This window comes from Ictalurus furcatus, chromosome 2 (genome assembly GCF_023375685.1).
Source record: "Ictalurus furcatus strain D&B chromosome 2, Billie_1.0, whole genome shotgun sequence".
Taxonomy (NCBI): Eukaryota; Metazoa; Chordata; class Actinopteri; order Siluriformes; family Ictaluridae; genus Ictalurus; species Ictalurus furcatus.
In genome coordinates this window covers 38,574,357-38,646,445 of record NC_071256.1, presented here as the reverse complement: position 1 = coordinate 38,646,445, position 72,089 = coordinate 38,574,357, and the positions used below count along the sequence as shown (strand labels likewise).

The window sequence follows — 72,089 nt, the reverse complement described above, 5'->3', positions numbered from 1 at the left end:
CAGAGATCAACAAGAAACGTTGCTAGACCGGATTCTGCCGCCAGAGGGAGGAAGAGAGCACCTTCTTCATTATAATCAGTGGCAATTAGTTCCACCTGCACCTGGGTCTGTTAAAGGAGAACTTTCCACTTACTCACGGCTCAGTCTCAGGTCAACATGACTAATTCTCAGCCTAAATGAACGCTGTTATTATTCTCCTGGGTACAATCTGGTACTTTCTCTGGCTTCTCTAAACTCTCAGTGTAAGTGTGATATATATATATATATATATATATATATATATATATATATATATATATATATATATATATATATATATATATACTTAAATTTACACTTATATATTTATATAGATGCATCTCATAGCTGGTATGGGTTTATTTCACAATCATATTGGACAAATAAACATCTAGTATAAGTTTTCAGTTTAGAAGATTTAGAAGCAACCTTTAGTAAACAAAGGAACATTTAAACAATAAATGTGGCATTCATAAAAATCTACTTGGGTCAGATAAACTTTCGTATCCTGTGAGAGTTTGTGTACATCTATGAGTGTAAATTCCACACTGCTGTGTATTGTGTATTACAGGAAAATAAAAAAACTTAATAAAAATAACCTAGTTGCATTGTACTTTTATAACTGGGGGTGTGGCTGTGTTCAGAACGAACCAATGACGTTCAATCTCATGTTCAAAAGTAATTATCATACAGCCGTCATCAATGAAATTATTCTGATTAACCCCAAATAAAGACCAGCTGTTTCTGTAGGAGCTTGTTCACATCTGGGTTTGAAGATCTGACTGCTGAAGCCGTGATCCACAAAGAGCTTACAAAGGCTGTACAGGGTCTCACTTGTCGAAAGGTATCGATCAGGAGAGGGGTATAAAAGTATTTCCAAAACATTAGATGAACCATGGAACACTGTGAAGGTCGTCATCGTCAACATGTGGAGAAAATGGAGCACTGCAGTGATGTCACCAAGAACAGGACGTCCCTCCAAAATTTACAAAAGGACAAGATAAAATCTTACCTGGGAGGCTGCCGGGAGTCCTACGGCAACATTAAAGGAGCTGCAGGAACAACTGACGAGTGCTGATTATTATCTGCATGTGACAACAATCTCTCGTATTCTTCACATGTCTGGGCTGTGGGGTAGGACGGCTAGACGGAAGCCTTTTCTCAGAAAAAACATCCAAGCACAACTCAAGCATCCCAAACCATGTCGTAAAATGTGTTATGGTCTGATGAGACCAATTCTAAAAGGTATAATGAATCCATTATTCCATAAGGCGCAAAAAAAAAAAAGCACATCACCACAAGAACACTGTCCCCACGGTGAAGTGCAGTGGTGGCAGCATCATGCTTTACAGCTGCTGTTCTTCAATCAGAACTGGGGTTTTTATCAAGGTGAAGAGGATCATGAATTACTACCTCGATTTTAGTCCTAAACCTTCAGGTGTCTGCTAGTAAACTGAAGATGAAATGGAATTTCACCTTTGACCAGACAATGACCCGAAGCACACATCCAAATAAGATCAATGTTTTTGAATAGCCTAGCCCGAGTCCAGACCTGAATCCAACTCAAAATCTGTGTGGTGACCTGAAGCAGGATGTTCACAGGAGGTTCCCTCACAATCTGATGGCTCTGGAATGGAGTCAAGATGATGGACTCTTACCACAAAAAGGCTGAGTGGTGTAATAAAACAAAGTATTAGTTTAGGGGTGTGTATACTTATGCAACCAGGTTATTGTACCGGTTTTATTTTTCCTTTTTTTTCCCCATAGAAGCTTCTGACTTCGTTTGTGTACTTTGCGTTTTCACGTTAAAGATGGAAAATGATCTGACATGATTTATCTTCATTTCGTTCTTTTACTTGAGAAACCTGCCATTTTAACAGAGGGGTGTGTAAACTCTTTATACCCACTCTGTATTAAACAGTATAGTGGGGAAATAAAGGTCATGTTTATTACCCGAAGTACGACTAGTCTACATTTTGCCTCAAAGGTGCGACACCAGGTGCAATTATGAGCATTAATAACACTCGTACAATCATAATATTAAAGATGAAACACTTTCAGGATTTAATTCCTAAACATTCCGCTGCAGTGAATATTCTGACCTTTAAAACGCACCTTTTACGTGCACCTATTGAGGTAAAAGGTACAGACTAAAGGTACTAAAGGTGTACTAAATATTCTACCACCTTGTACCTTTTTACAGAAAACTAAACATATAACAAGTGTGGTTTTTTTCCTTCCATGCCACACATCAGGTCTAAACATAATATTTTAAAAACTATTTTACTTTAAGGTAATAAAAGTAAGTACATGTACTTTAATAATATACACAAGCGGAGATTTTAAGATATTGAAAGTTGTCATAGTTGCCTTGTTGGATGTTTGACGGTATTAAATTATATTTCTCATATTTCCATTTCTGGATTTTTACTGGATTTAAAAAAAAATACAATTATTACTGGACTTTTACTGTACTAGTCTTGCTAAAACTTCTACAGTTCTAGATTTTTCTGGTTCAAGCTGTACTCATAGGGCTTTTGTGTAATATTGCAGTTGTACTGAGTCATAAATGGAACTAACTGTACTTTACCGCTGCGCTCAGTTCGGCACAGTACCTGTACCTGCAGCTGGAGGGGGGGATGGAGGTTCTGATCCGGTTCTGGTTAAGGTTTCTGATGAAGAGGACAGAAGGAGAGAAGGGAGAGAGAGGTGTCTATGAGCTGGAGGTAAAGGGAAGCATCTATTTCTCTCTCTCTCTCTCTCTCTCTCTCTCTCTCTCTCTCTCTGAGCTTCTTCTGCTTTTTTGTTTTTGTGTTAAGAGTTGCTCGATATTTCAAAAGGCTTGTGCAATGTGAGGCCTGTTTAGTGACTGTGGAAAATAAATAAATAAATAAAATTAATTAAACAAAGGCCACAGTTGGGTAATGTGGTTTTTACGTGCACCCTTTTCCCCTTTTTTGAAATTGTTGATAAGTTTGAGTCAGATAAAGGCCATCACAGCCTTGTGACAACCAGCCATGAGAATGATCCTTCTTTTTGTCAAAGGCATTCTTAAAGCCTATCTGAAAAGAAAAAAAAAAAAAATATATATATATATATATATATATATATATATATATATATATATATAATTCCCCAATAAGCCATGAAAGAGCCCTTAAAGAACCCTTAATTCCATAATAAACCATGAAAGAGCCCTTAAAGAACCCTTAATTCCCCAATAAACCACGAAAGAGCCCTTAAAGAACCCTTAATTCCTCAATAAACCATGAAAGAGCCCTTAAAGAACCCTTAATTCCATAATAAACCATGAAAGAGCCCTTAAAGAACCCTTAATTCCATAATAAACCATGAAAGAGCCCTTAAAGAACCCTTAATTCCATAATAAACCATGAAAGAGCCCTTAAAGAACCCTTAATTATCTAATAAACCATGAAAGAGCCCTTAAAGAACCCTTAATTATCTAATAAACCATGAAAGAGCCCTTAAAGAACCTTTAATTCCCCAATAAACCATGAAAGAGCCCTTAACAAACCCTTAATTCCATAATAAACCATTAAAGAACCCTTTGAGCACGACAAGATTGATTACAAAATGAAAAGTTTCTCTCTAGAAAAGGCCTAGAAACTGTGCCTCATGCTCTCGTTGCATCACGGTTGGACTGCTGTAATTCTTTGTTTGTTGGCGTTCCTCACTCTGCCTTATCTCATCTGCAGCTTGTGCAAAATGCAGATGTGTAACAGGGACCAAAAAGAGAGATTGTATTCCCCTTAATCTGGCATCTCTTCTCTGGCTTCCTGTCAGGTTTAGAACCGAATTTAAAATGGTAATTTATGTATACAAAGCTGTTTCTGGTTCTGCTCCACAGTACATCACTGACCTTCTTCACCTCCACTCTCCTACTACAGTGTTGAGTATCATGTATATTATATGTATGTATACACTACTATCATGTAATTAACTTCTTTTATCCGTCCCCTGATCGTCATACTCAGACGGAGGGTGATGGAACGTTTTCTGTGGTTGGTCCCAAACTATAGAACAGTCTCCCTCTTCACGTGAGGTCCGCTCCATCTTTAGCTCTTTTTAAATCTTCTCGTTCTTTGTGTTATGATCTTATTTAATGTGATGAATTTTAATGCTTTGTACAGCACTTTGGATCAACTGCTGTTGTCTGTAAATACACTTTAGGAATAAATTTGACTTGATTGACAGTAGGGGTCGGGGCGCCTGGGCAAAAGTCTTTTATGTTGTTGTTGTTTTTTTGGTATTGCTGTAATGGTGGTCTTGAAGCACTCTGGGACAATGTCCTGAGACAGCGACCTGCGGAAGCCCGGTCTGTACGTCAGCTCGTTTGACCCGAGGTGCTAAACTGTGTGTTTTTATTGTTTTGATTAACGTGGCTGTGAGATACTAAGTCGAGGTCATGAAAACGCAACCCATGCACATGATTTATGCTGTCGGTTTGTTCTTCTCCGTTTGAATTGATTCATTATTTAATCGTCGCTTTTGGATTCCCCTGAAATAGCAGCTTATAGTTCTTTACCTCATTCCAGTGCTAGTTTTAATGAATTAATACTGACTTGTTTTTTTTAACTTTGAAGTCATCAACTCTGAATTTGGCCCTCAGTGACTCTCTGTCTCTCTGAAAGCCATTATGATGTTGCTGCTGTTGTTGTTGTTGTTGTTGTTGTTGTTGATTTATGTATTTAAAACTCAGGATCTGATTTTTTTTTTCACTAAATGATCTGCTGAGAGGAGAAAAAAAAACATAATGTGGGCCACCAACATCCAGCCAATCAGGACAAAGAGGCGTGTAAAGAACGCTCCACCTCTTGCACAATCATTCACCATGTGAACATTTTTAGGGGCGTGGCTATGGAGAGAAATCAGAATACTGGTTATTATTTTATTCCCTCTGTTTCTTGTAACATCTCAGAAGTTTATAATAATAAAAAAAATCATGTCATCATCATCAAAGGGTACAAAACTCCAAACGAACACACGAAACATAATTAAAGTATTAGGAATGTTTATTTTAATCAAATATAAAAAAAAAAAGCAAAGCCATGATGTTACAGTTTTACTATTTTATCATTACAAAGCGACGTTACACACAGCTGATCACGTGTATTACATCTCACACAGGTCTAAAAAGCTTTTCTACACCAAGTCTCTGACTAAATCCTGACTTGTGTTCAGCTTTAGCTGCTCTTACAGGACGGGTTTACCTGAAACTTCGCCGACTTACAGACTCTTAATGAAGCTAAATATCATAAAATACATCATTTCAGTGCTGTCATGCAAAAATCCAGCTGTTCTGAACGCAGCATTTAAAAAAAAAAACATGCTGAAACGTGTTTTTTTTTTTTTTTTTTTTTTAAAGATTTACAGCTATATAAATGATGTTTTCTCATGACAGCAGCGATTTGCAAAAAAAAAAAAAAAAAAGAAAAAAGAATGTAAATGAACATAGACATTGTTATATTTTTTCATTATCCTGGAAATGTCATATTTACAGACTTATGAGGTTTGAGATTTACTTGTCCTGAAACACACACACACACACACACACACACACACACACGAAATTGTATCGTTAAAGAAGCCCTGCCCATATTTAAATGATTCAAATTAGGGGTGGATCTAATGGATGTTAAATTTCATTTCTTGGTATATCATGTTATAAACAAACTTTAGCTGCTTTTTCTTTCATTTGTTTCATTTATCATGTCATGATCTTTAAAAACAAAAAAATAATGCACCATGTTTTAAACAATCATATTTATGACAGTTATTTACACACATGTAGCGTAATATTAACAACCTTACTATTTATTAGTGTTATATTGATAAATGGAATTTTATCTTGTATAATATTTATAAGTGATAATGTTTTAGACCAACACCCACCCCCTCCTCCTCCCACCCCCAGCTGAAATGTTTGCTATTTGAGGTGTGATTTACACATCTACAACACACCTAGACGTAGTTTTTAGCTGGAGCCGAGGCACTGTTGCTGTAGTACTTGGCCGTGCCTCCAGAGCCTCCGGATCGCGGGCGGCTGAAGCAGCACAGCAGTCCTCCGCCCAGCAGGAGGAGCACTCCTCCGGCCCAGCCGATGAAGATGCATGGCCCGAGCTCTCTGCGGTTCGCCGGGTTCATCAGCGGGTTGTTGAAGTTGCTCACGACGTTGTTGGCTGTCCAGCTGACGGGGATGATGAGCAGGATGCCTGCTATGAGCATGCCCACACCTGCCACCAGGCAGATTTTCGGCTTGGCGTCCTCGTTTTCGACACACGTGGTGAAGTCAGCGCCAGCAAACAGCACCAGCAGGGAGAGCGCTGACACCATGCAGCACACGATGGTCATGGCACGAGCTGCCTGGATGTCCGAGCCCAGGATCAGCAGTGATTCGTAGGATTTACACTGCTGCTGGCCTGTGCTCTGGTACACACACTCCATCCACAGGCCTTCCTGCTGCACCTGTACTCACACACACACACACACACAGTAGATGGGTTACAATTACACCTAACGCTTTATTTTTGTGTACCACACTCTCCACCACAGCAACTATACTGTTGGTTCTTTCTTTTACGCCACAGCTAATTTAACACATCTGATTCACCTCACCTGATTCACCTCATTTAACTGGGATAATTTAGCACATTTGATTTCTCATTTGACTCACCTCACCTGATTCACTTCAGCTGATCCACCTCATTTAACTGAGCAAATTTAACACATTTGATTCCTCAGTTGATTCACCTCACTTGATGTAACTGAGCCAATTTAACATATTTGATTCCTCAATTGATTCATCTCAGTTGATTCATTTTAGCTGATTCACCTTATTTAACTGAACTAATTTAACACAACTGATTCACCTCACTTGATTTACCATATTTAACTGAGCTAATTTAGTGCATTTGATTCCTTATTTGATTCACCTTGCCTGATTCGCCAATTTAACACATCTGATTCACATCACCTAATTTAGCTGTGAGCTAATTAAAAGTGAGTTAATTAGACACACCTGATTCACCTGAGCTGACCTGATATGCTTGAGTCAACGGAGCCAATTTAAAAAGCCTGATTCACCTGAGCTAATCTTACACACCTGATTAACGTCACCCAACTCATCTAATTTCATCCACTCGTTAATTAGCTGAGCCAATTTTACCACAACCCGTTCATCTGAACAAATCACATGCCTGATTCAGCCGAGTTGAATTAGCTCAAATGACTCACATCACACAGTTCATCTAATGACTCACATGAACCAAATCCACACATGAGTCACCTCGGCTACTCGGTCACACCTGAGCTGTAATGTATAGGTGCAGTTAAACACCACTTGAAGCTCACACATGTACAGAGCTGCAGAGCTCCAGTCTGAATTACAACACTCACACCTCCTCACACACACACACACACACACACACACACCTGTGTACAGTGTATTTGTTTTTCTATCTGTAGCGTTTTATGGTTCTTGTCATTTTGTGTGTGTGTACCTGTGCCGTGATGATGTTCTGTCCAGTGAAGGAGGAAACCTTCCAGCTGGGGAGGACGCAGGTGACGATGGCAGCGATGAGGCCCAGAATTCCCAAACCCACACACACGATCTGTATTCCTGCCGATCCCATCCTGTAGGAGAGAGAGGGACGGGACGGTCAGTGTAACCTGCTGCTTTTAATCTCTGGTGCAAAAAAAACACACGAGGGATCTGAGGAGCGAAAATTAGACGCTGTAGTGACTTTTATTTCAGTTACGCTCCTGGGTTAAACCTTTTTAATCCTGGGAATCCTTGCGGTTGTAAGCCAGTAGTAAACACGTGGGAGGGGTAAACGGTGCCTACTTTGTAGAATTTAAAAACACTACAGGAATTGCAAAATATTAAACACGGCTTATGAACTTATGTGCAACGATTTTCTTAATGGCACAAAAAATAGCTCGTGTAAACTGTTCACCGAAACACTACATTCTTTTGACTTCACCTTGGGTCATCGACATCCTTAAATAATTGATGTAATATTTTTCAAGGTAAAATATTTGAGCTGATTGGAATGAAGTAATTTTTTTATTAATTACAAAATTAAGGTTTTTTTTAAACATGCTTACCTTTTTATATATATATATAATATATAATATCTGGTTCTGTAAATAAATACTAACAGTGCTGCAATTTCTCCATACAGTTCTGCAAGTTCAGTGTTATGTGTTTTTTTTTTTTTTTTTGTTTTTTTTTAAAGAAGTAAAACAAAAAAGCAAAGCATAAAATGTGCTGCATGGAAAATGATGAAACATGACTGAAATGAAGGAACCCTCTATTGAAACCCTCTCATGTCCTAACCTGCAAACACACGACGCTCTGAAATTTCGGTCCCACCCTCCACACGCACCACAATTCTTTATTTTGCCCGTTTTTACCCCCAGTTCATTTTTATAACCGACAATATCATTTCCACTGGAAGCAGAGTCGTGGTTTGCAGCTCAGAGAGATTTATGATGCTCACAGACCTGTCTCTGAATAAACCCACTTCTGATTGGTCCAGAGACTGAATAACAAAGTGTACGACTGGTCAGAAGGTTGTGTTTGGAAGATGACTAAACTCCCACGAATAAATAAAAATACAAAAGTGCTGGCTAAAAAAATCTGAACCCAATAACACGACGGTGAAGCTGATTTCTTTTTCTCCGTAACTCTGAGACACGATGCAACTTTATTATTATTATTATTATTATTATTATTATTATTATTATTAAAACGTTGAGTCAGATTATGTGCAAGAGACTCTTAAGGGTGAATTAAATAAGTCTTAATCCCGTCAGGGTTTATTAAGAAGTGCAAACTGTAAATCATAAATGAGTCAAAAAGTAAAGTATACACAAACAAAAATGTCTTGAATAAAGCAAAATGTTGTGTAAAATCTCTCAATATGAGATGAATATATAAAAAAATATAAGGTGATTAAAAGTATTTCTAAACATATTTACTCCATTCTTATTCTGCTGGTTGATCATTTGACCTCTTTCTAGACTTTTACACTTATAATAAGTGGATAAGTTCCTTTTAGGCTTGAAATAAGTATAAACATCTACAAATGGTCTTATTATTATTATTATTATTATTATTATTATTATTATTAATATATTTGTTTAAACCCTGAGAAAATGTGTTGTTTTATTACAGTGAAATTCTCACATATTCTGCAAATAACTTCTTGATTATAATTGAATGTATCTTGTATTTCCTGTTATGAGATTAGAATAAAGTAATTAAGATTTTTAAACCCATTTCGAATGATTTTTTACTCATTTCAGGCTTGAAATCATTTTGTTCTGATAATGTGCGGATCATTTTTCTAATTGTTTTAGTGTTTTTAAGTGTTTATTTGTTTGTTTATAGAAAGAAGCAAATCTTTCAATAGAATAAGATTTAAAGCTTGAAATGAGTAAATATATGAAGGAGTAGGTCTGAATAGTCTAATAAAGAGAAATATCAGTCGAGTTTGCCTACATTAAAGATATTTAAGTTGCTAATATATATATATATATATATATATATATTTCTTTTTGTAGTGAAAATAAAAAGTAGAAGAAAGTCCCGTGTGAATGCGCAGAATTTAGAATAAATCGATATTTTTTTATCTTTAAATATATATTTGATCTATTCTATATATCTATAGAGCCGATTTTCTTTTTTAAATGTCTGTATGATTTTTTTTTTAACGTGCTGGGGTTTATTTTTCACTCCCCTCGAGGCACAATAAAGCATTTGAAAAGAATGCGATCTGATGGATTTTTCTTTTTGCCACGTTTGTTTTTCAGCAGGAAGAGATGAAGTTTAATCTTTTTATCCTTTGTGATTTAAAATGTCTGGCATGATGCTGTTTTGTAAACACACACTCACACAAACACTCACACACACAAACACTCACACACACACACTCGCACACACATTAATGCACCACTGCATGCCTCGGTGTCTGAAACCTCCTTGTGAACAAGCCCGTGCAGGAATTTCTACCTTCTGGCTTCAGTTTCTGATAAACAATCTTTATAAAAAATTTCAAAAACCACACACACACACACACACAGCTCTGGGCGGGGAGTCCTGACGTGTCCTGACACATTTTCATCCTTATTTTCGTCCTTGGTCTTATTCAGAGCCCAACCTATACCCCTCTCCAAACTCCAGCCTTCAGCAAGGCCTCGCCCAGCTCGCCCAAAAAAACACCACCTCTAGCTGTGCTTTAGCGAGGGATTTGAGGTGTATAGAAGCATTACACTGAGAAATGTTGTGATTCATCATGTTCTTACACCACCTGAAATTAATGTCAGGATCTAGCGGATCATCATAAACGTGTTGTTATTTCTCTCCTCGGGTTTTTCTTTGTGTCTCCTTGAGAAGGGCGAGGCAGCGTGCGGGCAACAAGACACTCCGACTACCTGTAATTACTGATGCTTTCCAGGGAGATTTGCTCAACAGCTCAACAGATGACTTAAAAACATGATCCTAATGCACTATACAAGCCTAAAGCGCTAGTTTATTGTTTGTTAGAAAGCTGCTGGAAAGAAAATTCAGTCCAGGGAGAAAGAAATCTTTCAAAAACGAGACTAATGAAAATCTGCTAACGAAGATGACGAGTATAATCTCTGACTTTCTGTGAACGTTTGATACGTATAACGATAATAAATAATATTTTAAAGTGTCAATTTAAAAAAAAAACGATATATATATATATAAATGTAATATTTTAATTGTGTTAAAAGTGTAATAATAAATATAACATGATAACAAGAAACTGAAGTATTTCAAATGAAAGTTTTCTTCACGCGTGTGACAGACGATAAAAAACTGAGAAACGTAACAGACCTTACATTTCAGTTCATGTAACTAAAACTAATTTCATTAATTTTATAAATAAATGCACGAAAATACGAGTCTCATCTCATCAGGATTCCGGAGCATCGTCTAAATTCTACAAACATTGATATGCAAATATTTATGCAAAAAATAAAGACTTTTTAAACAGCAAATACATTAAAAAAAAAAAAGCTCATCATTTCTTTCACAGGAATAATATAGAACGTGACTTTAGATCTTTTTTTTTTTTTTTTTTTACAAAATAAGAGAATAGTTCAAGTCCAAACCTTCTCAGAAGCCTTGAGTTTCTCTGAAGAGCGTGGAATAAGTTCTTTGGGTCTTCTCGTTGTCTCTCGCTTGGGAGTCTGATGAAGGAGGGATGGAGGATGGACGCTTTTGTAGAGGGAGGAAGAGGAAGGGGTGGGGGTGAGGGTGGGGGGGGTAGAGTTTTTTTTTTCCCCTCCTAGACCAGACTGGACTTGTCTCTTTCTCTGTTCCTCACGCCACATTTCTCCACAGTTTCAGCCTCTTCCCCTCTCTCACTCCTCGACTCCTCACGTGAACGTTACTCAATCGAACCTGTGGCCTTTTTTTAGTTCTTGACCTTTTTGCTTACGACTCAGTGACGAGTTTGTGGCTTACACGCGTTCACACGATCGCATGCTCGTGTAGACGTGGTGGCCTGTTTATGGGGAAATGAAACACGCCAAAAAAATACATAAATAAATAAAAAACCTCTCGATTTGTTTACTTCCGCTGCAGTATTGAATAATACGACACGCCAAACGACTAATTCTTTATGACGATTTTTTTAAATCGACAAAGCGTTCGTATGTATAGACCTATATTCAATTTTTTAAAACGTAGGCTAATAAAAAGGTGCAAAAATCATCTTTTGAAAATGTTATTAATAATATTGGCACCTCGATGAATAATAACCGATGTTTATTTTCAGTATGCAGAGATATTTATCTTATAAGCTGTTATATAGTGTTATAATCACATTTTGAGGAATAAGATGATCAAAAACAAAAAAAAAGAGCGAGAATGATCCCAAACGTACTTGTGTACTTATGATTCACGATATTGTATGAAGCGTGTGTTTATAAACAAACGTGTTGCTTTGACCTCCCGGATGTTGATAATTTTCCACGTTTTATTCCTCTTACACCACAGTAGTTGGTCGTCGATTACGGTTTATACGTTAAAGAGCGAGGCGCTGTACTTTTTATCCGTTTGTAGTTATATTTAATTGTAAAAACATGACGTAAACTTTTATCGCGTTATAATTAACGATACACTCTCAGCAGTAATAAGTGTATTGTTGTTAATATCTGAAATGGTTTACATTTTCCTGACAACAACTGACACAACATGTTTCCCACTTTTTCTTTTTTAGAATCAGTTAAACATATCCATTTTCATGTAAAAACATTAATCCCAGATATACTATATTTGTTATATTTACAGCCGCCTACGGAACAGCCGCTGCGCGATAACAGCAACCACAAACCACCATCAAGCCCACATCCAGACCATCATCATCATCATCATCAACAACACCAGGGGAAGTTTCCTCGAGACACCATGACGCTTCTCTCACCCAGAAACTATGATTCACCGTGATGATGAGATTAACGTGGCCGTTACATAACATGACATAACTCTCTCCCTACTGAAATGTGCATGTACAGTATCTCACAAAAGTGAGTACACCCCTCACATTTTTGTAAATATTTGATTAAATCTTTTCATGTGACAGCACTGAAGAAATGACACTTTGCTACAATGTAAAGTAGTGAGTGTACAGCTTGTGTAACGGTGTAAATTTGCTGTCCCCTCAAAATAACTCAACACACAGACATTAATGTCTAAACCGCTGGCAACAAAAGTGAGTACACCCCTAAGTGAAAATGTACAAATTGGGCCCAATTAGCCATTTTCCCTCCCTGGTGTCATGTGACTTGTTAGTGTTACGAGGTCTCAGGTGTGAATGGGCCGCAGGGCAGTGTTCCAGCATGATAACGACCCCAAACACACCTCCAAGACGACCACTGCCTTGCTAAAGAAGCTGAGGGTGAAGGTGATGGACCGGCCAAGCATGTCTCCAGACCTAAACCCTATTGAGCATCTGTGGGGCCTCCTCAAACGGAAGGTGGAGGAGCACAAGGTCTCTAACGTGTCGAGTTATTTTAAGGGGACAGCAAATTTACACTGTTACACAAGCTGTACACTCACTACTTTACATTGTAGCAAAGTGTCATTTCTTCAGTGTCGTCACATGAAAAGATATAATCTAATATTTACAAAAATCTGAGGGTTGTACTCACTTTTGTGAGATACTGTGTATAATAAACATGGTTTATAATAGGACGAAGAATACGAATGATAAGAATAATACAGAAAAAAACAACACTTTTTTTAAATTCTTTAATTTTTTTTTTAAAAATTTACTCTGTTCAGGTGATTTGAAAATGATCATTTAGAAACAAACAGTACGTGATGAACAGTAACCGACGCCATGACGACAGTGAGCGTGGCCTAGATTGCGTACATACTGACTAATGTTTTTCCGTATTGGAAATTTTAATTCGAATTTTATTTAAAATATGAAATAAGTTTACGCTTCGTGAAATGCACTTCCGTTAGGAGGAAGGGCGATTAAACCGGAAGAATCGGAGAACCGAACAATTACTACTGGAACTTGTTTTAAAACCGTTTCGTGCAAAAGTTTGTACCCCCTCTCATGCTTTCTGTGTACAAAAAAAAAAAAAAACAGAGTGAAGTAAAATCTGACTTTATTTTACAGTTTATAGTTATACAATTCAAAATAAATTGTCTCCTGAAACAATCCGAATGCAAAACAGACAGAAAAATGCAGAAAAAAACCCAAAAACAAAACAGGTCAGTGTATAAATAAAGAACATTTATATTAACATTTGTACTGATTATTTTTGTTCATTTGTTAATGATAATGAACTAACTGTAAAAATCCAAACACGGTAAACATGTCCTTGGTATAAATTAAAATCTGTTTGTTTGTCTGTTTGTTTTTTTACTTCTTCTGAAGGGTATACAAACTTTTTCACTTCATTCAAATAATAAATAAATGTAAGGAAACAGACCTACATGCTCAGTTTAATTTATTCAGACTTCATCGTCAACACCAAATGTCTACAGTTTAATGGATAAAAAGCAGGAAATAACTAATTATTTAGAATTTACGTCATTACGTCATCTAAAAAATGTCTATGGACTATTATATATTTAGATTTATAGATCGCTCGCCTCACACCTCCAGAGTTTGCATGTTCTCCCCGTGCTGCGGGGGTTTCCTCCGGGTACTCCGGTTTCCTCCCCCCAGTCCAAACACATGCATGGTAGGCTGATTGGCGTGTCTAAAGTGTCCGTAGTGTATGAATGTGTGTGTGAATGTGTGTGTGAGATTGTGCCCTGCGATGTATTGGCACCCATCCAGGGTGTACCCCGCCTTATACCTCATGATCATTGAAATATTCTGTTTCTGGGTCCTGAGTTTTTAACGCACTGACCCGAATATATTCTCAATTATATATATATATATATATATATATATATATATATATATATATATATATATATATATATATATATATATAATTATTATTATTATTATTATTATTATTATTATTAAAAGGTAAAATAGAGGGGTAAAAAACAATCATTAGGAAAGATGCACTTGCAATCTTCCATACAGTTATAGTTTAATGTAAAGGTTTGTATCTTAGGAGAAAAATGAAAAATACCATTTCAGAAAAATGAACTGCGAGACATTTAGAGGGTTAGCTTTCACAGATGTTCTTTGTCAAGCAACAAAAAATTGTCAAATATGATATAAACACATGAATTATAAAAAAATAAACCCACCTGAATGATATCAGTTTATCTCTCTTTTTTTAAAAAAATGTGACTATTATCCAACTAATAACTATTTAACGTGTAATAATAACACTTTTATTCCGTGTTAATAAACATGTTAATTATGTGTGTTTTAAATCTAACAAAGGTACAAAAATTAAGTGCGGTGTTATGGACGGGTCAAACCACAAGATGGCGTCATTTACAACATTTAAAATGGTTGTAGCCCTGGCTGCTCATTTTATATGCAGGTTTCAAGAACTTTATTGGCATTAAATCGTTATGTCATTAAGCTTCCTTGTATAATGACGTTTTTAGTTTAGTGGTTCTCATGGATGCTGCCGTGGGAAATAAAAAAAGTAAGGATAATGTTAAAACCGAAACAAAAACAACGTTATAAAGTAGTCATGGTTATGTATTTGCATAATTCCACACTGTAAATTGAAGTATTTCTGCAATGTAGTGCAACATTAGATCACAATCACAATATGGTGCAAAAACAGGAAATATACACACAGTGGTTAAGTCAAACAGAATATATATAACAGTGTTGTTAAAGAAATGTGCAGTAAAATGATTCTTAGTCATATTTACATGACATGTCATGATTGCGTGCCCCTTAAGGCAATGTGTAAACAAAGTGTACCAGTGAGATAATTTATCATAATAATTTATTATGTTCTGTGTCTGAAAGGGAGAGGATCAAGCCGTGCTGGACTCTGACCATCCAGGAAACCATGAAGCCCAAGCCTAGCTATTTCCTCAATAAATGCAAAAACTTCCTCTATGGTTACAGGGCTTTTTGTGAACTTAGTAGATATATTTTATATGTTAATAGCAAAATTCGGCTTCCAACAAAACATAGCACTCAAATGATATCTTTAATATAAAGATCGAACCTTAATGTCACCGTAAATAATCATCCAGAGGTGATTCTCACACATCTGGAGAAGTGTAAACCTTCAGTAACTGGTTGCTGGAGATATATAATGTGTGCGTGTGTGTGTGTGTGTGTGTGTGTGTGTGTGTGTGTGTGTGTGTTCTTGTAATTTCTTGTAGTGTTATATATGATTATTTTCACAAACCTGCAGTGTGATAACTGTGTTTGAAAGAACTACTACCATTAAAAACAAGCAAACAAACAAATACAAGTTGTTATAGCATTACTTACACCAAAGAAAGAAAATATGGGAAATGCAAAAATAGTATAAATAGTAGTAAAGTAATATAATAATTTGTGTGTGTGTGTGTGTGTGTGTGTGTGTGTGTTGGGGGGGATAATAGGATTTAAATTCTAAATACACACATCCATAGTATACTTACATCGCCTGTATTTTTAGAAATAAAAATAAAAATGTCAAAATATAATATAAACATGAAAGAAAACATCGGCAGGTTTTGGTAACGTTAAAGCATAACTGACATTTTTATGAACCAGTGAGTTAAAGATCCGAAGATTCGATTCATTGCAGCGTATTGAAATGAATAATAAATGAATCGAATCAGCTAGAAGATTCATTTTGCACTATTTCAGTCATGCGTTGACGTCACATTTTCACAACCGGGACGTTGTGTTGAACCAGAGGATTGACGTCGGAACAGACCAATGAGCTCACAGAACCTCAGTTCAAACCTGACCCATGGACCAATCCGGTGCCGGATAGAGTTGAACGAACGCGCAGTGTTCCCGCCCTCCTTTAGCAGCACGGTCCTCTTTTTTTTAGTGCTGGTCGAGGACCGAAGGAGAGAGGGACCGTTTAAAAAAAAAAAAAAAAAGGGGGTAAAGACGGTCAGAATAATTGAAAGAAAAGCAGAGAGGCGGTGGAGCCAGAGCTAGTATTTTTGTACTATATAAACCCTTTTTGGTTTAACACTTATAATACGGGTATTTAATAAGCTAACGCGGTGTAGCTAAGCTAAATGTAAGCAGCTAGCCAAGGAAAGCTAAGCTAGCGGCTAACCAAAAAACGACGATATTTCGATAACGGTATCTTTCATTTTTTCTTCTTATTCTTTTTTAACGAATTGCCCGGTTGTTTTTTTTCTTGGGGCCTTATTGTTATTATTTTTATTATTATTTTTGGATCCTGACGGTTATTCGTGACTGAAATACCTGACGTGCTTGAATAAATCGAGAAAATATAAAAGTAAAATGGCGGAACCGGACAAATTAAATATCGACTCCATAATACAGCGTCTCCTGGAAGGTGAGCGAATTTGTCCACTTTTTTACGTCTGGTTTTGACGAAATGTTAAATATTTCACCTTTATAGCATGCAGTTTGACTACATGACGTGTTTTGGATCGGGATAAAGAGATTTAAATGATGGTTTTTGCGCTGAAAATCATGACATTGTGGTATCCTGTGTTGGTGAACGGAGCTCGAGACTGGCTGGTAAATTTCCTTCCTGATCGAAATGAAATGCTTTTAAATGTGATTTTTTTAAAGTTCTGTGTGTGGAATTACATTTTCCCGAAACGTAATAGTTATTATTCATTTAAAAGAAAGAAAAGGTAATAAGACACTATTTAAGTCGTGGATGTGGATCACAAGTCAGATGACGAATGTGCTGATGTGAACATGCAGTAATGCCCAGCTCAGCGTTAAAACTCTGCAAAAAAAACTTCATTTCTTTCTTAAATTTGTACATTTTTGCATTTAGTTCCTGCTCGTTTTAATCTTCCTGGAACCCAAACCCATTTTGACCTTTTCTGAGTGAGAATAAATCTCTATTTTACCCCGGGAAAAGGTTTAAATCTGCTAACAAATTCCCACCAGAGAGATGAGAAGAAAAAGATATTAATCAGATTTCTTTCTTTTTTTATTTAAAGTTTTGCACTGAATCCTAAATGCTTGCAAATGTAGCTAATAAATAAATAAAGCCTATAGCTACCGGTTTAATTAAAGTGATCACAATTGCTTTATATATATATATAGTGTGTGTGTGTGTGTGTGTGTGTGTGTGTATGTAAAGTTTTTTTTTCAAAATAGCTAAATATTCATAAGTAGTGTTGTTAAAAATGCATAACGGAAATGAAGTGCGAATTATATTTTGTGGGCGGAGTCGGAAACAATAAATAAAACCCGGTCACGAACGCCCATTTGCGTTCCTTGTAAAACTAAAAAAATGCACAGGACGATATGTCATTGCAATAACGATATAGATATAAATAACGTTCATCGTTACACGCGTCGGAACAGCGTATTATTGTTATCGGAGAAGCGCGTTTTTGGCGCTCTGAACCTGGAGGCGGAGTCTCAGACCGACAAATCACGTGCCTGGGCTTTTCAGACACGCTTCGGTTCCGTCGGTCTTTACTCACGAGCCCGTATCGGATCGGTTTATCAGCAGGACGATGTAGTGGTAGTACGTGTTACACTAAAACTCCTGCAGGAGGAGAGAGTTTCTAGCTGGAATCCTGATTTTTGCGTCGTTAGATGTTTAAGGACGTGTCAGTGAAAAAAGTCGTTATTCATAGACAGGTAATATGGTTGATGATGATGTTTACGTGTCTGCTGTCGTTATAACGACTCCTTTAACCTGCCCGCGGGATCGCGGTCTTATTCTGTCTCCTCCTGAAAACACTTTCCCAGCTAGCGTGTGTAGTCGAGGTTTTCCAGTTTCGCGGTTCAGGAAGTGTTTGATATCTGATACGTTTCTGACGCGAGCGCTACGAAGTGTTTTTTTTCCTGACGTGAGGCGACACCTGCGTATAAATTCGCACATATCCGCGATTTACATGACATAAACACGGCAGGGCTGTAATTTTCTCCGAGGAGGACAGAGAAGAACAGCGGCACGGCCGATCCGGAGGGAAATAAAATCACAGAGGTGCTGCTGCAAAACAGGACGTTACCCCAGAGCCCCGTGCACACACCAAGTATTTGGTGAATTTCTTTCTTTGTTTCTTTAAAAAATATATTAGTGCAGGATGGAAAATAGTTTGCGTGAAGACCTGCAGGTGAGATTCGGATTTTGGTCTGATTTCTCCCTGATTGTGTTTTAATTTGCAGAAACATCGGACAAAAGCATCTCAAACTCGCTGAGATTTATTTGTTTGTTCCCCCCCTATTCTGTTTACTACTTTCTTTGGATACGGTTAAAACACTTTATTTTTCTCATAACTGAGACACTAGCACAAACGAGGGCGTGGCTATGTAAATTAGATGCTCGTGATTATATCTCGAGGTGTCTCTTATGCGTATGACGTAAATAATGGGCTCATGGGCGGGGCTTGTCGCAATCTGATTCATCTTTGGAGATCGAATCATCGCGTGTCAGCTTTATGATCCTGACCGGTTCTTGCGTCGTTCCTCGCAGGTTTGATGAATAAATAAATTTAAAATAACGCCATCCAGAGCGCACGCTTCCTCCTTTCTGCATTATCAGTCGCTCTTTAGGGCTTTTTTTCTTCTTTCCTTCAAGCTGGAACAGGCTGATGGAGGTTTTTTTTTTGGTGTGATTTGATGATATCATTTTGCAGTTTCACTTTGACAGAAAGGATTTAAATCGAAAAAAAAAACCATGGTAGGTTTAACAAGCGGGAACTCGTTACACTCGTCCGCGTCCTTTCCCTGAAATGAGAGACCCGTCGTGCGCAGAGAATATTGCGTGACCGAAATCTGCCGTGACGTGCGCAGTCGGGTATCAGGACGGCAATCGTCAACAGACGCCGCTCACTCACCCGGGGATAGAAAACTAGAGTGATGCGGCTTTAAACGGCGAGCGAAAAGGACGTTTAAAACCGCCGGGAAATCTCAGTGTGTGGTGATCGTACCTAGCGTTTCTTTCGTACAGCGTGTAGCGCGCAAACCTTTTATCCATCTTCTTACCGGCCAAATAATTGCCGTCTGCGATCAGATAATCCGACAGCGCAGTTTACTTTCCTCACTGTGACTCGTTTTTGGAGTAAATGTGAATTACCGGTGTTTACGTTTAGGGGAGAAAAACTACACCTGGACACGTGATTGTTTTTATTCCTACGTCAACACGTCCTGAAGTGTTCTATTCCTTTTATACCGCAGCAGTTCCCTAACGATTGCAATCTATTGTTTATTAAAGAACGACACGTGGTACTTTTTATCCGTTTACGATTGCACAACTTCGGTGTTCCCTCTCTTCTCTCTCTCTCTTGCTCTCTATATATAAAAAAATAAAGTGCAGCTTGTCATGTTATCGAGAAACTACAAAAAAACCGTGAACTCCTGACGTCCTGAAGATCTGTTTATAAATTGGGGTGTCCATCATCAGCCTGATCATATATAAATTCGTTAATAGCAATGTGCAGATTACGCTTTTTGCATACGTGTATATTTTGGACACGGATGTTCTGAGAAAATAAATTTTCTCCAGAAAAACAAAACCGAACACACAGTATCTCAGAAAAGTGAGTACACCCCTCACATTTGTGTAAATATTTGATGATATCTTTTCATGTGACAACACTGAAGAAATGTCACTTTGCTACAGTGTAAAGTAGTGAGTGTACAGCTTGTGTAACAGTGTAAATTTGCTGTTCCGTCAAAATAACTCAACACACAGACATTAATGTCTCAACCGCTGGCAACAAAAGTGAGTACTGTAGCTCCTTCCTTCGTCTCCTGCGACGTGACGATATAATATCAACGTTTTCATGCATTTTGGCTTTTATGGCTTTTTTTAACAGACTTTTATGAAATATATCAACAGTATATTTTTAACGTTTTATTTAATAACACTGATAATTGTTGAGTGGTTGGTAGAGTGGTAGGTTGGAAGCAGCTGGTGGTAATTTGTTGCTAAAATTCCATACTGAATCTTTTAAAAAAAAAAAACAAAACATTGTTTTCTTCTAATTGAAAAATGTTCTTTTTAAACGTTTAAAGCGAAAACATTGTTTAATTTTCCAGACGTTAAGGAAAAGTATTACAGGGTTCGTACACGGTGCTTGAATTTGGCTTTTTGTTGGTTTTTGTAGCTTCCAAGCGTGACGGTAGCGCCTCGACTTTAACAATCGTGTCTCTTTTCCAGTAAAGAGTTCGTTTTCAAACGTGTAGCCATGTACCGGACAGTTACTTTTTATTTTTTATTTTTATCCAGTTGTAAAAGTGCACTTGTTAGTAACGTGTAGTGTAGTTAGCTATTTAAAAAAAAATGCGTAGCTCAAATTTAGCTTAAGGAGAGACACGGCAGGCAAAAAAGGCATTTTTGTGTATACTGGTCAACTTAGCGCTATATTTCGGTATATTTATCTTCTATAACGTGTCTTATTTAACACAGTTACCATAAAAATTATGCTAGGTCACAATGAAATATTTATTTTTAGGCGTTTGGTGTGTTTACGTCCGTCAGTTTCACCAGAACTTTGTCCTAGGTTAGCGTTTTTCAGCCAGGTGTACCGCCGTGATCTCCAAGTGTTTTGGTGTTGATGGAAAGCTCATTTTCTCTAACGTCATCATAACTGGTCTAAATAAACACGGTGACTTCCATTACAGAGTTTGCTAATGGTGAGAAACTACAGGCCGAGCTAAACCAGGAGACAGAATCTCATTGGCTATGGAAGTTTTTATATTTCATTTCTGCCGATGTGATTCGCCGAAACGAGTCACGTGACGTGCTCGGCTAGCTTACGACGGAGACGTCGATACATTAAAAATAGAAATCCCATGCGAAAAGCATAAAAAAAACCCCCCAGACATAGGCAGCTATCTATAGGTCGAATAAGTAATGAAAGTACAGAAGATAAGTGTTAAATATATGCGATGGATGTGGATTTCTCCTCTATCTGGCCTCCTCATCATGTCTCTGTGTATACGTTAATATAATTCACACAAAGAAGTCATATACGCTTTATATATATATATATATGTGTGTGTGTGTGTGTGTGTGTGTGTATGTATATACATATACACACACACAGCATTATGTATTTAAAAACAGTGTGACAATCAAGTTTTAATCCATGTGCCTTTCTACATTATTTTGAGATATTGTATATGGGGGGAAACGAGATCCAGAATCTGAACTGTAATGTTGTTAAAATGGAAATAAAGATTTTTAAAATTGAACTGTTTTGAATATCCAGATTTTCGGTAGTTACATGTATGTAAATGAGCGCATATTTAACGAGCGTCTTATTTGCATGTCTAAACACATTTTTTTTTCAGGAAATAGTTGTTGTAGTGTGTGTGTGTGTGTGTGTGTGTGTGTGTGTGTGTGATGTATTGGTAAAGTTTCCTGATAATATCTTCACATTAAAAATTTCTCACCTGTTCACCTGCAGTGTCTCGCCTTAACTACTTCAAACTATGAGTAGCTTTTAGCGTGAAGAGTCAAAGTGTATTCCCCACAATGTCTTTAATGTGTGTGTGTGTGTGTGTGTGTGTGCGTTTCCATTTAAAGTTGTTGGTATATCGACGTTACAGTGAAGACGAAGTGATGTCTGGGGAAACGCAAACTCAGTCCAGCGTTATTTGATTCCCATTTTATTTTTTTGGGTTTTAAAAGAAGAAAGCGAACGTGTTTGACATGTCTTATATCGTACTTGACGAGAAAAGAGTCCTGGAATTTTATTAAGAAGCGTCCATACAAACCTTGGTGTTGTGATTTTTTTTTTTCTGTTTTGATGGTAGTTTGTTCGAGCAAAAAGTTTATATTGCGTATCGTAGAAATGTCGTGATACGACCTTATTAAACAATCTAGTAAAAACAACTTTATTTATTAGAAAATCATTAACTCATCAACTCGGACCTTCCTTTCAGTAAGAGAAAGCTCTACGGCAAAAAAAAAGGATGTTCAATGTAAATAGCGTTCAGAAAACTGACTGGGTGTGTGGAATTTATCTTTACGGTTAAAGGAGTCCCTAGCTCCGAAAATGTTTGGGGACTCCTGCGTAAACCGTCGGCGTGAACGAATACGTGAGCGATGATTGGGGGGGGGGGGGACCGCGAAAACGAAATGTCGGACTAAGCAGGAAAAGAGCCGTGGCGCCAGAACAGCCACGATGAGTTCCAGCTTCCTGTCTTGTTATTATACGGCGTAAAGCACACACTTTGTGTCGTCTGCGTTTACATTTTCCTCTTTTCTTTTTCCTCTAAGCCACGAACAACTCGAAACATTTAGAGCGTCATTTCTCCAGGTAGAACCTCGTTACTAACGATTACACGGCCGTGCTATGGAAGAGATCGTCTGTACGAGCGAATCTCCGGATCTCGCAGATTAACGACCTGAATATAACAGTGTCCTATCGATACGATAAAACACGATGAACGTCCTTAAATGACTACAACAATAAATGACTTTAAAATGACAGAAAAGGGTCGAAAATATTATTTAAAAATAACAAAGTTAATTCTATTAGCAAATTTTGAACAATGCGTGGAGTTGTAAAGGTTCATTAGTAAATTTATAGGGTTTATGACCATTTTTAAATAAACGTTATCCTGAAATCCCAGGAAAGTGTATCGTGATGTAATTTATTACGATATAGACGTGTATATCGAGTTTTACGACGTTTGCTTTTCGTGTGAAATGATGACGCTGTGTGTTAAATCGGGGATCGGATCAGCGATGAGGCGTTTGCGTTCACACGGCGAGTCCAGTACACGCACCCGAGCTTTACAGTAACGAGCCTCTTCGTAACGTCTCTGTACATGTCTAAGGATGAGCTGAAACCGAGAACTAATCACAGGTAGGAACTATGGAAGCACACTTGGACGTTTGGATTTGTAGCTTCTTTACAACGCCGTACCTAATTTGCATAGAATTGCGAACGTTTTGGTTGAAAAGCGGCTGAAAGCGCAGCTCCGTTTGGAAAATGAACGCCGCCGTGAACGCGGGGTTAATAACACACTTCCATTGCTGAAACGATTTTAAGTCAAACATTTACCTTCGGCAGTATTCCTAATTACGAAACTATTAAACCTGCCTGGTGAAGCGATGTCCTACGTTAACACCACCCAGACGCACAGATTTTTCTACAAACGTTTCTGTTGAATGCGTGTCAGGGGTGGGGCTTAGCTAGGGACATGTAGTGACTTTTGAGCGTACGGTGCTGTGGATTGAGCGCTTGTAAACGTATCCGTGAGCACAGTTCAGTTCTGCGAGCACAGAGCACACAGACACGCCCACTTCACCTCGCTCATTGGCCAAAAGTCGTATGTGATTTAGTATTTTTTTGCATACGCACGACTACAGTTCGTAACTCCAGCGTGATCCGCTGACTACGGGCGGTGTTTTTTGTTCTTCTCCATTTAAATGACGTAATTATGATTTCACGCTTCTGAGTCACGACAAACACGGCGTTTGTGTTTAAAACGCACATCGCTGTTATTATTGCTGCGTGCGTGTGTGTAGTCGCTGTTTATCACAGGACTTTAAGGACAGTTTGCGCCAGCAGCGCAGAAATTAAACAAGTCCGATAACAGCCGTATTTATATCCCCTTATGTAATCTGACCCTTCTCCCCCACCCCCCCCTTCACTGAGCTGCTTCCTCTTCTCAAACATACACACACTCTGTTTTCAGGTTTGGAGGTATTTCCTCGGTCACACCTGATCAGGTTTCAGATCTTTCGAAGAATATCAAGTCATTCAGGATTTGTGTGTGTGTGTTGAAATGGTGCCAATCGACCGACTGACTTTTGATGGCAAAGATATTTTCGTAAAAGTAATTTTAGAGATTTTAAAAGCCTTAAAAAAAATAGTCAATAAAAGTTATTTATATTTGTATAATATGCAATTTACAAAACATTTTTTAACGTGAGTAAATTAATTCCTGGGTGTTCACCATAATCCCTTCCATGCATCAATAATTTTATTTAAAAACACATCCATACGCTTTAGGTGTTTGTTACTTAAACTGGTTGTTGTTATTGTTACTATTATTATTATGACTTATGACACTATTTATACACATGCTAAAATATAAATATCCAGACTTCCTTTATTTAAAAAAAAGGGGGGGGGGGGCAGGGGATTTATTGGAACGGGGAAGTGACTCTCTGAGATGGAAAGGTGGTTTAAGATGGGAGGAGGAAAGTGGGTGGGGGTTTATGCAAAGTGGGTGTGGCTCGGTGTTTAAAGTCGACGACTGGAGGTTTACGAGCTCGGGGTGTAATGGGGTGCTTGAACCCTGACTTCTAAAATAAACAGCATGGAATCAAACGACGCAACAGACAGGTAGAAAGTGCGGCCCGTGAAAACAAGTCGGCACGCGGTTATGTAAGATTCTTATTTCCGACACGCCGAAAGCTCTTAATTGGATTCGGAGGCTGTCGTGAGAACATCCGTGCAGGTACCGCCTTTATAGCAGGGCGCAGCCGAACGCTGGAATCTGATTGGTCGGAAGGTGTGGAAGCGGCTCCGGCTGTAACACGCACAGTGTGTGAGCGTATTTTCCTGTACGTGTTTCAGAACTGGGTATTTATGATATAGAAACACACACACGCGAAGCGATGTGTTCTATGTTCTAGCTTCCTGTAAGCCTCGGCTTGCGTAACGGCGCAGAACTCTGAGTCACGTTACAGCTTCTATTCTCGCCTCGTGAGGATTTGTGTTTAAACCCCAAAGCGCTCGCCTCTGATTCACCACAGCTCACTGCGTATATCACAGGAGCATGAGTGGAGTGGGCAGCTGGCTGTGTTAACCTGTATCTGACCCACAAACACACACACACACACGTTTCTATTCTAGGGTTGTGATGTTTTTCCTGCGAAGGCATCAGACGCCGTTTTACCGCATCGCCCCAGATAAACCGCCTCGAATCCGAGCTGAAGATCTGTGTTGTGTTTGAACTGACATTGTGTTTGGACAGACTTCCTGCCTTTGCATCTGGGGTGTGTGTGTGTTTGCAAAGTAAATGCCGGACTTGTTTAGTCGCTCGGCCTTGTTTAAATGCGCTGTGGTGAATTATTGATTTGTGTAAAGAGCTCAGTTGTGTGTGATCAGGGAGAAGTGTGTGTGTGTGTAACGGACTTCATGCGCATATTCAGATAAGCATAATTACCTGATCTTTTATTAAAGTGTCGTACTGCAGTTGTTTATTCAGAGGAGATGTTATTCTTTGGAGTCTGATTGGTCAGAAGGTGTTGAGTAATTGTCAGGTTTATATTATAATGAGCTTGTAGGCCTGCGTGCGGCGACGGAGGTAAATTTATTAGAGCTTAAAGATAAAGATACACGCCTCCTGTTTTCAGTTCTCATGGCCACGGCAGTGACGTCTGAATGAGCGTCAGGTGCGAGAGGAGAATGTGACCCTAATAGTTAGGTGTGTTACGCTTTGAAAATTTCATGGTATGATTGATAACCTAGTGGATATTTTTCACCACCGATCTGCAGCCTTTTATTTTTAACCTAATTGTAAATAAAATAAACATTGGTTGCAAAAATAAAGATACAGCATGTAAGGAATAAAACACTTCAGTTTTCCGAGTTAATTTTCACCCTGAAGTTGGTTATTTTCCCATAACGGCTCGTCCCCGAGTGTGTTATTCCTCTTCCACGCCAACTTACTAACAGTTCAAACTTTATTTTTTATTAATTTTTTAAAAAAAAAACAACTCCTCGTGCTTTGTATCAGTTTACAGTTACATCTAACGTTCTGTGAAACAACAGAGTTCCTGTTCTCGCTTACGTTATAGCAGTCGTTCCCTCACCAGCCTGTCTGTCTGTCTGTCTGTCTGTCTGTCTCTTTTCAAAGTTAAGACAACTCTCTCACATACAGACATCTTGGTTACAGCTTTACTTCTTATTGTTACAAAGCTCTGACACTGGAGACTCCTTCCATAAACGTGACAAAAAAACTGAGCTGAGAAAGAATGAGCTGTTGTTATGGAAACGATGATATATTTGTATGATTTGGGAATTGAACAGCACTCGGGTGCGAGTGTGATAGTGTTCTGTATAAATTTATTCTTTCTAATTTATTTTTTAATTATTCCTCCTCTCTCCCCCTCTCTGCCTGTGTCTTTCTGTCTGTGTCTCTTTCTCTCCCCGCCTGTCTCTCTCTCTCTGTGTCCCTCTCTCTGTGTCTCTTTCTCTCTCTCTCTCTCTGTGTCCCTTTCTCTCCCTGTCTGTCTGTCTCTGTCGGTGTCTTTCTCTCACTCTCTGTCTCTTTCTCTCACTCTGTCTCTCTCTCTCCCTCTCTCTCTCTCTCTCTCTCTCTCTCTCTCTCTCTGTGTCCCTCTCTCTGTGTCTCTTTCTCTCTCTCTCTCTCTCTCTCTCTGTGTCCCTTTCTCTCCCTGTCTGTCTGTCTCTGTCGGCGTCTTTCTCTCACTCTCTGTCTCTTTCTCTCTCTCTCTCTATGTGTGCAGTTAAGGGCTCGCGGCCTGGCAAGAACGTCCAGCTGACGGAGAACGAGATCCGCGGCCTCTGCCTCAAATCCCGGGAAATCTTCCTCAGCCAGCCCATCCTGCTGGAGCTGGAGGCACCACTGAAGATCTGTGGTGAGTGAAACCGAGAGGTCTGGGTTTTATCAGCCGGGCCGGGCCGAGTAAACACACCGAGCTTTTACAGCACGCCCCGATTAGTGCATTACTCAGACAGTAATAAAGCCACAAATAAGCGGCGCGGCGTGTGCTCTCCGTCGCGTTAGTAACGCCACTGCCTGGTTATAAACACTCCACAGATCAGGACGTGGATAACGCCGCGCCGCCATTTGGCTCTGTGATGGAAAAAACACAGCTGTGTAATCTCCGTCGCCGTGTGCGTTACCGCCGTCTCGTATTACGCCATGGATCAGGAATCCGTTTGTGAGGCGGCTCCGACTTTGTCTGTCTTTCTCCTTCTGTAGTCTCCATGATGCTCGTTCTCGCGCTCACGTTCTTAAATCACCGAATTCAATCTGTAGTCGAGTCTTTTCATGACAAGTCACGGCTCCAGTCCTCACACGCACAGACCAGTTTGAGGTGGAACGGGACGTTTCTATGGTAACAGTCAACGGGTTCATCCAGCGCTGTACGTTCACAAGTTGGACCGACAGCTTAGTCTACGCTCGTGTTACAATCTTCTTCTTTTTATTGATTTATTTTTAACTCCCCACCAAATTTAGCCCCACCCACCAATCTGCCCTATCATACGCCTATCATTTCCAACTTGGAAAAGTGAATCCCAACACATTCTTATAGTCCATGTCAGATCTTTAATCATCAGTAGAGTGGATGTTCTGAATCTCCGAGTGTGTGTGTGTGTGTGTGTGTGTGTAGGTGATGTTCACGGTCAGTACTACGACCTGCTCCGGCTCTTCGAGTATGGCGGTTTCCCTCCTGAGAGCAACTACCTGTTCCTGGGCGACTACGTGGACCGAGGGAAGCAGTCTCTGGAGACCATCTGCCTCCTGCTGGCCTACAAGGTCAAATACCCCGAGAACTTCTTCCTGCTGAGGGGCAACCACGAGTGCGCCTCCATCAACCGCATCTACGGCTTCTACGACGAGTGTAAGAGACAGGCTTACACACCTTCTTACACACACAAACGCGCTTAAATTATCTAACATACGCCGCAGTTTACTGTCTCAAAACGACTTCAAATAAACGTGAAAAAAACAATAATGCGTTTTTTTTCTTTCTTTTTTTTGTTTCCTGTTTTATTTCTTCTACTTATTTCTCTTCTTTCTTTCTTTGTCTTCATTTTTCCTTTTTTTTCTGTTCGTTTCAATAAAAATTTTTTCCTCTTATTTCCTTCCTTCGTATTTTTTTTATTTTTCTTTGTCTTTGGTTTTTCTTTTTCCGTGTTTGTCTTCCTCCCTTTCCTTCTCTCTTTTTTTCACGTTTTTTCCCTTTTCTTTCCTTCTTTCCTGGCTCTTTTTTGTTTTTCTTTTGTCTCTCTTTTCCCTTTTTTCTTTATATTTGTCTTCCTTCCTGTTTTTTCTGCCTTTTTTTTTTTCTTTTCTCTCTTCATTTTTTCCTTCTTTCTATGTTCTCTTTATCTCTCCTTTCTGTGTTTTTCCGTTTTCCTTTTAATCTTTTATTAAACCAAATGCAGGTGAAATTTTATTAGATGAAACAAACTAGTTTTTAATTTTTTAAACACCGTTTCCTCGGACACACGACGGTCACCTCTCTCCCGAGTTTTCCGGAGTCTGTCGGGTCGGAACGTTGGTATGACGTTTTTCCCGTATGACGTGACTGCAGTAAACGTGTCCTGTAATAACACACACTGAGTTTAATCATGATTTAAGTTCCAGAATAATATCAAAATCAACAAAGCAGCACGATAGAGGATGACTTATTTCCTAATCCAACACTGTACACTGTGTGTGTGTGCGTGTGTGTGCGTTTCCTCAGGTAAGAGACGGTATAACATCAAACTGTGGAAGACGTTCACAGACTGCTTCAACTGCTTACCCGTTGCCGCCATTGTAGACGAGAAGATCTTCTGTTGCCATGGAGGTGAGCTCTCAATGACTCGCGCTCGCTCTCTCGGTGACTTGCTCGCTCTCTCTCTCTCTCTCTGTGTCTCGACTCGTCTCGTCTCAGCAGTAACCGCTCGGCTTATTTTAGCGTCTTCATAACGCCTCCGCGATGAAATTTTCTCATCACGGCTCTTTTCTCCGACTTTATTATTAATGTTCAGCACCGTATACATAGCGCCTGACTCGGAAAATTACCCACAATCCCCAGCATTTCCACCACCGAGCGTGGCTCGGCTCCACTTCTCACTCTGGTACGGTGAGAGCCGAGCCTGGACGCGTGGGCGGAGCTAAAAATAGTGACGAGCACGGATTGGTCACCCGTTCGCACAGAATCGTGCTGATTAACAGATTAACATCGTGTTCACTGATCCGAGTAAAAAAAAATTTGACATTTACTTTTAAAATAACGTTTTGATGAACAAAATGAATTCTGTAAATAAAATTTATCAATGAATTTTTATAATAGCTACAAATTTTACAAAATTTGAAAGATATTTTTGTTGTTTAGTATAATTATTATAATCATTATAATTATTATTAAAATCAGTCTTCTATTTATGGCTAATCCCAAATTCCTCCCTTTTCACTATATTTGCGCCCTACGTAGTGTGTGACTTATTGAGGTTGTTTATTTGGTTATTTATTGACATGTTGAAACAGATAAAATTTGTTTATGGATATCGTGATGAATTATGTCACAACACTTTATCTGGGGTTGGCTTTATTTACTCACTTATTTAATTATTTATTTTTAGATAATCATGTTTTCTGGAAGCAGCCGATTTGATGTCAGACATTTTCTAATGTTTTGAAAATATAAGATTGTAGAATGTTTTTAAATAATTTAGACATTAAAGATTATACACTTTTTTTTTAGGCATTAAATAAATATATCATCAAACGAATTAGATTTTAAAAGATTTAGTTTTCACAACAATTTATTACCCTAGTGTGTGTCTCGCCTTTGTGTTGTCACGACCTAGGATTAAAGTATCGACACCCCTGGTTGTGTTTGGGCATGTGGCCAACAGTTAAATATTTTGTAGTGTGTTTGAGACGTGTGCCATGTCCCCCACCTCCACCCCCTTAGGTCTCTCTCCAGACCTGCAGTCTATGGAGCAGGTTCGGCGTGTGATGCGTCCCACGGACGTGCCGGATCAGGGCCTGCTGTGTGACCTGCTGTGGGCCGACCCGGATAAAGACGTGCTGGGATGGGGAGAGAACGACCGCGGAGTCTCCTTCACCTTCGGCGCAGACGTGGTGGCCAAATTCCTGCACAAACACGACATGGACCTCATATGCAGGGCGCATCAGGTGTGAGATTCGGTGCACGCTACTCTTCTTTCTCAATGTTTGTCTTTCCCTCGTTTCCTTGTTTTTCGTTATTAAATCCCCCTCTCCGTGCGGTGCAGGTGGTGGAGGACGGTTACGAGTTCTTCGCCAAGAGGCAGTTGGTCACGCTGTTCTCTGCGCCGAACTACTGCGGAGAGTTCGACAACGCCGGGGCCATGATGAGTGTGGACGAGACACTCATGTGCTCCTTCCAGGTCAGGAGAAACACACACACACACATCTTTCCTAATCTTTCTGCCCTTGTGCATGTTCTGGAGTAAAAATAAACACAGATAAAACCCTGATTAATGAGTTCAGTGTGAGAGAGTTTGGTTGTAGCTCTGAGGCTGATCAAGTGATTCAGAGTCGTTATGATAGAATACAATTCAGTCGCTTCAGTTTAGTGTGAATACAGAAAGAGGGAGGGAGGGGAAAAATGGACGGGGAGAGAGAGAGAGAGACGGGGTGGGACAGGGAGAGAGAGATAGATAGAGTCTGAAAGGGAAGGAGGGGGAAAAATGGACGGGGAGAGAGGGAGATAGGGAGATAGAGAGACCGGGCGGGGGGGCATGGAGAGAGAGATGGATAAAGAGTCTGAGAGGGAGGGGGAGAAACCAGGACAGAGAGAAAGATGGATAGATGGACTGAGAGGGAGGGACAAAGAGAGAGAGACGGGGGAACATGGATAGATAGAGAGAGACAGGAAGAGAGACGCCAAGGGACAGATGTGCAGAGAGAGAGAGACAGATACATACAGGTAGAAAGAGAGACAGACATGTGGAATATGTTAGAAGAGGACACTGTACACTGCTGATGCAATTAAATATCTGTAATGGTGATGAGTGAGAGACAGATTTTCATTTCTCTCTGTTTATGATTAGCATCACTCACTTTTCTCTCTCTTCTCATTTCTCTCCCTCTCTCTCTCTCTCTCTCTCTCTCTCTCTCTCTGTCTGTCTCTGGGTCAGATCCTGAAACCGGCCGATAAGAAGCTGTACTCGTACGGAGGAGGAGGTGTGGGCTCAGGGCGTCCGGTCACTCCACCTCGCAACTCAGCCAAGGGGGGGAAAGCCAAGAAATAGCACTCGCTACGCTGGACCCCCCTTCCTCCCCCCCTCTCTATCTCTCTCTCTCTCTCTCTCTCTCTCTCTCTCTCTCTCTGTCTCTCTGTCTGTCCATCCACCCTATACCCCCTCCAACCTTAAAAAAATACCCCCGTCTCTACCTACCTCCCTGCTGCTTCCCTCTCTCTCTCTCTCTCTCTCTCTCTCAAAAAACACATACAGAGTACCCAGGGTTCTCCTCCTTCTTCTCTCTCGCTCTCTTTTTAAAAAAATTTCTTTTTGTTTCTCATTGACGCAGTGCGAGTGTTTGTGAGTAAGCGTGACGTTTTTTGTTCCACTTTTGTCTTTCCTTCTCTCTGGAGAGACTTTTCCAGGCCCTGGCCTCGTACTGTTTTTTTTTTTTCTTCTCCTTTTCTTTTCCAACGCTGATCACATCGCTGCTGTCGCTGCACTTCCTGTTTCAGAGCCAGTCTGATTATAAACTGTAATACACACACACACACACACACACACACACAGAGCCCCCTACTCTGGGAGAATAGCTGATGATGATGATTAATATTATGACGCGCAGGGAGCCGGCGATGCGGATGTGCAGCGTGAGAGGACGACAACTCGCCACAGGTGCAGAATTTCCATTTAGATTTCAGACGCATTCGAGAAACAATCATGTTCACTTTTTTTTCTTTTTTTAAAAAAAAACTTTCTATTTTTTTCCTCTTTCCTTATTTCTGTTATTTGGTTATTTGTAGAATCATGAAGAAAAGCTTTGAACGCTTATTTTCACGCTTATTTTGTGTTCTTTGTTCTTTTTTTGTAGTCTCTTTTTTGAGAATCAATTATCAATAAAGAGAACTGTTTATTTAAAAAAAAAAAAAAAAAAAAAATCCACTCTGGTGTGTGATGTTTTCCACAAAAAAGAAATACTCAATAAATCACCTGTACAGGTAAATGCAGCTAGTTTGGAATGTTAATGCTGTGGATCTAGCTTAGGAGTTTCTACTTACCTTGATAATTATAAAGTTGTAAATTAAGCAGTTAGTTAAGATGTTTTTATTAATAAATCTAGTTTATCTTTGTTACCTGTGAGAAGTGAGTTTGCAGACCACACCGCCCCCTGCCGTCTGCTGTGTGCTCTGGTTTCATTTAAAAGCCTCTTCAAACGAGTGAATGGGAATTCCAGCTCTTTCATTGAATCACTTCAATTGAGTCGACTCAGCAGTTAGAGTCGACTCTTCCAAGGCTCCTAAACGGCTCCCTTGACTGTGCGTTTTCAATAAACCGGAAATAGTTTACGATATTTACGACACCGGTGATTGATCTGCTCTTAGACATACACAGGCGCCGCTTGGGCCCGTTGCTGTGATAGGTCCACATGTCCACCGGATTGATCCGGGAAACACTGCCTATAAACAAATACACGTAAACGGGGGAGCTGTGGTTTTTCTGCATAAAAAGCACAATAATTTACATTTCTCAAACGATTTCAATGGTTTATGATTTATGTGGAGTTCAAAAAAGTTCTGTCTCCAGTTACATACAATCTTGATATTTAGACTTGGAAAATGATTCCTTGTCATCAGGAATTGTGAAAACTCACACTTGTTAAGCGTAGACTTGGTTTATTTTTCTTGGTTAATAAATGCTGAGATTTCTCTAAAGTAATATAATGTAATGTCCATGAAATGTGCATAAAGTTTTCTTCATTGTGGAAACAGATTTTCTGTCTTCGACCCCATCTTTAGTTTTTCTTCTCCAGTTCAGAATTCTGTTAACAAAACTCGTTAATTTTTAAATACTGAAGAAAAAATAGCTCAATAGTGCATGTTTAAGTAATAATTGACCATTGTTGTACGAAAATGGAACAAAATCAGCAAAGACAAACCAAAAAGTGAGACACGGGCATCAGTCTGCTTTCTATATTTTATTAGCAATAAAAGTATACAGATTTATTCCAAAACGGACCGATACAAAGATAAGATGATGTATGGATCCAGTAAAACATTTACAGTTACAGCAGTAAAAACATTTATGATTAGCGATAACGAGCCACGATTTGATGACTGTTAGGAGATGAAAGGGGGAACTGAAGATAGGTGGTTTATCTCCATCTCTGATCCTGACAGTCTGACCTGTCAAAGTCCCCCGGCTTGAAGGGACTCGCCTGTGGAAACACCTTCCCTTCTTACAGCTCCGTCCCACTGCCTCAACTGTCTCTATGAGAAAAGTTAACTAGCCAACTAACTACAGTAAGATTCACAATATATCAGTCTCTCCGCCCAATCCAGGAGCTGCTCATAAAAGTCGGTTTGCAGAAAAACGTCGTGAAATGAACATTTCAATTATGGGCGATTTAGTTTATAATATAAACTATAATATAAGCCGAGACTTATTACTCACTTCCACAAACGTGAAGAATACTTTTTCAGCATCTTTCCTTCCTTTTATCTGTCTGTTCTGTAAAGCTGTGTTTCAGGAGAGAAAATGAAATCCGGAGTAACCGCGCTGCGTCCCGCTGATTTTAATAATTAAACGCCGGGTAATAAAACACATCGACGTATTAATGTGAGACGCTCAGATAACCGGCCGAGTATCGACTGTCAGTGGTTTCCTTCAGGAGTGTGCGTGTGTGTGTGTGTGAGAGAGATGTTTACTTCTTTAATCGCAGCATCACTGTCAGGAGGATTTCTGTTTAGTTATCTCCGATTAATGATTCCTCACACGCTGCTCTTAGTTATGAATTATTATAAATATTCTTTCCCGCATTTTAATTTGATCTCTCATCATGTCCAGGAAAAGGATGTTATTTTGATGACTCATCCTGTACTAGTCTTGAGCTCGTCCAATTAAATGCCCCATAGAATGTATATGCTCCGCCCCTGAGGGCGTGTCTTGTGTTGTACTGGGGGGAAACCCCAGGAGAAACACAATAGAATGGTCATCCACCTTACCTACAAACCTGACGTCACAACAAAATGGCGGCACACACAAACCCACAGTCAACGTTCTACAGATTTTCCCTTTGCACCGTCTTTCTAACTTATTCGACAGGATCTGTAAGTTTTGTAAATTTAGATTTGTAACTATTTTTAGCTATTTTTTTTTTTGTTATAGCTCCGTATACATCCCAATATACCTTCGTATAGTCTAGAAGTAGGATAAATAATGATAAAGCTTAGGTGATTAGGCGACGTCTTATAAGAAGCGCATTTAATATGTTTTTTTTTTTTTTTGTCTTCCATTTTTAAAAAGTGATCGTCATATATACTTACTAAATGAATTTGCATAGTCAAATGTATATGGATGGCAGTGTTGTATATTGTTTATAAAATGAGATCTTGTTCAGAAACTTAGAAAAAAAAACTTTTATAAAAAAAATCTATCTATATTTTAGAGAAAAATGTACAGTACCACGCGGCCAAGTATACACAACAAGAAATTAGCATATGAATTATAATAATGATTATAAATATTTTCTGTTATATTGTTTATTATAATTCATATGGTTAATAATTACAATGATACAACAATAATTAGTATTATATTACTTTGTTCATAGCAAATAATTATTGTAGATTGTTATACAATAGAAATTCTGATCAAGAGGCGTGCAGTAAAATCAATATATTCTATTGATATATTTTTATAACAGTATTTAGGCTGTATGTTGTGGTTAAAAAGATTGTTTTTAATTGATATTATATTATATTTTCTGTGACGCTTGAAAGGCAACGCCCCGCCTGAGCTCTCTGTGTAAATGTTCTCTAAAATAGCCTTCAGAAATGTTTTTATTTTTTAAGTTTTCACACAGAAAATGATTTTTATGTTCATTATTTCCATTTAAAAAAATCCTCTCATGTTTCGAAAGAACTGCGAGTCATTTCTGCAGAATGACAAAAAAAATCAGAAGCAGCAGCTAGCTTTTACTTGCATAACTGTAGGCGCCTCCTGTACAGTTAGGCGCTAGCGGCTCCATTTCGGCTGTATCTCAAATGCCTTTCTGTTCCCTACCCGCGCGCCCTTCGTAGAGTAAGACACCATGGCTCGCACGAGCTACCTAGTGCCCTATATTTCCCACAAGTCATTATTTGGAACTCCCCCCACCCCCCTCCCGATACGTCCTTGTAGGTCAGACCAGCTTGATTATTAGCTAGCAGCTTGACCAAATTTGTGCTCGCGGACACGTTCGGCCAATCAAAAAATTGTGCACGTTAAGTAACGGTTCACGGAAGAACACGATTGGCCGGATCGCCTGTCCATCAAAGAGGTTAACCAATCACAAAGATGAAACGAATGGCGGGGATTGGTTGAGTCAATTCCTCGGTTCTTAAGCTGTATCTCCTCAAACACTATCCAACTTCTAGATTCGGGAAAAAAAAAATTATATATATATTTATATATATAAAGCCGAAATTTTTGCAGGATAAATATTATTTATTGCGAACGAGTCATCGAGATAGTCGGTGAATCTTGCTTAAATTTCCGATGTTTTGTTGTCAGGGTCATCTAAGGAAGAACTAAGCGTGCAATAATGGAGATTTTGGACAGAAACAATTGCTAGTCGGCTAGCCTAGCCTAGCCTAGCTTAGCTGAGTTTTAACATAGCATAAGCTAGTGCTAGCGCGCTAATATTTTACTACGGACGAGCCGATTAGGAATTGGGACGAAACGCCCGTCAGGTAAAAACAACTTTATCTGATTTATTTATTTTTTTTGAAAACCTTCTCCTCCATTAAAAGAATAAAACGCGACGTGAATGAAGATGTGGAAAATCCATGCTGTGTGTGATTGTCGTTTACAGGCTGCAGGATCTGCACCAAAACCTGCTGGCTTTTTTTAAGCTTTAATGAAGCAGTGTAATTACTCCAGTGCATTATTTACCTCAGAGCATCATTTACCTCAGAGCATCATTTACCTCAGAGCATCATTTACATGAGAGCATCATTTACCTCAGAGCATCATTTACCTCAGAGCAATATTTACATGAGAGCAATATTTACATGAGAGCATCATTTACCTCAGAGCATCATTTACCTCAGCATTATTAACTCCGAGAGACAGGAGTGTGAGAAGATAATTAGCCAGAACTGACAGGAGCAAACTGGACAGTCCAGTCGATGTGTCTTCATATGGAAATGTTACATGTCCAGGTCGATCTACACTGTTAATAAATAAGTCTATAAAATAATTAGCTTGTAATATATCCAGTATTAACCAGAAGCTTGTAAAATTACTACACTGATGGAGTTAATAATTTACTGACATGCGTGTTAACATGTTTGCATTCTTCTGTTTAAGATACAGGGAAAAAAGGTTTTAAAAGAAGAAAAGAAACGACAACAAAAAGTAAATTTTGTCGCCACCGAAGTTGGACACTTTCTAGACTTGATTTGAGGAAGGACGTGTGTGTATGACGTTCTGACAGGGTTTAATAATAAAAACAAGTAAATTATAGAAAAGTAAACGCTTTAGAATTAAAGTCACGTTTAATCGTGTAGCGTTAGAATTTGAAACCTTTAACTAATTTAAAAAAAGAGTCCGAAAAACTTTAAAAACTTTAAAAAAAAAATTATTTGTAATATAATCGACTTAAAACTAAACAATTCTAGACATGGCGTTTTTTTTTTTTTTTAATGTACATTTTGAAATAAATAATTTCCGCACTCGAACGCCGTACGTATTATACGTAAGGCACATAATCGTGATTATTTATTATCGGAAGATAATCCACTCCGTGGCGGTATAAAAACCCTAGAATCTGATTGGTCGGAAGGTGTGCGTTGTTTCTGTAAAACTGTGTCGCTCGGACACAGTAACACGTACGACGGGTTTAGGTTATCGTTCAGATACGTCATCGTTTCTATAGTAACAGCTCACGTAGTGTACGGGGACGTGTACGGCGGACGCGCCGCGTAATCTAAGACTAATAACACGCAGATTAAAAAAAAAGTTTAGTGGTTTAACAAAGTAAAACATATAATTGTTAACATGCTGAATTTCTTTTGTTAGTCGACTCTTATATAACTTTATTATTTTAACAGTCACACTGCTTTAAAGTCTTATAGACGGAGGAGTTTACGCGTTCGGGTTTCTCTGTGAAATGACAAGCTGCATGTTGTTGTTTTTTTAAAAGAAAGAAAGAAAGAGGCTGGTGAAGGATGGACTGTTTATCGCAGCTGTAATAAAAGCGTGAACAGGAACTAATTTGTCTCTCGGACGTTTCACAACGTTAAACCTGATGACAATTCTTTAAAGCGCGTGATGTGTCATCCGGTGATAAATTAAACCCCGTACTCGCTGTGGTATAAGCGGAATAAAACGCACCGTCTGGCAATGAAACGGACCAAACTTTGATTTCTCTTTATACGTGTTTGTTTCTCTGTAAATCTGTGTTTGATAAAAGTAACCATGTTTTCCTTTTCATTTTCTTGACTTCCTGGATATCTAAGTTAAATGTATCGCGACATATTTATCACGATATCGATATTATACGGTCGTATCGCCCAGCCCTAACACCCAACTCTCTTCATGTTGCGGAACTATCAGAGAGAGATGGAGCGCTAATAACTCGTTTTGTTTATTTACAGCCCCGACTTTAGTTTTGTAAACACTCCTGACCTTGTTATCGGATAATTAAATAAATAAATTTAAAAAAGCTAAACCTATGGATTACAGCTAAAGCCGACTTCCGATATTTTTTCACCACTGTAATGGCGTAACGTATAGACGACACGCGGTACGTGTATCTGGCCACGCCCACTTCTTCTATAGTGTCTAACTTTCCCGCTCTTTTTTTTCCCCTTCTTCTTCTTCCTGTTCTTCTCCTTTCAGCATGTGGATGGTGGGCGAACATGGAAGGATCGTATAGAATGAGTGTGAGGGAGCTGTGTGAGACGGATGACTTGGCTACGAGTCTGGTGCTGGACCCGTTACTCGGGTTCAGCACCCATAAGATGAACATAAGGTAGGATTCGCACCACACACACACACACACACACTGTTTAACAGGGCTACAGTTAGGAATTGGTGGGAATGGAAATGTTATACAATCACGATACTGAGAGGAAAAATACAAAGAAATAGATTGTAAACATCTTATATAAGGTGTAATATTAAATCACGTTATATTTAAATATCATATATAATAATTAATATTTAAGGCATTAGTTGGTGTTGTAAAACATGATATCAACGTTACGTTGCACAAAACATCGTGGAGTAATTTATCATGGAGCTGCACGATTAATCGACTTTCGATCTCGATTAGGATTTTGACGGCTCACGATTACATGAACATGATCGACTGCGGTATTGACGTTTAAAGTTCGTCCACCACTCATAGAAAACTCCACTGCAGATCAAATCAAGCGCTTCCTAAACTTACAGCCAGTCACCATAGAGTGGCGCAGGGATGACACCATTCTGTATGCCAAAACCTGGAAACGGGTTAGCATTTTAGCACTTCGGTTCCATCGTCCCGAAGTCGATGGGTTTTTTGAATGGGATTTTGGTTAAAAGCCTGAAATAAGGTCTGTGGTGAACACAAGCTCAAAATATTTTCACGTTTTATTCTACGGCATAAAATACACCAGTAAAATCCCACTCGTGATTTTTTTAAAAGCTTTTACGTGTATTGAAAAAGGCGGTTGCTAACCGTCACGTAATGAGAGTTTAGGACGGCTGCAAGTGCAGGTAAGAGCTTTATTGAAGAGAGGCAGACAAGTCCAAAACGCGAGACAGTAGCGTGGTCAAAAACAAGCAAAAGGTCCGGCGATCGGCAAACGGGCGTAAACAAGAATCAAAAAACGAGGTCGAGAACAGGATCAAAACTATGAGATGGGAAACGCTTATTACACGGAAAACTCATGCAATACTTCGCACTGAACAAAGAGACACGAGGGGTTTAAATGACGAACGTAATTAAGGGTGAACACAGAACAGCCGAGACTAATGATGACACATACGGGAACACCCAGTGACAATACAGGGTGGAGGACCCCCCCCCCCAAAAAAAACAAACAAAAACAAAACGTGGATGAAGATTCATCCACAGAGTAAATCTGTATTATGGGAAATGTTTTAAATCAAGTTTGGAGAAGTATTCGGAAGCTTGGTGATGGTGACGTTGAAGTCGAGCGACCGTGGTGTGCTTTGTTTATAGCGTACGGTTAGATATTTATTTCCGGAGATTGTATTTACGCTTCAAACTTCATAAAAGTTGTGTTCATTTGTTAAAATGATCTTGATGGACAAAACGTGTTAGTATTGTAAACTTTTGTTGGTCACAGAGATTATTTTTTTGCAGTAATCCAAAATCCTATTGGTTTTTTGTCGAGGGAACCGGTGTGATGATAACTTCCGGGTTCCGGTACAAAATGGCATCATGCCTTTTCTGCATACGCCTGAATTGTTTTCATTTGGTTGATGGTATTTTTGTTTTTACTTACCCTATAGTTCAGGTACAATTTTGTTGATATTTTCTATGAGATGATGCATTTTAAGGATCAGTCTAATTTGATGTAAAGATTTGTACATTAGCAGGAATGTAGCACAACATGGAGGTGAAAGCAGCGGTCTGTTTATTTAAATGTGAAGTGCGATAAAAATATATTGTCACTAAAATCAATTAATAATTGTGATCTCAGTATTGATCAAAATAATCGTGATTATCATTTTGGCCATAATTGTGCTGCCCTAGTTTATCACGATAGTGGTACGGTATCAGTGTCTCACATGTTCCTGGGCATTAATATTAAATATTACATTTAAGAATGAATAAATAAATAAATAAGTATGTAAGTAAATTGAATGATTTTCAGTTCTGTATTGTAGTGTACCTGGTTTATTAATTTATTTATTGAAGCGTTTTTGTTTACACGTCATGCTCAATTCAGTAGCTCCGAGGTTATAAATTAAATTTTAAAATGTGATTTAATTGGATTTAATTGAATTATTCCGATCGTAATCGCTCTGATTAGATAATTAGACGCACCCTGTATTCGTCTCGATCCGTAATTAGTCATCACCACAGTCCTAGCCTTTTCTCTAGAGTCGGTTCCAGAAGTATTGGCACCCCTTAGTGGCGTTATGGGGAGAGAAATCACAAAAATAATTAAAAGATGTCAGAAGTATCAGCACTCCTTACATAGATTTAAAAAAAAAAAAAAAAAACCCTGTGTAGTAGTGGTAAAGTAGATGGCAGTGCGTGAGTCGGCGAGTTATTTAGAGCGTTTAAGGGCTTTGCTCAAGGACTCTGGAGTATTTCTGCAGTTCAGACTTGCGAGGTGGTGAAGGGTTTTTACTTTTCCTTTGTGCCGAGCTTCTGTTTTATTTAAAAAAAAAAAAAAAAAGTTTGTAGCACAGACATTGTATTAACGGATTGTTTCTAAACATCCACATGCTTATATACGGGCAAAGTGATTACAGATGTGACCTTTAAACTCACATTAACGTGTCTTTAACGTGTCTTAAGAGATTAGCTCGGTCATTAGTCTGGTCACGTGACCCGTCCTGGAGACCGATAAGAAATCGGCGTTACGGTTGTGACATCACGTGGGCCCAAAATGAATGTATGTGTGTGTTATGGAGTGAGATGTTAATTTGAATACTATAAAGATGTAGTACCATCACATGAAGAAGTAAATTAAGTTTTTAAAAAAAATGTTTTAACTAAATGAAACAAAATGGTACGGTTTAGGCCACGCCCACTTTTGGTCTGAATTTGATTATAGATATGGATATTTTTGTTGCTTTGGAGCTGAACTGTAATGTAGAGTGTGTGTGTGTGTGTGTGTTGTTAGTCCTCTGCCAGAGATCCGGCGGTGGAGCTACCTGAGGGAGACGCTGCTACGCTTCAAGCGCACTCGGGACTTCCAGGCCACGTTCGACTCCCTGCTGGAGGGCGAGTGGACGAGCGAGTACTTCCGAGACCTCGGCTCGCACCGGCAGGAGCTGCTGAGGCAACACGTGAGTATAAAAATATCGCATCGCCGGCTTGTTGCCTCGGTGACGACGATGATCATTTGTCAACACATTATCATCATTTATGCAAAATTGCACATAAAAAAGCTACTTAATAAAAAATATAGTTTCAGTGATAAATATTTTATTTTATGTGGACATTTAATAAAATTCATTATTATTATTTTTTTTAACAGTTTTTTTCAGGGTGATGTAACTGGTGTTGCAATTAATTAATTAATTATAATGGACGCACGGATAACATTTTGTGAATTTAGTAATTTTAGCTAGCTAGGATAGATGATGCGTTGAAATTTATGCCTCTAAAAGAAAACAGCTCGTTAAATTCGACACGTAGTGCGAGTGAATAAAAACGAATAAAGAAAAACATTTTATTTATTATTTTTTATTTTCTATCAGTTTGCGTTCACAAAGTTCACGTTTTTTGTTTACAAAAAAACCCCAAAACAAAACAGTTGTATGTATTCAAAAGTATTGGCACCCACTTGATTCATATCGGATGCTTTTTAAATCTATGCTTCTGTATATTTTATTTTTGTTTATTTATTTTTTTTTTAAAAAAACGTCTCCCTTCTTTTCAGATGTACCGCTATCTCACTGCCTTCCTATTGGACAGCGGAGTCCAGATCGAGTCATGTGACCGCTATTCTTCAGAGACCAATGGCGCTAAAATCACAGCAACAAGAAACTGGTGAGACTTTCAGCGTGTGTGAATTTATTCCTGACTCACTCACATGGGGTAAATGCTGACTGGGCTGCTGTCTGATTTCTGTGTGTGTGATGGTGAAGGTCGGTCGGAGAGCGTGTGGAAGTGCTGCAGGGCTGTATAGCTGAGCTGAATCCCACAGACAGCGCCGTGCTCAGGACCGGCGTGAACGATTTCAGCGTGATGTACTCGACACGTAAGCAGTGCGCTCAGCTCTGGCTCGGCCCGGCTGCCTTCATCAACCACGGTGAGCTGGTATAACCCGTCGTTATAAAAAAAATAAATAAATCACGTGTACACTCCTCTGTCCTGAAGAGTAAAGTTCCAGCTTTACTTCTGACAATGGAGACTCCTTTAATAAATGTTAAATAGACATTTATTCAACTTAAAGAAAATTCCACCTCCAGTTATGTATTAGAACGAGTGCATTATTATTATTATTTGTGTTAATTTGTCTTTATTCTCCATGTCTTGCTTGTAGACTGCAGGCCGAATTGTAAGGTAAGATACCAGATGATTTATTCCTTTTTCAATTCTTCCATCTTGCATTTGGTGTAGAAATAGAATTCTTATTTATTTATTTATTTATTTATTTGGATGTGCTCAGACAGAATAAACACGTCTGCCCCGCCCCATTTCTCCTCCTAGTTTGTACCTGGGAATAAGAATATTGACGCTTTATGCTATAGTGTAATGTTGTATGATTTATTTTTTATATATATATATATATATATATATTATATATTTTAAGAATACAAAGTCTTCATAATATTCTCAAAACCTAAAAAGTATTTCTAAAACCTTAAAGTCAAATTAAACCTAACAGTAAAAACCTTCAGTTTATTTTTTTTGTTTGTTTTTGTTTTCAGTTTGTACCTGGGGATAAGAACGGAGCGTGCGTGAAGGTCGTCCGTCCCATCTCACCTGGGGAGGAGATCACGTGTTACTATGGCGACAGCTTTTTTGGGGAAGACAATGAGATGTGTGAATGTTGCACCTGCGAGAGGTGAGGGAGTCTCGTACGGGCGTCGGTTTTATTTTTATTCCGAGTGTCCCTTTCGTTACCTTGAATTATTTATTTAGTTTTTAGAACAGTTTTTCTCACATAAAAATTTTTTTTTGATCACTTTTACTTCTTCAGGAGAGGAAAAGGGTTCTTCCGGCACAGACTGGCCGCGCTGCAAGAGTGGGAAGGCTTGAACGATCCACTAGGCCAGAAATACAGGTTCAGAGAGACGGACCTGCGGCTCAACCGAGAGAAAGGGAACAGTACTCCAAGTCCGTTCCTCACGGTATCTAACCCAGGTAACTGATCCTGACTTATATAAACGTGTGTGTGTGTGTGTGTGTGTGTATATATATATATATATGTATATATATATATATGTGTGTATATAAACGTTTAATCATAAACCTTCAGATCAAAAGGTTTTTAAGATGGGTAGTGTGTGTATATGTAAAACCTTTCAATCTCCTGACAAGCTTTTAGTATTCACTGCTCTTTATTTTTTACCCCCTCCCTTCTCTCCCTCTCTTTCTCTCTCTCCCATCTCTCAGCGTGCTCTGTGAAGAATTCCCAGCAGACGAAGAGAAACGCCCCTACAGCAAGCAGCAGGACGACAAAGACCAAGAGGTGGAAAAGGGAGGAGCGAGTCAAACAGGCTGAGAAGACACAACACAACCACTTCTTCATATCGTCCTTGTCTCGTTTCAACCTGAAGGATTCGAGCGTGTGCTTGTACAGTCACAGCGTGGACTTCCTTCTAAGCTGCAAGGATCCCTCCAGTGAGGAAAGAGCGCTCTTGCACAGAATCGAGAGTGTGAGACCAAAATTGGAGAGTCGGGACTCTCCGGATGTGCTCGGCCCTCCGTCTCCCGCCGACGTCGAACTAATCAGAGGCGAGGAAGGGCGGGACGTCTCTAACGACGTATCGAGTAACACCGATGAGCTAAACTTAAAGCCTTTCACGTTAACCTCGGTTTCGAGTGGTGATAAAGACCCTGCGAACGAAGAGGCGGAAACCGCCGCCGTCCGAGTCGTTCACCAGATGGCCATTTCTTCACGAACCAGGAATATGCTTCGCACCCGACTCAGATGCTCTGGAGCCTTCGATCGAGGTAAACTCTCTCGCTTGAATAAAAAGGCGGTCAAAATGATACGCCGGACATCTAAGCTGCACGCGGGTCGGTGTAGAAGAGGCGCTGTCGGAAAAGGCGGCCCACGGAAGCCTTGCTCAAACAGAAAGAGACAAGAAACAAACAGCAAGTCATCGGCGGCGATCACAGAGGAGATGCAGCGCAGCTTTGGGGATTCTCACAAGGCCACGGCTGACGGCGAGAAGCGCATCACCGTCTCTGGCGCTGCTAGGGAAGGGGATTCAAGCTCCCCAATTACTTCGGAGATCTCCAGGGAGCTGCAGAAAAAACACATCCCTTCTGTCGTTTCTGGCACCATCGACGTTACTACTTCATCGATGGCTCTTTCCTCCACTCACCCACCACCACCAAGTCCTCCTCCTTCTCTTCCTCCTCCTCCTCCTCCTTCAGCTTCTTCTTCTTTTTCTTCTCTCCCTTCAGGGTTGACGCGTTATGTAAAAGTCAGTCTGGTCAGAGTGTCGATGCCAGGAGAGCGAGCAGCTGTTCAGGCAGATCAGGGAATAGCAGGCAGTGGAGAAAATGCAGATCCTACGCCTCCGTCAGCTGTAGAGAAGCAGATCTCGAAGTGCAAACGGAGCAAAGGTATCTCAAGAGTCAGTGTTAAGAAAGGGGTTAGGGAGATGTACTTTACTCCGAGCGCAGACAGCTTTTTAAAGGTGACGTGTGACATAGAAAGTAGTGGGAATTCCATAGCACAACCTGTTGCACAGGTGTCACATAAGGGTAGCGAGAGAAATAACGACGGTCAGGAAATAGATGGAAATAGCGGTAACAGTAAGAGGGACGATATGACTTCTGGTTCTGTACGTGATGAGAAATCTTTGGTAGTGGACAACGAAGTATTGACTAATTTAAGGAAAAGAAGACAAGTGCCAAAAGGTCAAAGAAAACCGAGTGAAATGGGTACAGCGGAAGAAAAGGATGAGGAAAAGCGTAAAGGTAAGCAAGGTGAGGTAACTAAGCAAAAAGAAGATACTGTACAAAAGGAATCAGATTTGTTGCGTTATGGAAGCAAAACTGTTGTCATAAAAGAGTCGAGAGTCCTCCTGTCAGATATTTTAAAAAGCTTGAGCAGTGATTTGGTTAGCCAAGGACCGGACGGTAAAGCGTACCACAGTGCAGTTGGGAATTCTTTGCGACCAGGTGAGTCAACGTCGATTAAAAGATTGATATCCCTTACTGATCCCCCGAGATTGAATTTTGAATCTCTGAAAAAGAACCCTGGGGTTGCTAGGGTAACCCCCTTGGCCCAGCGTAGTGCGCAGGTTTCAGAAGACCATCAAGGTGCAAAAGTGGCCAAAAAAAAAGTTCCAGAAATTATTCCACTCTTCTCCGAGTCTCTCTCCCCTCTAAAAGGCTGCCTGGATCACAATTCCCAGAGCAGCATCCCGCTAAAGAAACGGGTTTTTCGCGAGTCCGTCGAAACCGATCCGGATCAAGATGCAAGCGTAACCACGACTACGACGGAGTCTCCGTGCCCCAGTAAAAGTCTCGAGACCAGGTCGGAAAAAAGTCTGTTACCTGCGTCTCAAGACGGCGGGACTGTCGATAACGGAGCTCAGAACCTAACATTACAGTTGAGCTCTTCTTTCAAAGACGAAGGGGTAGGATCAAAAAAGGGCAGGCTGTGTAAATCCTTAATGGCCAAGAAGCTACAACAAAGAAAATGCTTTCGAACTGCTCAGGCTAGACCGGCACAAGCTCCTCATAGGATGTTCAGAGAAAGAGGTAGTACAGGTAGCCAGTCGACAGCTAAGACACCTGAAATTAGAGTAAATATGAATAGAAAATGCAAAATGAAATCTGAGCTTGGATCCGGAGTGGAGGGTATCAGTGTAGGAAAAGAAATAATCGAGGACGTAAGAGAGGCCGGGCAAAATTTAGCAGAGGAGGCGCAGGAAAACGCAAAACCTGAAGTGGACGTCTTGTCCGCGTCGGAATCTTCGGTCAACACCGAAGACGAGCAGAACCTTAATTTTAGAATACGTCTGAAAAGGAAGAGGGGGAAGGAATGGGAAATGGAGAGTGAATTCAAGGGGGAAAGTGCTGTGGGTGAAACACAGAGCTCAGAACCACGCGCTGATTCCATTGACCCCTTTAAGGCCATTTTGGATTCTGTGGCAATCTTAAACTTGGAAATGGAGCGCATTCGGGGTCACGGAGAAGCGGACAAAAGTGTGGGTCTGGAGCAAGCCACCAAGGCCGTTCAAGACGTCTTGGAACATTGCCAAAAAGAAAGTACTTTCAAATCCAGGAAAAGGCATAAGAAAATGTTATCCGGCGCTAACATCAACAACGAAAGACGTTCTAACGGACAAGAAGCCTCTGTTCAAGGTAAAATGGAGATTCCTGAGGTGCTAGAACAACAGCGGCAGTTTGTACGGCGTCTCAAAGTCGAAGCGGATAACATGGACGTCAAACCGTTACCTCTGCTTCGGTTGCGCCGCCGGGCCGAGGGCAGATGGGAGGTGGAGGACGAGGAAGCTCAAACACAAGACGGAAACGTTGGAGCGGGAAATTTTGTGCTGAAGGACTCCCGAAATCTGTCATGCTTCTTTCCTGAGAGGATGCCGAGGGGAGAGATGGCTCTGAGCAGAGTCAAAGAGGAGAACTTGTCTCCTTGCCAGCACCGGACAGCAGCTAGCAAGTGCGAAAGGATGAGAGAGCTCTCTAAAGGCATGGCCTCTTCAGAGCCTTCCCTACTGTCCCTTTCACCCTTATCTCTGAACTCTCCATATCATGAAGGGCTAACGGAAATATCCCACCTCGCAAGAGGTAAAGAAACGCTTGCGCCGGAAAGAGTCGAGAACCTCGAGAGCGCAGAGTTGGGCGAGGTTTGCTTAAGTCACAACTTGTTTCAAATCAACAAAAGCCTCTCTAAACTTCAAGCCATGAGCCAACAGCAGCCATCATGTGCACCTGTTAACATCAGCGCAACTACCTCCTGTCAGATTCAGTCCAAACCTTTGTCTCCTCCAACCTCCCCTTTTACCACCGAATGCAACTTTTCAAACTATTCCGAGGACATTTTAGATTTTCACTGCTTGAATCTCGACGGCTACGATCAAACGCACACACAAAACAGCCTCCAAAACACACTGACTGACTACTGCGCCGGAGAACCGCACAACACTGGGTCTTTTAGTAGCCCCTTCTCTCAAAGCCCAGCCGACGGGTGGAACCCCGAGACCCCTTACCTCGGCTCCCCGAGCCCGGGGAGTAGCTTTAGTACTCCGGAAGACTTGAGTTTTCCCGATCTTGGGCTTACGCGATACGACACGCCGTCTCTAAACAGCGAGTTCTCTTCCAAAGATAAAGCGTTTTGTCCAGCAGCGACGGGTTCAGCCGCCGTCAAGGATTCGGACAGAAACGCGTTCTTTTCCGACAGCGCGTCGACAAAGCGCAACGTGATTTTTCAATCCAAGGAAGATTGTGTAACACCGCTGATTTGTGTGGCAGATAAAACATTAAGCAGCCAGAGAGACTTAATAATATTTAACACGTCCTCAAACGCTAAGCAGACTGTCTCGCCTGCGGCTTGCTCGCTGTCTCAGGATAAGATGCATTTCCTTGACAGGAGTCTGTCAGCCCAGTCGGACTTTGGTAGAATTCAAACCAAGGACAAAAATAACGAGCCGCTCAACTTCGTTAGCTCCACTAATAAATCCCATGTTACCGTCCTGAGTCAGTCTGTGTCAGGTTTATACAATGCTGGCTTACAAAGCAACCCTGTTAAACCCTTCCACTCACTTCATACAGGAAGTAAAACCACGTCATGCTCAGAGTTCCCAGGACCTCTGAACCTTGGCAATACGGTTTTCCGTGGCTATGAGAAGAAGCCTACGGTTTTCCAGAACTACAACAGTTTGGTGAAAATCGAAGGAGGAGGAGGATACGGTCCGAACGTTTGCAAAGGTTCTTCAGCAGGCGACTCTAAACTTTCTTTGAAATCTCATGGCAGCAAGTCCGATCTTTCCGACTCGGTTCCGGGGCCGTCGAGTTTACGCAATCTCAAGGATTTATCCTCGGAGTGTTCTCAAAGTGCGTATTCGCGATACGCCGAAGCCTCAAGAAGGGATCCGAAGACCGTTCCACCAAACAAAGGACTATCTAAAGCACACCCGCAGGGCGATCGGGTTTACCCAGTTTACTTTCTCAGCTCGAGCAAAACCGCGACGAATGCCGTCAGGAACACGCCTGTCGAAAAGCCTCAAACCGTAAGGGCTGAGCATCCTGACGTCCCTTCTCCGTTTTTTCACAGCACTCAGAGTCACAGCATACTTAACAGTAAAAACCTAAGACAAGATAAACCCCACGCTGTGGTAGCACCAAGTCAGAGCTCTCAAGTCTCGGTCCCGCTCGACAGAAATCAGCTCTGTTTCTCGCACTGTGATCCCTTAGAAGTCAGTTTCGCCTCTTCACTGTCCCCCGGCGTTTCCCGACACGGCAGTCCACAAGTGAGCTACAGAGATTCCGTCAGTCAGGAAGCTCCAGCGTCCAAACCTCAGCCGTCCTCCTTCACGTGCAGTCAGTCCGCCCACCCGTCTTACGTCGTGAACTTCACCGGTGATCACTCGGTTACCTTGAACTACAACGACGGCGGCGAATGTTTGAATTACTTGTCATCCGTGCCCACGAATTACACTTACCATTGCCTCATGGAGCCTTCCGGAACCCAGGGAAGGCTTATCGTAGAACCGTGTGGTCCATCGACCATCACGCATTCTCCTATGGGTGGCTTCGCGGGCCCTAAAGGCCCGGCGGAGACGAGCAAGGACTCTCAGCAGCACGGGCAGTCCGGATGCCATCCGCACATTTCCCATCACTTTCCGTCGTCTCACTCTCAAAGCGCCTCTCTGACGGACCGCAAGCCCAAGAGACTGCGGCTGGTCGTTACTGACGGTACAGTAGATCTGGACCTGCAGTACACGGACTGATGCTCGCGTAATCGCTATTTATTAAGATGCAAATACGTTGTTTATATGTAAAAAGAAAAAAGACGTACATTTAAAAGTTGTGCTTAGCATTTATGATTTACGATAAGCTTTTTTTTTTCGTGTGCGTGTAAAAAAACAAACAAAACAAAAATACATAAATATTTAAAACGTTTCATTGTCACCCAACCCATGATGAATGAATTGTGTAGTATATTTACGTATAAACTGTAGCAGTTTTCACATCGTAGTTCCAATCGGCCACATGATGGAGATGTTATTCTGTCTTGTGGATAGAATTTTTTTCGTTCTTGTGTGTTTTTAAACGGAGACGTAAGGTCTGCATATGGAAAAACTACATTTCCGCAATAACCGTGAACGACACTTTGGAGTGGCTTTGTTTATGGAGGACCAAGACAAGGAGCATGCGCTGTATTTTTAAAAATTTTTATTTTAATTTAGTTCTCATTTTTCAGAGGTAGTTGATTTTAACTCCTCCTTTCTTGAGGCAACGTGATCTCCACCAGCGGCTCACGTTTACTACAAAAGTTTTTTAAAAAAATAAATTCTGCTTTCATACGTGATGACCCCCCCCCTCCCCAACATTCTTACCAGTCAACTCACTGACTAGCCTAGCATGTGTTTCCTTAATAATAATAATAATAATAATAATAATAATAATAATAATATCATCAGTAGTGCAAATGAATTAAAGATTGACGTAAATCTGGTTCCGTCAAAGTTGTTTGCCTTCGAGAATCAAGAGTTCGACGTACAGGTGAACGTCCCTAAAATTACAACATTGGAAAATTAGAAATCTAGTCATATACAATCAATTTTTCATCGGCACTTTGGTCAGGAGGTTAAAAATCAAACAAAAACACATCAACAACAAAAAGCCCCAAAAAGCGCTTCGGAAACTTCGGCGTGACCGGAAAACGTAGACGGGGGGAAAAAAAACCACCCCATCAAGTATGAAAGCAGTCACAAATTAAACGTGGTCTAACCTTTTCAGTTACGAATTTGTAATATAAACACGGTCTAAAATCTGTGTGGTGGGGGGGGACCCCAAAACAAAATCCGGTTCCAGAAATTTAGCTGGTTTTAGCACAGTACGTAAACTTTATATGATGAATTTAACTAGCGACGTCGGAACGTCTTCAGGTTCTTCAGGTCTAAGCATTGAGGCTAATACTGTTATTTATTTACACCTTCTTTTAAAATAAACGTTCGGAAAGCACGTCGGTTACTCCCCACCCAAAAACTAACACGCTTCATACTTTACTCAAAGTAGTTCAAACAGTATTTATGCTGGATACATTCTTGAATGGTTTGTTTTTGTTTGTTTGTTTGTTTGTTAGTTGATTTGTTTGTTTTAATCGCGATATTGATGGTACCTCACGAGAAACGGATGGAAAGGTGGAAACGTCTTCGTTAGCACATCACGACTCGTATAAAAGCTGAAAAACGTCTGCATGGGTGTGTTGAAAACACTGATCTGGGATCAGGCTGTTTTTAAACCAGGGCACTCAACACTACTTATTATTATTATTATTATTATTTTATTATTATTATTTTATTATGATGATGATTATTTTTAAACCTACGTTTGCATGCTGTGTATGATATTTAACCTCCTGTGTGTTAGAGACTGGAAGGCATAAATATTTGTGAAGTTACACTTTTTGTACACTTCAGATTTTGACATGTTTGTGTGGTCGTGTTCAGCATTTTTTTTTTTCTTTCTTTCTTTCTTTTCTCCTCCTCAGTGTACAAAAAAAAGGCCAATATGATATTTATATTTATTTCAATATGCTCCACACATGGTGCTTTAATATAACTTAATGTTTCGATCGTACTGTATACAAAACTGTATTTTATTTGGTTTTGTTTTCCTCCGAAATATCTAGGACGTCATCAGTTGATTTAAATATGTAATGTGTTTTATTTTTATTTTTTTTCTCTCTATATGTCTCTACTGAATATCTTCTTTTTAGGAAGTTTGTAAGTAACAAGGTTAGATTGTCTTGATTACTATTCCACTGTAAAGACATGAAAACGATATAAATAAAATGTTTGTCACATAATCTTTTAAAACGCTCAATCTAAGAGACCTCTTTTTTTATTGTTATTTACTAGACAATATTTTCTATAATTTTGGTCTTCACCGCTCTTCCTTTCGCATCTCTTCTCCTTTACCTTCAATTCTGCTTTCTTTATCCTTCCTCTTTTGTTATGTCTTTCCTGTATTTTCTACCGTTTGGATCTTCAGGTTATATTCGCGAAATATTTTAGACCTGATGATTTGATGATTTTTGTTTCTTGTATGTTTAGATTAGAAATTCGTGACGTGGGAGTTTTAAGTCATAATAAGAATCATGTAAAGAATGTGGATGGGTTTAATATCATTTATGCAGGAATGTCTGAAGGGATTTGATTTCTGAGTTTGATTTATTGATTCATTTTTTTTTTTATCCTGTAGTCAGAGTAAACAGATTGAAGTGATGTGGTTTATGGCGTTATTCCTGGTTCGTGGTGGGTTTGGTGAGGGACGTGTGAAGTTTGCTTTAGTGTGGTGAGTTTCAGCGCTGAATAAAACTGCATGAAGCCGTAACTCCGAGGTTCTTCTCTTCAGATCTGAATCCACTTCTAATGAACTAGTGCTTGAAGTTCAGCAGCGAACGAGTGAGACGTTCATAACCGCTCTTCTTATTACACTTCCTCTTTATCTCTCCTTTTCTTCTTTCCTCTTCCTTTCAATCTTCCTTTTCCCTTCTTTTCCTTTCTTTTTTTCTCTTCCTTCCTTTCCCATTTCCCCTTTTCTTGAACTTCAATTAAGGTTCTTTTTTCGTTCCCTTCTTTTTTCTTCTTTCCTCCTCCTTCCTTTGCCATCTTCCGTTTCCTTTACCTCCAGTCTTTCAATTCCGTCTTTCAATTCTTTTCTTCTTTCATTTCTTTTCTCCTGTCCCTTTACGTTTCTTCTTTTCATTCCTCCTTCACTTTCAGTTCTTCGTTCTTTTTTTCCTTTTTGCCCTCTACTTTCCTTCTTTTCATCCCTCCTTTCTTTTCAGCTCTGCTTCCTTCCTTCCTTTGTGTGTGTGTGTGTGTGTGTGTGTTTTAATTCAGAGATGTGTCGGCGATGGAGGAGTGTGAGATGATCGCTCGTACACGGTGAGTGATTTCCCCCTGCTGGTGAGTGTGTGTGTGTGTGTGTGTGTGAGAGAGAGAGAGAGAGAGAGAGAGAGAGAGAGAGAGAACATGGGTGAATTAAAATTTACCCATAATGCACTGTTCGTTACTATTCTGTTCTGGTTTATATTTCTGTCACTACTCTTGCTCTGCCCTGCTTTTCTTTTTCTGCTTCTTTTTTTCCCTTTCTTTCCTCCTCCCTGTTCTAAAGGTCTAAAAGAAGTGAATTCTTCATCTCGTTTTCTGCTCCACACTCGTCTTTCGCTCTGGGGATCTGATTATTTTCAGTTCTGGGGTTGTGCTCCTCTGTGTGTGTTACTCTTTCTGATTTACCTTCACCTGCTGTCTCTTATTTTTCCTTTATTCACTCTGTTTCTTCTCCTTTGTCTCTATATATCCCTTCATCACTTCTCCTTTCCTGACCCAGTTTCCTCCTTTCTCAGTGGAGACTAAAGGGTTAACGATGGAGCCAAGTGGGCCAGCTTTTTCCATAACGAGGACAGCAGGAGGAGTGTGTGCGTGTGTGCGTGTGTGCGTGTGTGCGTGTGTGCGTGTGTGTGTGCGTGTGTGTGTGTGTGTGTGTGTGTGTGAGAGAGATATTAATATCGTTGACTTGAACTGGTGTACAGTGAGTAATCAGAACCACTGCGTAGGTTCTACATTATATATTAATAATAAGTGGTCCAGAGTATATTACACTATTAATGCGCTGGTTTTAAATATTCAGATTAATCTATAACTCTACATTAAACACAAATCACCACTAAATAATATCCTACACAAAGAACTTCAGGAAAAACAAACATCATTATGTCATTACTTTTCATTCTTTTCTCTTATTTATTCATTTCCAGTTCTTTCCCCCCTTCATTCTCTTCATTCTTTTCCTTCCTTCTTCCTTCGTTACATCTTTCATTTATTTTCCTTCTCTTCCTTCGTTTGTTCGTTTCCTTAATTCTTTCCTTTAATTATTTTGTTTCCTCCCCCTTCATTCTTTCCTTTTATTTCTCCTTTTCTATTCATTTCCTTTCCTCTTTTTTGTTCGCCTCTTTTCCCTTTCTTTTTCTTCTCTTCCTTCCTTTTATTAATTTCTTTAAACCTTTACTTATATTGTTTCCTTTCCTTCACTCATTCATTCCTCTTCATCCTGTGTTTTTTGTTTCTTTCTTTTGTTTGCCTTTTTTCCTTCCTTTTTTCTTCCTTCGTCACAGCTTTCCTTTCCTTTTCTTTCCTTTCCTTCATTTGTTCATTTCTCTTCATCCTTTCCTTTTCTTGTTTTGTTCGCCTAGTCTCACCCCCTGTTATTTTCCTTTCCCTCCGTTTGCTTTCTTCTTCTTCTCTTCCTTCGTTTGTTCATTTCCCTAATTCTTTCCTTTCCTTTGCTTATTTTGTTTCCCCTTCCTTCATTCCTCCCTCTTTCCTATTCCTATTCTTCATTCTTTCCTTTTATTTCTCCTTTTCGTTCTTATTCATTTCCTTTCCTCTTTTTTGTTCGCCTCTTTCCCTTTCTTTTTCTTCTCTTCCTTCCTTTTTTCATTTCCTTAATCTTTTACTTATTTTGTTCCCCTTCCTTCACTCATTCATTCCTCTTCATCCGGTCTTTTATCGTTTCTACTTTTGTTTGCCTCTTTTCCTTCCCTTTTTCTTCCTTCATTTGTTCATTCCTCTTCATCCTTTCCTTTTTTTTGTCATTTCCTTTTCTTATTTTGTTTGCCTATCCCCTCCTTTGTTTTCCTTTCCTTGCCTTTCGCTTTAATTTTCTCCTTTCCCTTCCTTTTATTTCCTTTGCCTTCATTCTTTCCCTTCCTTTTATTTCCTTTGCCTTCATTCTTTCCCTTCCTTTCCTTTCTTTTCCTTATCCTACAGAATAACATTTTAATTCTCCTTTTCTAATAAAATAAACTTGTTTCTGGAGAAACAAGTGTGAGGAAACCCCTGCAGTTATACAGGTGTGTGGAAACCCCTGCAGTTATACAGGTGTGTGGAAACCCCTGCAGTTATACAGGTGTGTGGAAACCCCTGCAGTTATACAGGTGGGAGGAAACCCCTACAGTTATACAGGTGTGTGGAAACCCCTGCAGTTATACAGGTGTGTGGAAACCCCTACAGTTATACAGGTGGGAGGAAACCCCTACAGTTATACAGGTGTGAGGAAACCCCTGCAGTTATACAGGTGTGTGGAAACCCCTGCAGTTATACAGGTGGGAGGAAACCCCTACAGTTATACAGGTGTGAGGAAACCCCTGCAGTTATACAGGTGTGTGGAAACCCCTGCAGTTATACAGGTGGGAGGAAACCCCTACAGTTATACAGGTGTGTGGAAACCCCTGCAGTTATACAGGTGGGAGGAAACCCCTACAGTTATACAGGTGTGAGGAAACCCCTGCAGTTATACAGGTGTGTGGAAACCCCTGCAGTTATACAGGTGTGAGGAAACCCCTGCAGTTATACAGGTGTGTGGAAACCCCTGCAGTTATACAGGTGTGTGGAAACCCCTGCAGTTATACAGGTGGGAGGAAACCCCTACAGTTATACAGGTGTGAGGAAACCCCTGCAGTTATACAGGTGTGTGGAAACCCCTGCAGTTATACAGGTGTGTGGAAACCCCTGCAGTTATACAGGTGTGTGGAAACCCCTGCAGTTATACAGGTGTGTGGAAACCCCTGCAGTTATACAGGTGGGAGGAAACCCCTGCAGTTATACAGGTGTGTGGAAACCCCTGCAGTTATACAGGTGTGTGGAAACCCCTGCAGTTATACAGGTGTTTGGAAACCCCTGCAGTTATACAGGTGGGAGGAAACCCCTGCAGTTATACAGGTGGGAGGAAACCCCTGCAGTTATACAGGTGTGTGGAAACCCCTGCAGTTATACAGGTGTGTGGAAACCCCTGCAGTTATACAGGTGGGAGGAAACCACTGCAGTTATACAGGTGTGTGGAAACCCCTGCAGTTATACAGGTGTGTGGAAACCCCTGCAGTTATACAGGTGGGAGGAAACCACTGCAGTTATACAGGTGTGTGGAAACCCCTGCAGTTATACAGGTGTGTGGAAACCCCTGCAGTTATACAGGTGTGTGGAAACCCCTGCAGTTATACAGGTGTGAGGAAACTCCTGCAGTTATACAGGTGTGTGGAAACCCCTGCAGTTATACAGGTGTGTGGAAACCCCTGCAGTTATACAGGTGTGTGGAAACCCCTGCAGTTATACAGGTGGGAGGAAACCCCTGCAGTTATACAGGTGGGAGGAAACCCCTGCAGTTATACAGGTGGGAGGAAACCCCTGCAGTTATACAGGTGTGTGGAAACCCCTGCAGTTATACAGGTGTGTGGAAACCCCTGCAGTTATACAGGTGAGTCAGCTGTGTTGCTATCAATAACAGTGTATAATAATAATAACTATAATAATGTGTTTATTTTAGTGTAAAGCTCTTCATTGTGGCATTGTTTATCATTGTACAGATCAGTTCTGCTGTCAGTGCTTCAGACTCCGGAGTCCTTCTGCTTATGAAGATGTCAATAACACTGACTGGAGTCGTACGTCTAAAACATAATCCTGTAAAGCTCAGGCGATATGAGACCAAGCCACGGAAATCTACACACCGCCATCCTCCACGTTCCTCCATGTGTGTGTGGTGGGTGTGTTTTTACAGTGTTTCTTCTCTCCATCCTTTTCTCATCCTGCTCTTAATTCTGAACATTACACCAGCACTGAATGCTTTACACTGAAGAACCGAATGATGAAAGCGTGTGAAACTGTGCCAGTGGAACTGGGGATGGAGTGATGATGCGCAGCGGTTTTATATTCACTTCCAGCCAAGAAAATACTGCTGACGGGGCGAGAGCCGAGGAAGTCCCGAGTATCCCTGTGCCCACGGTTTTCCTTCCGCATTTATTGTTTTCCTTGTGTTTTATCTTTTTATTGCGGTTTGCAATTTAAAAAAAACAATTGGTAAATTGATTCGTTTAAATGAGCAAACAAACATTGGCTGAGATGTCGGGCTGGAAATATCCTCATTAGACTCTTAGTTGGTTCGTTGGTCAGTAAAGCAGTGAAGAAAATCCTTACCACGTGCACAAAGAATTCACATAAAATCATCCACATGGAGTCAACATGCAAAAGATTATTATATAATAATATGAATAACTAATTCATGATGTTTTCTGTATCACATCTAGTGTTCCTCTCTTTCTCTCCAGGACACATGAAATTTCAGTAGTTCTACAGGTGCCTTTCTTTATAATTATTAAAAGCAAAATGTCTACCAGATGAAACGATAGATCAAGCTTCACAATTAGTGCGTGACCCCCCCCCCCCCCCCCCCCCCCCCCCCCCCCCCCCATTGTTACAGGATGTAAGCTACAACAGAACACCTTGTTTTGGGCTTTATACTTTCATTTCAATTCCCACGCCACGCAGTCCGACGTCCCTCCAGAATTTCACGTATCGACATACAGTTGGTCTTCGTTATGGGACCGTATACAGTTCTGTGTGTTTCATTTTTAATTTTATGAAATCTTCAAGTGCAGTTAATTATTTGTCATGCTGTACGTGCTAATAGACAACTGATTGAAACCGTGGGTTGCGTCCCGAACCACGTACTTGCCATCTATATAGTAACTTAGATACATGTATTTCTCCTACTATATAGCAGGTAAGTACACGGTTTGGGACGCAGCCGTGCTCTCTTGTTTGCCGTAAAACAGTTGAGCGCTGCTGTGTACGTGTAATGTCGCACAATGCGGTGAAAACTCCCACACGACGTTAATAGTGTGATTAAGGTGTGTACATGTCTGTAATACACGTCCATAATGCGACTAAAACAGGAACACTCCACACGTCTTAATTCCACTTGTGTTTACTTCGAGTAGGACTTTAATCAGATTAAGGTCATCAGTAATCTCTGTCTACATGCTAGTTTCTTAATTAGAGTATCGTCTTAATCGGATTAATATCGGATTATTGTTGTCCATGTAAACGTACTGACTACTACAGTATAATGCTAGCAGGATGAAGGATTGGGGCCCACTTTAGGGTTGGGCTCTAAACTCTGGTGATGAGGAGGTTGTTTGTCTTCGAGAAAATTGAACTGTTTTGCGAGACTTGACTATGAAGCATCTCACTTATCAGAGAAAATAAACATGCTGTTTTGAAATATTTTCCAGTCGACATGTCGTAAACGTCTTCATGTTTGCTCACAAAGGAGAGAAATTTTTTCAACCACGATTTGTTCTTTGTGTACTCGACATCACTCACCACTTTTCTGAAAAATTGTCAATAACTATCAATAACTCAATTGTCAATAACAATAAAATAATAAGAATTGGCGGCTGTGGCTCAGGTGGTAGAGCGGGTTGTCCACTAATCGTAGGGTTGGCAGTTCGATTCCCGGCCCACGTGACTCCACATGCCGACGTGTCCTTGGGCAAGACACTGAACCCCAAGTTGCTCCTGATGGCAAGCTAGTGCCTTACATGGCAGCTCTGCTACCATTGGTGTGTGTGTGACTGGGTGAACGAGAACCAGTGTATAGTGCTTTCAAGAACCGCTAAGGTTAAAAAAAAAAAAAGCGCTGTATAAGTTCAGACCAAAGTATTATAAAAGCATTAAGTTTGAGCTTTATAGCATGTGCTAAAACTACTTTGAGTTTACACAGACGAATTTGTGCATCCTGTTTGAATTTATTCAAAGTATCAAAAGTCTGTTTTCAAGCCGTGTCCCTTTTGACAAATAACAAACCCGGAAAAAGCAGAAAAGCTGCACTTGCTATTAGCTCAAACCGCGGAACACAAGACTGCCACGTCTGTGAGCTCAGCATGGGATAAGCATGTCCATAACACCACCGTGACGTCCTGATGCGACACCAGGATTGTAATTACAATCCACTCACTTGCTGAGAAAATGTCTCCTGAACCGTCCACGGATTAAACCATTTACTCTGGTGAGTGGTGTGAATATATTTCTTTTTTCATCATACAGTTCATAATTCACCATAAAATTAAAATACTGACTTCTTTTTTTTCCCCCACCAGGGCACACTGGACGAGTAATTCAAAAGCTGCTGCTCCATTTACAAAAAAAAAAAAAAAAAACCCAAAAAACAGCTCCATCTTCCATGTCCTTCCAGCATGAGATTCTGTGAACTGTCTAAAGATGAAGAAAGCAGACTGAAGGGAATAAAGTGAGAATAAAGGAGAGAAGGATGAGGTGGGAGAGCCGTGCTGGGGATTTTAGAAGAGGATGTGATGGATGGAGATGTGGTGTGAGGGATGAGGAAGACGTTGTGTAAAGCAGGAGATGAAATCTCTCTCTGGCGTGTGCTGAGGGGGAAGCGGGGAGTCAGACGAGAGAAACATTTCCATGGTGACCAGAGCAGGTCGGAAACGACGTTGAGGTGAAACGTCCTCTCGATTTGATGCATCACCTTGATGGAAAAACCCATGGCACGAAAAGATTGTTTAGACACAGGTCTTGCCCCAAAAAAAAAAAACGCTGCACGTCGGTCGCTAGTAGGCGTTCCGGACTCAAGTTTACTGCTGGTTGCCATGGTTACTTTCGATTCGCTACGCCAGCGCAGTGGCTGTCTTCCCACGTGTGATCATTCTTTGTTTGTTTGTCGACTCTCAAGAAACCTCACTTCATCCTCTGTACATTGTCACAGCGTTTCGCAAGACAACGGTTCAGGCGGTGTTGATTTAGTTTTCCGTAACAGCAGCTCTGACAGCAGTGCATCTGCATATCACAGGCTTATATTAACGCGTTCCTTATCGTTTCTGAAGTAACGCCTCGTTCACGCTCATTGAAACGTAACTATAAACAGATAAGAAGTTGTGTTCGATAAATAAAGTTGTTTAGGAATAAACGTGTGAAAAAACACGTTAATACTAAAATAATCGACTTGGGGTTGATACGTCGTGCCGCTTGTGATGTCACAAAGCGATTCACAGCTGACCAATCAGCCGCTCTGATTTAAACTCGCAAACACAGTACAGGTGCACACTGCACTCTCACCTTTCTCTATCTCCCTGTATATTTTTAATGTAAAAAAAAAACTGTGCAATGCATGCAGTTTGTGTGTGTGTGTGTGTGTGTGTGTGTGTGTGTGTGTGTGTGTGTGTGTGTGTGTGTGTTTACCACACCTGCAGTGCAGCTTTTTATTCCTGTATTAATCCACATTTAGCTGACGTTCATACAGCTGCACCCTTAATTGGTCTACAGCCCCCCCCCCCCCCATGTCTGTGTCACTCACTCACTCACTCACTCACTCACTCACTCACACACACACACACACACACACACACACACACACACCCACACCGATCTATAAAGACAGTACCCCAATACGTGTTCACTGAACATCAGACACGTGGCCAGGCTTGAATTTGATTCACTAGAGTTCAGTCCAGTTTTATTTGTAACCACACCTTTAATAAAAACAGTGCCACTGGGTCCAGTAGATGAACCAGTCCTTTGTGTGTGTGTGTGTGTGTGTGTGTGACCCTGGATATTAGAGATTTTGGTTTTGAAGATTAGTGATTTGTCAGTAAAGCTGAGGTGAGGTTGAGTTTAAAGATTTTTTTTCTCTTCCAACTTTCTTCTTTTTCCAGAGTCACACTCTGCATTTCTTGTAATTCTTTTTTCTTTTTTTTTTCTTTGCCGCTAAAGGTTCATGCTTCGTTAGAAGTGTTTCCCAGAACCTCCCAAAACGAGCTTTTAAAAAAGCCTGGAATGTTGGAGTAGTAGACAGGAAGTAATAATAGGCAAACTCATTTAAGCTGCTTGCCATCTTAACAATCTAGTTAGCTAATGCAGATTGCGCACCACATGATTTTACCCCCGATTGATCCCCTGATTGATCCTTTTTTTTTTTTTGTCCCCTCATGATCAATAACAAGTCTCTTTTCAATCCCTACGTGCCTTTGAGTCAGTGACCCATCATGATGTGGGTTTGTTTCTTATCTGGAGCGACGGTTGTCATGTAACATGGACGAGATCTAAATCTCTCTCCACTGGTGTCCCGCAAGGCTCAGTGTTTAGTCCCTTTCTATTCTGCCTCTATACCCATTCTCATGGTCAGGTCCATATCATCACATGGTTTTTCCATAGCACTGCTATGCTGATAACCCTCAACCCCTCCTCATGACGCTTGTGTTTCTGCACTGATCTTATTACTGATGGAAGTCCATCAACTGAAGCGCAATCCCAGCAAGACTGAGCTGCTGTGTGTCTTTGGAGATCAGTCTCTCATCAAGATCTTGTCATCTCCTTGGAAAACTTTCTCATCATACAATCTGACAAGGCGTGAAACCTTGGTGGTGGACAGCCAGCGTGAAACCTTCTGGACAACCAGCCATCCTTCTTTCTTCATACTGCTAACCTAACTTGTTCATGCAGTTTTCCTTCAGGAACATCAAGAAGGCTAAGGTGGTTTCTCTCCATATAGGACACTAAGGTGCTTATTCAGTTCCTTCTTCTGTTGAGATGGGACTATTGTGACTCACTTGTAACAGGTCTTCCTCTTGAGCACCATCAGACCTGCAGTTGATCCAGAATGCAGCTTCAAGACTTGTTTTAAGTTCTCCTCATTGTGTTGTACATCACCCCATTGCAGCATTCTCTACACTGGCTTTCTGTAGCGGCTTATGCTAGGTTCTCTTTCTCTCTCCTTCTGCCACCGGACCTGCCTGATCCATTCTGTTAGACCCACTTCTGCTTGAAACCTTGCTCACCAGAAACTCACTCGCTGCTGCTGAAGATAACTCTGCATGGATAGCCTACAGATTGCCATGTTTCCTGTGGATGGTACCACACAGACACCCTAAAGATGGCTATGGATGTTCTTTCAGCAATTGCAAGGAACAGTTTTAACTCGAGTCTCCAAAACAGAACTGTTGATAACTTCAGTTTGATAGAAGAAACTTAAACCTAAAACTCCAATGATACGCATGCGCAAGTTCCTTTTAACCCACTCGGCACTGCTTGATCGTATAGTATACAGTTATAAAAGTGGAATGACTTGTAATGGCACGATCTGGTGTTACCCAGATGAGGACGGGTTCCCTTCTGAGTCTGGTTCCTCTCGAGGTTTCTTCCTCATATTGCCTCAGGGAGTTTTTCTTCACCACTGTCGTGCTCATTATGGATAAATTTAAATAAAAATGTTCTATAAGGATTTCTGTAAAGCTGCTCGGTGACAATGCACACAAAGTCAAAAACAGACCCCCGCCAACCTGAAGGTACTTTTCAAACCCTGCTCTACGGAAGTATTTTGCGACCAGTATTTGCAATTGCGTTTCCTATTTGTGATCGCATTAATTGTGACCTAATTCAAATGAAATTGCAAATCGTGTATTACTGCTCGCGTTTTCATCTACACGAACGTACAGCATCGGAAACACAAAGTCCCTTTGTAATTTAATTTCCCGTGTTACGAGTTACGAGTTTCCCGTGTTACGTGTCCCGTGTTACGAGGGTTACGAGTTATGATCCTGCCATATCGAAATAGCAATAGCAGTTACCCCATTTGCTATTTCACGTCCTCCGGGTTGCGCACTGAGCTTGACAGTGCGCAGTGTTGGGAGTGGGAGTATACTATGGGGCGTGTTTGTATTTGTAAGTGATGTCAGTCACAGTCGACGGCCGAGAAGGAAAATTGCTGTACAGATGATTGTGCCGATGCGTTATTTAAATATATCTCCATCCATCTTCTATACTGCTTATCCTTCCTTCAGGGTCACGGGGAAACCTGGAGCCTATCCCAGGGAGCATCAGGCACAAGGTGGGGTACACCCTGGACAGGGTGCCAATCCATCGCAGGGCACACTCACATACACACTCACACACCCATTCATACACTACGGACACTTTGGTCATGCCAATCAGCCTACCATGCATGTCTTTGGACTGGGGGAGGAAACCGGAGTACCCGGAGGAAACCCCTGCAGCACGGGGAGAACATGCAAACTCCACACACACAGGGCCACGGTGGGAATCAAACCCCCGACCCAGGAGATGTGAGGCGAACGTGCTAACCTCTAAGCCTAAGTGCGCTATTTAAATATAACAAAGGATAAATCCGTCGTCAAAAAACCGACAGATTTCGCATAAAGTTTTACTAATAAGTTTATTGTTGATCTAAGAAATACACTCCTATCATCTGGCGAGGTGGTTCTTCCTTTAACGGTGAATACTGTATAGAGGATTTGATACGATGAAGAAGGTGAAGAGATATACCATTAATTACCCTTGAAAACTCAACATGCATCACGTCAACATTCATATCCTTGGTAAATTTTTCGCAACTAAGCAAATCCCCTGTAAAATTTGAAATGAAAATAATATTCTTCTCAACACATTTTTTTTTGTGAAATATGGTCCTGTTTCTATGCAAAACATGCTGCTTATGCCACACAATACATCCATGAGGTGAAAAGTTGTTTGAAAGCCAACTTTTCTTGATGCGGATGCTTGTTCGTGGAAACTGGCTAGATTTATAGGCAAGTTGAAATTACATCCCAACAAAAACTTTAAAACACAGAGGCTTTATTTATGGCCGTGTTTGACCCCAAGGCACTCTAACGTGCGGTCGATCATGACTGACGTCACTTCCAAATACAATCACGCCCCATAGTATACTCCCGCCCCCAACACCGATTGGTCAGTTATTGTGCAGGGCATCGGAACATTGGAAAGGTATATGACATTCCGTTTAAATTTTGGCGGGCCCCACAACCCCGAGGAAATTAAATAGCAAATGGCATAATCGCTATCAGGATCTTAACTCCGTAAGACACGAGGGAAATGCAACTGCAAATGGACTTTGTGTTTCCGTTTGAAATTTGGCAGATGCTGTACGTTCACGTAAACAAAAACTGTGATACGCGATTTTCATTTGAATTATGTCACAATTTATGCGTTCACAAATAGGAAACGCAACTGCAAGTACAGTTTGCATTCGCTTTTAAAAATTGTCCGTAAAATACCTCCATGCTGCTCTGAACCATGTTGCGTTTGAGCCTTTAGCGTGGCTTGACTTGACCATCCCAAATTTTTCTCTACTGGCACTGGTGATGAAATGAACTCCCACTCAATTTGTAGTCTGTTTTCATATTTTCGTTTTCATATTCTTTGTCGGCGGCTACAAAGCACTTCTATAAGTCGCTGTGGATGAGTGCGTCTGCTGAATTCTGTAAATCCAAGTGACAGTGTAATGTTGTGTATTTCAGCTACTTGATAAACCAGTTCATCTTATTACAAGCTGCTTTATTGGGGGAAAATAAATGGTGAAAGCTCATGCCAATTCCCACCCACTTGATACACCGCTTCTGGCCATTCGCTGCAGAGGTGGGCGATTGCCATTTAATTTCCCAAAACTCCTTGTTATCCCACCTTTCCAAAATGCCTTTCTGACCTTAGCGAGCATAACCTAATCTTATTCCTCACCTGATTTCCTTTTGTCTGTTTCTTCCAAATATCTAATCCTCTTCTCTGTTCTCCGCCTCCAACACTTGAAAATTCATAAAAGTTTGTATGACCTAATTCGTAAGAAAAGTTATGAAGGTTAAGGTGATGTCAAGGTTAGCATACTTAGTGTAATGTAGCATGCCTTTTTTTTGTACCTTAATAACTTCAGATATTTTAAATTCCTCATTCGGATTCTTATAAATGTACCGCCCCCCCTCCTCGTCTTTATCTGGTTCATCATCATTTCAGGTTGTCTTCGTCTGCAGATCTTGCCACGTATCTTCACGCTGCATCGCGGTGGGCGTTTGTTAGCAGCTCTTTTGTAATTAATTTTGCAAACGCGTTGTATGCGTGCAGCACAACTCATATCGTCATGTCTTTTCCTCATATCGCGCTGTGAATCTCTGCAGCTCTGTTCCGGTTTTATCTGAGAAGCTGAAACTCCAAAAGACATCATGGCTTTGTGGAGGAGACAGTGAGAGACAGAGAGAGAGAGATGGAGGGATAGAGGCAGGGTAGGAGGACGAGGGGGGAGGGGAGGGACAGCGCATACGAGAGGAGAGAGGAGAGAAAGCAACCAACCAGCTGAAAGAGACCGAGAGATCAGGTCCGTTTGAACGACTGAGAGAGGGGGGAGGATGGAGAGAGAGAGAGAAGGGGGGGTAGAGAGTGATTGTCAGAAGTGTTACTATAGCGCTTCCAGTCCGCTGGAACGCCGTGGATATCCCTCCCGTTTCTCCGGTCTCTCCCAGCCATCCCTTTCCTCGCTCTACAATGTGATTTTTCCAGAGGTCTAATTTCTGCCGCTGTTATTTATTTTTTTTTATCCATTTCCTTTTTTTTTTTTTTTTACCTCTCCATTTTTTTCTTTGATCTCCCTTCCTCGTTCTTCTCTCTATCTCTCTCTCTGTGCTGATGCTGTTGCTGGATTTGTTTTCTCAATAAATCTGGAGGGATCTGCAAAAAGAGACACCCGGAGAAGACAACCGTAGGAAGACAGTAAGTAAGCCTGCTTTTCTCACAAAGATGCAACATAGAAGGCTGGAAAAGCTCGTTGGCTCAGAAGGTGGGGTTGATGCATGGATGAGAAGAGAAATCTTGGAAGTATGAATCTGTATGAACCTGATTGGTAGATTTCAACTCCAAGTTCCTCCTTGTGGTGTAATTTCTGCAGAGCAGGTGCACACATGTGGACCGCATTTACCGTACCGGACTGCATGGGAGGAGGAATAAATAGTCAAATGCTGGTGGAGGTGTGCTTCAGCAGCAACGTTTGAGAAATGAGGAACCCTGTTTGAATTATGCTCAATTCCCTTTTTTTTTTGTTGGGGGTCTTGGGGTTGGGAGGAAGATGTTGAGTGTGTAAGAAATCAGATTCATTTGCCTTGAACATTACCTGTCCAGTACGGCAGTGATCGAGTGAGTGAGAGCTCTGATAGAACGATGATGTTCAGGCTTCTGTCACTCTTGGTAACACACCCACTCACACACATTGGCATGCATGAAGACTCGCTCGCTCATCAACACCCACCGAGTTCTGCTTTTCGATGTTATGCCGAGCTAGTCCTGTCTCTCTCTGTCTCTGTCTCTGTCTCTCTTGGATGCGAAAATGTTTTAAAACGACTTGCAAACTCATAACTCTTTTGAAGACTGTATGAAAAGTTGCACAGGTTGAGGTAAGGGCTGTGTCAGGTTTTTTTATTACCATTTCACATGCAGGAAATACATTTTTTCATAGTTTCCATTGTTTTCACCAACACTTGGACAAACTACCTATGTTACCTCTGCATACATTGATCCCCCCCCCCCCCCCCCCCTTATAATCAAGCTCCTGGTTGAGTTCCTGGTCTTTTGAGGAGTATGGTTTGCTTTAAGGACAGCTTCCTCCCAGTTCCATTTTTGAAACATGTCAGATCCAGTTTAATTTGCAGAATCACATGATGCTTATGCTGCATATTTACGTTTATTCATCACCTACAGAATTCAGTACAAACACAAAGCTGAACAGTTCAGAGTCCCAAGATAACAACAGAGAGTGCACAACGTTTTGGTCACTAGCATGGAAGAGTAACCATTGAGCTTCCATTGCTCTGGCCATGGGGATGATTGCTTTCTTCAGAGGTTAAAACTTTTCATCCTTGTGCGCTTGGAGGGACAGGCAAAGAGGCCACACCACTTTCAGTAGGACTGATGAGCACAGAGGCCACACCCCTTTCAGTAGGACGGACGAGCACAGAGGCCACACCTCCTTCAGTAGGACGGGCGAGCACAGAGGCCACACCCTTTTCAGTAGGATTGATGAGCAAAGAGGCCACACCACTTTCAGTAGGACTGATGAGCACAGAGGCCACACCCCTTTCAGTAGGACGGACGAGCACAGAGGCCACACCTCCTTCAGTAGGATGGGCGAGCACAGAGGCCACACCCCTTTCAGTAGGACTGACGAGCACAGAGGCCACACCTCTTTCAGTAGGACTGACGAACACAGACGCCATACCTCCTTCAGTGGGACTGACGGTATAGAGGCCATGCCTCTTTACTCATAATGACAGGCAGAGAGGCTGTCATTATTACAACTCCTTCACTGTGACTGACAGACAAAAAAGGCCACACCTCCTTAATTGGGACTGATAGACATAGAGGCCATGAACAAGCTTGAGCAAGGCCCTTAACCCTCTCTGCTCCATCATGGCTGACCTTGCACACTGACTCATTATCATTATCAAACTTGACAGCAGTCCCAGTCACTGTATCTTTCTCAATATTTCATCCCACTGTATACCTGTGTATGGATGGGGAAGCAATTAATACATCAGACTGTATTTGTATTTGTTTTGTGACCTTTCAGAGTCAGCTTCCTCTTTGACTCAGTCAAGATTATGAAACCTACGCAGTGTCTTATCTCCAGACCTGAATCATGTGCATCATGCTCTTTGTAGATGTTCTCCTACCACTTTGCATTGGCCAAAAACCATGTCCATCATCACCAGGCTTTAGTCTAATAGACCACACCTTCTGCTGATGGTACAATTGTAATATGGGGAGGGGGAAACTTTAAGAATTTAGGTTGGACGTTTTTTACGTCATGCTAGAAGACCAGGATCTCATACTGAATACTCCAGCCCTATGTTCACTCTAGTCGCTCATATCACTTATAGTTTGTCTTTTGTAGTTGTGTAGAAGACCTGCTACGATTGTCGCTTGTGGGTGTGGTCTGCCAAGCATCTTTTTTTTAGTTCTAATGAGAAATAAAAGTAGCTATGTGTGATATATGTATGTATATATGTGTATATGTATGTATGAAGACGAAACCACAGTTATTTTAGTAAGTGGGGACTAAAAAGTTGTGAGCGGGGAACTGAAGAAACGTCGGACCACACGTACCATAGGATTAGTCAGAGGGATCATCCCAGCCGATTGTTTGGATTTGCCGCTTTACCTTGCTAACAAAGAGGTGGCACTTTCTGAACCACTTGGAAAGTAGAGTTGCCCTGATTGGTTGGATGTTGGTGGTTCACACTCTGGAGTAGCATGAAGACCACAAAGAGTTTTTCCTCTGTTAAAATATTTTACTAAAGCTGCCAGAATGTGAAAAGATTTGACTTAATATTCTGCACAGTGCTCCGATTTCAAAATCAGATTCTAATTACGAACGGATGGTAGAAGCTGACATGACCGTGATCACAACCTTGCTAATATCAAAGTAATAATGCATCATATCCAGGTAATAACATGGAGCTGCGTTCAAAATAAAATGGAAAAAAGGTCTCTGCTCACGTGTGTGTGCGAGGGCGTAGCGGTTTGGTAACGTGCATCTGTTTAGAAAGGTGGGTGTATGTTGGTTCAGGGTGGGAGGGTTTTTTTTCCCCACCTCACCATTATCACGCAAGTCTAATCGCGGCAATCTTTTGTGTCTGCTTAATAATATCTCCTGCGCTCGGAGCGCAGCCCACGGAGCGAACACCGCGGGTCACTGCATCGGCCGGCGGTAATTACACACGAGTGTGAGTTCTCCGAGAAAAACGAGAGAGGGATGTCACTGAGCGACAAGCCTTATGTTGTTTTCTCCTCCTCACACCTCTTGCTTGATCTCTCCGTGTCGCTTTTCCCCCAAACGCCGTGTCGGAGACACAATGGTGCTGTCAAGAATAGTTAAAACCACCAAACTACTTTCAAAACACTTGGATAATCAAACATGCACGCATGGGGAGCGCTAACTTTATAACACAACACACGAACCTTTGAAGAAACCTTTTATTCTGTAGAGTTATTTCCAAAAAAGGACAATAATGTGTGATAATTTGTAGTCTATACCACACACACTTACCCAAAAGGCTTCTTTTAAGGGTTCTTTGGATATTTAATGGTTCTACTTGAAACGATTTCTGATAGAAAAGGTTTTCGGCGTTGAAGCTTTAACAGTTCCCCTAGATGACAATCTTAAAAAAATCTTATTACAGTCTTAACAAATAGAGCCCCCTTTAGGGTTCCCTCAGAACTGAAGAACCCTTAAGGGTGCTTAACGTTTTAAGAGTATAATAAGAACCACATCCTTACACAGTTGTAGTCTGATATGTCTCTGATTTGGGGTACGAACACACTGCTATATCTCGTGTAATATATAAATCAGCTCAGCACATTTGACGACCAACTTCTTGTTGCGTTCCTCGTTTCCACGTCTATGATAAAGATGTTTAACGCATCGTAAATCACACAAACAATGATGTATTTCTAGCCCGTACAGGATTTCGCTGAGTTTTTTTTTTTTTTTTTTGGATAGTTTTTTTGTGATTTTTTTTCCCCAAAAATTTGTGATGCAACTTGTGGAGTTTTTTGTGGGGAGTTTTTATTTTGTAGAAAACCACTCGAGTCGGCAAAATCGCAATTTTACGAAGTTGTTTCGTACGGTCTTTCGCAGTGATGTTTGTTGGTAAACGAGGGCTTTTAGCTGTGCTCACGTTCGACGCACATGAATTGAAGAGGGCTTAGTATGATTGCACGTCGTGATGACGTCACGTGATGCGTCTCGGCCCGAATCTGCGGAAAATCTATGGTAATTGTGAAAAATTTTCAGAATCTCCTCCGAATATCGTGGAGTTTTCTTGATTTTGCGTTCGTTTCTGCGATCGTGAAATTGCGAAATCCGGGAGGGACGGAGTTTCTTTGGTCGGAAGGTGTTAATTAATTCTCTATAACAGCAGAGAGGAAAAAAGAGAGGCTGGTGAGGGAGCTGCTGTGACGTAAGTGAGAAGAGGAACTAATTTGTTTCATGGAGGTTCCAGAACATTAAATGTAACTATAAACAGATAAAAAGTACGATGTGCCGTTTGTAATTGTTGGTGAACTGGTGTGGTGTTAGAGGAATAAAACATTCAGTGGGTAACACTGACGTCTCTCTGACCCGGGTTCCCGAGTTTGATCCTGAGTTCGGGTGATTGTCTGGGCCGAGTTTCGCATGTTCTCCCTGTGTGTCTGTGTAGGTCCCCAAAACAACCCTAGGTATGAAGGAATGTGTGAATGGTGAACCCATTCAGGCGTTTCCAGGATAAACTCCGGATCCACCACAACCCTGACCAGGATACAGCACTTACTGACTGTGAAAGAGAGAATTGGTCATGATGACGCCTCAGAATCCCGTATTTGGGGCAAATATGAAAATGCAACCTGTATGATGAGGCTACAATGTAACTATAATCTAGTGTGTGTGTGTGTGTGTGTGTGTGTGTGTGTGTGTGTGTGTGTGCGTGTGTGTGTGTAAAAAACGTCCTGCAGCTCTCTTTATACTTCAAACGATTCCTCTATACTCTTACAGTATAAATGAGGAGAGAAAATGCTCTCGGCCGTGTTAAATCCTCTTACAGAGAAATAAATAAACGAATAAACTCAAAGAAGCAGCAAGACCAAAAAAAAACCCTCCAGGGTTTCAAAGCTATTTTTATTTTCTTTATTGTTTCCCAAACCTGCTCTTTTTGTCTATCTGTCTATCTCTTTATCGGCCGGTCCATATGTCTGTCTATCTATCTGTCTGTCTGTCTCTGAGTCTGTCAGTCTCTATGAAGGAGGTGTGGCCTCTGTGTCTGTCAGTCTTAGTGAAGGAGGTGTGGCCCCTGTCTCAGTGAAGGAGGTGTGGCCTCTGTGTCTGTCTCATTGAAGTAGGCATGGCCTCTGTATCAGTCTCAGTGAATGAAGTAAAGGAGGTGTGGCCTCTGTGTGTTGGTCTCACTGAAGGAGGCGTGGCCTCTGTGTCAGTCTCACTGAAGGAGGCGTGGCCTCTGTGTCAGTCTCAGTGAAGGAGGCGTGGCCTGTGCTATTTGTGTTAAACTGTCGGTGCAGAACAGAAAAGAAGGGAACACGTTGTCTTTCTCACATCTGATCTCCTGTCTGTCTTTATGTTCTTCTCTAACTAAATATAAGACGTTATCCCAGATATGGAGGACACGTGCTGCTCCAGTAATGGCTTTTTTTCTAACGTGCACTTAAAACAGATGTGTCCTAAATGTCTTTCTGCGCAGCCCTAAAGAAAAGCGAGAGATGTGAGATGATCTGCCGGGAGATTTTCGATCACAATAAGTAAAACTGACATTGAGTTCCAGGCAGTGCCATGTCTCAGGTAGAGAAATGCCCAATGTTGCCTGCAGACATCTTGACAGGTGAAGAATCTGCACATTATCCAGACTTATTCACTGTAAATCAGACACGAGCCTCATCAGCGCCGAGTCTCGGGGTGTTTTATATCCACGCTGAACCATTTCACTTAAAGATTTTCAGCCAAGAAAATGTAATGTACACAGTTTCCACAGTTTCTACAAATTCAGTCGATCATCAGCATAATTATTAAGTTTACCAGTTTGAAACTGGAGCTATGATGTTAAATGTAGCCGTAAATGTATAAAAACTATGACTTCATGTTCTTTAATGAAATGCTGTCGCATAAGATTAATAAAAGGCTTAGAAACATGCTGTTATGGGAAAATAATCAACTTCACTGTGGTAACAGTAACTCACCGTAACTTTGACATCACTTCTAAAGTATAAGCTCCACCTCCAGAAATTAGGCCACGCCTCCTGCCTGAAGAAGAAAGTGATTCGTCTCCACAAAGCCGCCACTGTGGGAGGATTCATACACACACTCTTAGGGCACCATTCTAAACTGGAAGCTATGCACTTCCATTACTTGTTAGTGACATTAGCGTCACAGGTCAATGGTGGAAATTCTGTAAATGGTTGTTAAAAAAGATGAAACAGGAAGTCAGACAGTGAGGTGATGGAAGGGTCCAGGTGCTCGGTAATACCCCGTGATGGTGAGTCAGTCAAAAGTGCCATCGAGCGCCACTCAGAACTCTGGGTAATAATGGATGAGTGGACTTCACCAAGAGCACTTCACCAAGGGCACTTCACTGTGTGTGTGTGTGTGTGTGTGTGTGTGTGTGTGTTTTATTATCAAGGACTTAATAACATTTCCTACGAAGGATCTGAGCTCTAACTACACAGATGGGATAGATAGCAATGTATTGTATAGCTTGTATTGTTTTCCTCCCTCCCTCCATCTCTCTCTCTCTCTCTTTCTACCTCTCCCATTGAGTGTATGTCTCTTGCCCCTATTTGTCCTTTGTTCTCTCTCAATACCCGGACAATGGAGGAACGTTTCTCTCTCTGCTAACATTTGCTGCGTTGGCTCTTCAGGGAACGATTCAAGCTTTTAGAATTTATCCCTCTCATTTACACTCGTCTTCCTTTCTCTTGCTTTTCTCTCACTCTTTTTTCCCCCTCCACTCTCATTCTCTCTCACTCTTCCTCTCTCTCTCTCTCCCTCCCTCTCTCTCTCTCTCCCCCTCATTCCATCTTCCTCATTTTGCCGGAGGTAAATGGCTGATCTGGGACAGACGGCACTCCCTTGCGCTCTGGCCTACTTCAGCACCGTCCTCTCTCCCTCTCTCTCTCTCTCATTTCCTTTCCTCTTTTCTCCTCTCTCCATCTGTCTCTCCTTCTCTCTTGCCCTCTGTTTCTGTAGCTGTAAAGCTGCAGTCGCACTTCATGTTAGCGGTTCAAGTCTCATTGCAAATAATCATGACCAGTGCTTCATTTG

The 72,089-nt window shown here is 40.7% G+C and overlaps 2 protein-coding genes across 2 annotated transcripts; one reads left to right on the top strand and one right to left on the bottom strand.

The window, feature by feature from the left end:
- Positions 1 to 5,033: 5,033 nt before the first annotated feature.
- cldni (claudin i) lies at positions 5,034 to 11,284 on the bottom strand. The gene is made up of 4 exons (XM_053618926.1): positions 11,182 to 11,284; positions 7,539 to 7,671; positions 6,001 to 6,504; positions 5,034 to 5,566 (listed from the first exon to the last, which is right to left on the bottom strand). The coding sequence occupies exons 2-3, from the start codon at positions 7,668 to 7,670 to the stop codon at positions 6,001 to 6,003; spliced, it is 636 nt and encodes a 211-aa protein (XP_053474901.1). The 5' UTR covers position 7,671; positions 11,182 to 11,284; the 3' UTR covers positions 5,034 to 5,566.
- Positions 11,285 to 16,493: 5,209 nt separating this feature from the next.
- Positions 16,494 to 31,779, top strand: ppp1caa (protein phosphatase 1, catalytic subunit, alpha isozyme a). The gene is made up of 7 exons (XM_053618880.1): positions 16,494 to 16,998; positions 27,082 to 27,213; positions 27,973 to 28,203; positions 29,053 to 29,157; positions 30,271 to 30,494; positions 30,593 to 30,727; positions 31,481 to 31,779. Exons 1-7 carry the CDS (start codon positions 16,944 to 16,946, stop codon positions 31,592 to 31,594), a joined length of 996 nt encoding a protein of 331 aa, XP_053474855.1. The 5' UTR covers positions 16,494 to 16,943; the 3' UTR covers positions 31,595 to 31,779.
- Positions 31,780 to 72,089: the final 40,310 nt, after the last annotated feature.

Coding starts and splice junctions, on each gene's coding strand:
- cldni (XM_053618926.1), bottom strand. CDS start 7,670: ATGGGATCGGCAGGAATACAGATCGTGTGTGTGGGTTTGGGAATTCTG. Junction 6,505..7,538: donor AGAACATCATCACGGCACAG/GTACACACACAC, acceptor GTGTGAGTACAG/GTGCAGCAGGAAGGCCTGTG.
- ppp1caa (XM_053618880.1), top strand. CDS start 16,944: ATGGCGGAACCGGACAAATTAAATATCGACTCCATAATACAGCGTCTC. Junction 29,158..30,270: donor GATCTTCTGTTGCCATGGAG/GTGAGCTCTCAA, acceptor CCACCCCCTTAG/GTCTCTCTCCAGACCTGCAG. Junction 30,495..30,592: donor TCATATGCAGGGCGCATCAG/GTGTGAGATTCG, acceptor CGTGCGGTGCAG/GTGGTGGAGGACGGTTACGA.